A 67,532-nucleotide genomic window follows, 5' to 3' on the forward strand; every position below is an offset into this window, starting at 1 on the left:
CACACAAATTACACAGTACACACACTCCTCTCACTCACACAGCGATCAGAGTAAGACACACACACAAATTACACAGTACACACACTCCTCTCACTCACACAGCGATCAGAGTAAGACACACACACACACACGGACTCCTCTCACACACAGCAAACAAAAGTTATTTAAAGTACACTTCCACTTTAATTTGTATTATTTAATTTATTTATCTTGTTATGAGTGATTGCTGTATTGTTCTTCAAATACATTTTCATTTAAAGTGGCTTAAAGATCCAAATTCAAATGTTTCATGAGTCATTATTTTAATTTGCTATGGGATCATCATGTTATGATGTTGTTGTTTGGTCCTGACAAGAGTCTCAAAGTCTGGGGTGATGGTAGACAAGCAACTCTGAGGTCATGCTCAATGTCCAATCTGTTCCTCTGCTCTGTCTTCAGCTGGACCAGAGCTGAGAAGCCACTTTCACAAAGATAGGGCATTAAAAAAATAAAAATAAAAATCATTTTTCGACTAATCGAAAAAATAATCGGCAGATTAGTCGACTACCAAATTAGTCATTAGTTGCAGCCCTAATTATATGGATGATAAGGTGTTTCCTAACATTATATGTATTGATCCTGTTCCGATTCAAGACACTTGGGTCGCTTTCACATATAGTTCTGGTGGACTCTGTGCGGTTCTGGTGGTGAAGTTGCAACATTGTTGCATTCTTCATTTGGTTCGCCTGCGTTCACATAGCAATCTGTCAGGCGCACCAAACTATCTGAACAATGTCACGCGGTCGAAAAGGGCGCTCGTTTATTGGACAGTGGAAATGTGTGTGTGGCTGCGAGCCCGTGTGTGCGCGCGCGCGCGTGTGTCTGTGTGTGGACTGTCTGCGAGCCGTGGTCAGCGGAGGCGAGTTGTTCTATTGAAGCCGATTACCACCATCCTCTCGCTAAACAACTTGTACACCACGTTGTTATATATATATATATATAATAATAACAATATAATAAGCCGCGTTTTTTCTTCCTTCTTCCCAAGATGCACAGTTAGATAGATAGATAGATAGATAGATAGATAGATAGATAGATAGATAGATGCAGTGTGCTTGTTTTGCATTGAATGCTGCGAGCAGTGGTAATAATAATCACTTCCTATATTTGGTTTGTGTTTGGTCCGATGAAGCGAACCGAGACCTACGTTTTCAGGCGGACCAGAGTTCGCCTGTTTGGTCCGGCGGACCGAGTTCGACGCGCATTCACACAGACCCGAAAAACCAGACTATCGAATTCTGGTCCGATAATCCGGACCAAACAGCCCCTGTGTGAAAGCGACCTTGGACTCGAAGTGAGAAATGGAGTACCTCTAAAACAAAGGTAGCATCTATTTTACATCTACTTTACCGAACCCCCACCCTAAAACATGCGTTTGTATGATCGCAGCATCGGAAAACGACCCCCCGCCCCCGGCTTTGTGAAGAAACAAGGTAATGCGTTTACGTTTGACGTGGCAATAATATAGGTTTCAGGCGAGCAGTCGCGAGATTTGTGCATACGCTGCACAAAACACTCACAATCTAGAAAACTAGCATGGATTATTTTGAAACGGGGCGATGTTTACCGTGGTATAGCGCACAAACGAAGGGATGTAGAAATTAACTGTTTTGTCCCTATTGTACTATAAATAGTGCCTGTCAAATGAGCCATACTATTGTCTCCATAGCTATAATATAGAATATACGATGGGTCCACAAACATTGTGAAAATGGTCAATAACGCTGGCGCCAGGGAGTAAAGATGATAAAACAGTGTGGCAGTCAATGAGTTAAAGGGGAGATGAAGCATTGAACAATATGAGCCTAGTTTGTTTGTTGTGTACCTTGGGTAAGACATGGTCCTATAATCAAATGTGAAATCCTGCTTATTTGTCTGAAAACTCAAATGTAATTTCCCTGTTTTCGCCATGGGCGGCGGCATTTTAGATGGTGACGTCACGGTGTTGGTTTGGTCTGGCTCCTGGTTTACACTGCTGGTTAGCTGCCTAGTAAACATGGAGTGTCTTGAAGGTCAGTCAGTAAATGCAACGTTGCCTACCAAACAACGGGACCGCGTGGTTCTTTTTGTATTGCTCCCGGCTGTTCAAACTAATTTTACCGCGTGAAAGAGAGGAAAGTTGATTTATTTCCACAAACTACCAGTGAAAAAAACAGTGTTGTTGGCACGTTGGCTGGCTGCACTCAAGCGGCGCGATCAGCCTGTTGGACAGGGAATGAAGATCTGCAGCGAACACTTCATTGCCTCGGATTATGTTGTTGAGGATGGGAGGTTTGTCCAGAAGACCACTAATCAGCTGAAGCCCGATGCGGTTCCCTCGGTCTTCAACAGACAGACCAAGGCAGTTCAACCAGCATCGCGGAGCATTTAGCATACTGGCTACCTAGCTACGGTTCAACCAGCATCGCGGAGCATTTAGCATACTGGCTACCTAGCTACGGTTCAACCAGCATCGCGGAGCATTTAGCATACTGGCTACCTAGCTACGGTTCAACCAGCATCGCGGAGCATTTAGCATACTGGCTACCTAGCTACGGTTCAACCAGCATCGCGGAGCATTTAGCATACTGGCTATCTAGCTACGGTTCAACCAGCATTCAAAATGGGCGACCTCTGCAAAAATATAGTCACATTTCAACAAAAATCTCACCAATAACACTTTAACATATTGGTAAACAAACTGAATTGGCTGAAAATATACACTATGACTGCTGTTGTGACATGGTTAGGATGTTTACTCTTGGATACATTTGAAAAAGAAAATACAACATTATGTCATACAGTCTAGAGTCGACGGACAGCACGGGTGGAAGAGGTTAAACTGGCAACAGCCCGGCACCTCTTGGGGATGATTTGCCCACCGGCGTGATGCGCCACTTTGCCGGCCTCTAGCGCAGGGGTCGGCAATGGAGTTTGGCCTCGGGCCAAATTTTTTCCAGGCCATTATATGGCGGGCCAGAACCAAAAACAATGGCTAATTTAATAAATTGATAGTGAAAATGTTTTAACTCTGCGACAGACCACCTTATAACTAAGATATACATTTGTGGCAGAAAATGAATAATAATAAACAAGCTGCATAATAAACTAAACAAGAAGTTGTTTCTACTTTCCATTATTATAATAAATAGGGCTGGCAAAATTAATGCTTTAACTTGATTAATTTAAATTATTTAAAGCATTAAAATAAATTAATCTAGATTAATCTATGGAGTGAAAAATCTTCAACGTTCTGAACTTTCCGCTTAGGGGCGCCATCGCTCCACTGCAGTATCATTGAGGGGATTAAAAAAAATTATTTTACAGTCCTGTGGGCGGATCATATGAGCCTCGATTCCAAAACGAAGACCCTCCATCTTTGATCCAGTTACAGAACATATTTTTCAGCCTGGAATAATGGGATTTATGATTAGCCAATGTACATATCGATCTACCAGAATCCGATGACTAATGAAGAAATGCTGCCGGCGATCACATGGCCTGACAGTAGGACACTATTGACATGGTCTGATGGTAGGACACTATTCACATGGTCTGACAGTAGGACACTATTCACATGGCCTGACGGTAGGACACTATTCACATGGTCTGACGGTAGGACACTATTCACATGGTCTGACAGTAGGACACTATTCACATGGCCTGACAGTAGGACACTATTCACATGGTCTGACAGTAGGACACTATTCACATGGCCTGACAGTAGGACACTATTCACATGGCCTGACAGTAGGACACTATTCACATGGTCTGACAGTAGGACACTATTCACATGGTCTGACAGTAGGACACTATTCACATGGTCTGACAGTAGGACACTATTCACATGGCCTGACAGTAGGACACTATTCACATGGCCTGACAGTAGGACACTATTCACATGGTCTGACAGTAGGACACTATTCACATGGTCTGACAGTAGGACACTATTCACATGGTCTGACAGTAGGACACTATTCACATGGCCTGACAGTAGGACACTATTCACATGGTCTGACAGTAGGACACTATTCACATGGTCTGACGGTAGGACACTATTCACATGGCCTGACAGTAGGACACTATTCACATGGCCTGACAGTAGGACACTATTCACATGGTCTGACAGTAGGACACTATTCACATGGTCTGACAGTAGGACACTATTCACATGGCCTGACAGTAGGACACTATTCACATGGTCTGACAGTAGGACACTATTCACATGGCCTGACAGTAGGACACTATTCACATGGCCTGACAGTAGGACACTATTCACATGGTCTGACAGTAGGACACTATTCACATGGTCTGACAGTAGGACACTATTCACATGGCCTGACAGTAGGACACTATTCACATGGCCTGACAGTAGGACACTATTCACATGGTCTGACAGTAGGACACTATTCACATGGTCTGACAGTAGGACACTATTCACATGGTCTGACAGTAGGACACTATTCACATGGCCTGACGGTAGGACACTATTCACATGGTCTGACGGTAGGACACTATTCACATGGTCTGACAGTAGGACACTATTCACATGGCCTGACAGTAGGACACTATTCACATGGTCTGACAGTAGGACACTATTCACATGGCCTGACAGTAGGACACTATTCACATGGCCTGACAGTAGGACACTATTCACATGGTCTGACAGTAGGACACTATTCACATGGTCTGACAGTAGGACACTATTCACATGGTCTGACAGTAGGACACTATTCACATGGCCTGACAGTAGGACACTATTCACATGGCCTGACAGTAGGACACTATTCACATGGTCTGACAGTAGGACACTATTCACATGGTCTGACAGTAGGACACTATTCACATGGTCTGACAGTAGGACACTATTCACATGGCCTGACAGTAGGACACTATTCACATGGTCTGACAGTAGGACACTATTCACATGGTCTGACGGTAGGACACTATTCACATGGCCTGACAGTAGGACACTATTCACATGGCCTGACAGTAGGACACTATTCACATGGTCTGACGGTAGGACACTATTCACATGGTCTGACAGTAGGACACTATTCACATGGTCTGACAGTAGGACACTATTCACATGGCCTGACAGTAGGACACTATTCACATGGCCTGACAGTAGGACACTATTCACATGGCCTGACAGTAGGACACTATTCACATGGCCTGACAGTAGGACACTATTCACATGGCCTGACAGTAGGACACTATTCACATGGTCTGACAGTAGGACACTATTCACATGGCCTGACAGTAGGACACTATTCACATGGCCTGACAGTAGGACACTATTCACATGGTCTGACAGTAGGACACTATTCACATGGCCTGACAGTAGGACACTATTCACATGGTCTGACAGTAGGACACTATTCACATGGTCTGACAGTAGGACACTATTCACATGGCCTGACAGTAGGACACTATTCACATGGTCTGACAGTAGGACACTATTCACATGGTCTGACAGTAGGACACTATTCACATGGTCTGACAGTAGGACACTATTCACATGGCCTGACAGTAGGACACTATTCACATGGCCTGACAGTAGGACACTATTCACATGGTCTGACAGTAGGACACTATTTACATGGTCTGACAGTAGGACACTATTCACATGGTCTGACAGTAGGACACTATTCACATGGCATGACAGTAGGACACTATTCACATGGTCTGACAGTAGGACACTATTCACATGGTCTGACGGTAGGACACTATTCACATGGCCTGACAGTAGGACACTATTCACATGGCCTGACAGTAGGACACTATTCACATGGTCTGACGGTAGGACACTATTCACATGGTCTGACAGTAGGACACTATTCACATGGTCTGACAGTAACCACTATTCACATGGCCTGACAGTAGGACACTATTCACATGGCCTGACAGTAGGACACTATTCACATGGTCTGACAGTAGGACACTATTCACATGGTCTGACAGTAGGACACTATTCACATGGTCTGACGGTAGGACACTATTCACATGGCCTGACAGTAGGACACTATTCACATGGCCTGACAGTAGGACACTTCACATGGTCTGACAGTAGGACACTATTCACATGGCCTGATGGTAGGACACTATTCACATGGCCTGACAGTAGGACACTATTCACATGGCCTGATGGTAGGACACTATTCACATGGCCTGACAGTAGGACACAATTCACATGGCCTGATGGTAGGACACTATTCACATGGTCTGACAGTAGGACACTATTCACATGGCCTGACAGTAGGACACTATTCACATGGCCTGACAGTAGGACACTATTCACATGGCCTGACAGTAGGACACTATTCACATGGCCTGACAGTAGGACACTATTCACATGGCCTGATGGTAGGACACTTGTTTTAAAACGTGATGATCAGTGAACATGGCTGATTGAACGCACACTGTATTGCTAATCAATAATACTAATCAGCGTTCCCCGCCGCCCCCATTTCATCCATAGATGCTCTGTAATAGTCCGGATGCTACGCAGTTTGTTTTATTTCATTCGTATATATACAGCAGAAATGGCGTTTGATATAACGGCGCCAACGTTTAGCCTTTTTTCTAGCTTACTGAAAAAAAGACGAGACGAAAAGCGCGATAAACCTTATATTCACGACGCTATAAAATGACAACCAACCGATGGATTTTTATTTCTTCTTTAAGCCATTATGAAGGCACAGTTTATGCACTCAAGTGACAATGAGAATGGACAGATAGCAATACTATAAATGATATATATATCTCTTAGAAAGTACATGTCCTCTGAGGCATAAAATCGCCGTAAGACTGCGGACGCCAAAGTGTTAACATGGTAAATGCCAGCACTCACTTCAATGATAGCGTTGTGAACGCATAATCTCTGTCTTAAATTATGGCTATGTGTCAGGGCGGCTACGTGGCATAGTGGGCAAGGCGCTCGCCACGAAATGCTGGAGACGCTGGGCTCGTCAGTTCGAGCCCAGCGCTCCACATTTGCTTTCAGTTTAGCTGGTCGTCCGTACTAATACACATTGGCCGTATTAGGGGGTGGGAAACTGATGGGTGGGGATCGGGCGTTGTGGACAGCGACTCCTACAGGTCGGTTGGTGTGCCTGCGCAGTAGAATCAGGAAGTGTCGGGGGCAGCGTGAGCCTCCCACGCGTTACTCCTCGCCACTGAGAGATCGAGCTGCGCAGGTGAAAAGATGCGACTGCTGTTACCTCAAGTACCGGAGGGGACTTGTGCTATGTATGACTTAGTCCACATTGCAGCCGGCTTGTGGGAGGCAAGAAACAGCGTCCGTGACAGGGGAGGGTTGAATTGCATGATACGAAATTGGGATGGGAGAAAATATAGAAAATGGGAGAAAAAGTGGATAAAAAAAAATTATGGCTATGTGTCTAATCTGCCCGTCATTTATCAATGACTTGTTTGCAGTCAACATTGTCGAAACGTTCCGTTTTATAGCATTTTGAAAAGCCCTCGTTTAAGGAAAATATAAAGATTCCGTGATGGCATTTACTGGAATATTCTGGCATACACAAAAACGGCAATTTTTCGGCCTATTTATGAATCGTTTTCAAATAAATGCTAGATTATCGATAGTATATGTGTACTTATGCACGCTAGAGAAGCGGGCTGAAATATCGATTATCTCATTTCCTGATCGATCGCACACACGCATAGGGGAAACGCTGATATATAGGTGAAAATAGCTCTGATTATCCCAAGACTGGTGAAATAGATTCCTTAGATCAGATGTTATCCAAAAAGATTATTCCAATTCCTGATCGCCATTCCAAATATCGATCACGTTTATTGATTCAGCATTGGGTACTGTAAATACATAATCCACGCGTTTTCCGGGCCGGCGATCACAATGGATTCTTCAGTTGGCTCGACGGAGAAGTAAAATGAGGAAACTGAATCTGATGTTTTCCTAGCATTGTTAATTGAAATGCCAGACTATTGTCTCTCCGTGACGACACTCACCAATGATCAGACCACTGACTCTGCATAATTAAAATGTTTAACTTTTCCTTAATTTACTTTCCAACCACTGCTGCACTTCAAAACACTGTCTTCTAAATTGCCAATTAGTTTCACTCTAAGTCGCATGGACCCATCTAGTACTTTAGTCGTTTATTCTTTTAACACTTCTTCTTCGGGATTCTGGGAGTCGGGTCGGGTTATATTCTGGGTTTGCATCCCTACTTCTGTCTGTGTAGGTCTACCTTCAGGGGCTTGTTGCAGAATACACTTCAGAGCTGCCGCGGTTACCGCAATACCGCGGTATCGCTGTTACGTCACGCCCACCGCAGCTTTTAACTGAATACCGCATCAACGCTGTTTTTTATAATAATACTCTCAACCAAAGCAATGCAAGGGAAACATTTTGATTGACAGTCGAATCTGCCAATTACGTCACACCGCTTGCACCCGCCTCTGCTGTTACCACCAATCGACAAGCGCCTATTAGGTTTTTACTTCCTGGATGTTAGCCATTGATCACAACAAGGCTATTAACATTAGCTCCCCGCTGGAGTGGACTACCAGAGCTCCAGTCCACAGGTACTAAAACGAGGCATAATGATTTTACTGCAACGAATGTTATAATAAAAGCCCTTTGTTCTATACACTTGTCTGATTGAAAACTTTATTAACAGACCGCAGAATGTGCACAACTCAGCACGCTCTGAGCAAAGGAAGGAACGGAGATATGAATTGAGTAATGCTTGCCTTGCTATGGTCCGGTAAATACGCTGATGTTATTGAACGTGTAACTATATAACGTTAATGCCACAAAACGAATGCCGTTGTTAATCAAGTAGTAACTTTATAATAATAATAAGAAAGGGTCGGGGGGGGGGGTAACCACCGGGCGCTACCAACCTACCACCCCTGCCCGCAACACAGAGTGAACCGGGCACGACCAGAGGGGAGACTTCGAATCAGTGTTTCACTTTCAATAACGAATGCGTGCTTGCCGAATCCCAAACAATATTCATGCTGCAAAGTCATCCTCTAAAGATAGACATTTAGACTAGAGGCAGGCTATATGCTATAGAGTAGACTACTAAAAAAATTAAAAATTAAATGCATTCCGACGGTTATATGATGTGGCGGTATGAAATATTACGCAAATTTGTGCGGTAAGGAAAATATCAATACCGCGGCAGCTCACTAGGACTATATTCTGGGCTTGTTGATTATATTTTATTCAGCTTTTTTTCTCCCGCAAACCTCCTGCACGTCTTGCCATCTTTTCTCTACAAAGCTGTTCGCTCTCTTGATAAGAAGCAACTGAAAGTGTATTGCGGCACATGAAGTTTCCCAAGTTAATGGCTAAGTCCTGTTGTAATAAGCACATGTATAGCACAACTGGGGTGCTTTCTGTATCCCTGATGCATTTGCAATTTGAGAAGTACAGTTGGAAGATCAGCATGGCGGGAGTTTTAGAAATGGATAGGATCAAGCGAAAAGAAAAACGGATAGTAGGCTACATATACAGTACAAAGAAACATAGTAAATACTCATGTAGTATGGTAAGTAGGGCTGGGCGATTAATCGAAATAATATCGCAATCTCGATTCATAGACCTATGCAATCTCATTTCTAAATGACGATTTTTTTTATATAAAAAAAATACGTTTTGACTTAACTTTTTTTAAATTATGACGATTCTGAGTTATTTTGTATGTTACAAGAGACTTAAGTTTTAGTCAAGCACTTTCATGTTATGTTTAAGTTTAAATCAAGCACTTTGATATGTTATGTTGTCTGTTTAAGAAAGAGTGCAATAAATGATTTTATTGAAAAAATAATAGTATTTGTAACATTGTTCCTGAATTACCCACGTATATAAAGAGGTGCCGAAACTAAGCATTGGCCCTCCAAAGGGTTCCCAAAAATTATTCTGCTTGGTCTATTTTTATGCAATTGAACTACTTGACTTTTTAAACAATCACAATAGGCGAGTCAATCTATGAAATAAAAGCACTTAACCCAAAAAAAATTGATACAAAAGGTTTTTAGATGGATTCCGATAGTATTGGGCGTGCTAAATAACATACTAAAAGTCGACCAAAATCGACCCCCCCGAAAGCCGCCATTTCCAAGATGGCGTCCCAGATGGCGGTGGAGATATTAAAATGGCTATATCTCAAATTGAGAATATGGAGCAAAGGATTTCTCAACCGATTCTGGTACCTCTGGGCATGTTCACTAATCTAGGAAAATACACCTTCCAGAAAGGCTTAATTTTCAAGATGGCGTCCAAAATGGCGGCAGACCAAGCTTAAAATGGCTATATATCTCAATAGAAAAAAATATATAACTCCACATTGTGTTAAAAGCTTTGTTTGTCGGTAAAGAGACAGAGCAGAAAATTGCTAGTATTGGCCACGCAATCATACAGGCAGTCCGACCACGAGCTGTCCTTGCCCCTTTGCAAATTGGCCTAGCAGTGCAAATGCACCACTTAAACCGGTCTCGGTTCATTGTAGATATGCTGAATAAGATGGGATTCTGCTCTTCCTATTCTGAACTGCAGAGGTTTGAAATGAATGCTGCAAATTGTACTGCACCAAACATGCTTGGTAAGGATATTGATGTGTTGAACACGACCGTCTTATTTGCTGCAGACAATGTAGATCATAATATTCTAACAATTGATGGGAAAGGGACATTTCATGGGATGGGCATGATAGCTGCCTTGACACCAGGACAGAAGACAGACCAAAGGATTCCGAGGTTCAGAATTAATGAACTGAATCTTGTGCAGAGGTCAAAAGTTGTGATAATAGATTATCACTTTGCCAAACACTTTTGCAGAGACACCACATTTAAAGAACTTCCAAGACTCGCACAATGTAACAAGATGGTTGATCTGCTTTGGGAGTTATCGTTCAATTTCAAACAGCCTGCACCTGGTTGGCAGGGGATGATGCACATTATTCATAAGGGAGATGAACATCCAGGGCAGTCTTCAGTGAGATACTTACCAATGATAGACATGTACTCCGGAGACAAAACATGCATTCTGTCAACACTGGAGTTCATTTGTGGTCTGGCATCCAAACACCACCTTGCCCCAGTAGTTACATTTGACCAACCCCTATATTGGAAAGCAGCAGAGATAATCCTAGATTCACCACAGTGCAGTCACCTCAAGTCCTTTGTCCTGCTCCTAGGAGGATTTCACACATTTATGAATTTGCTAGGAGCAATTGGTACACTGATGGACAGTACAGGACTTAAGGACATTCTAGGGGTAGTCTATGGGGAGAACTCAGTAGCCCATATGATGACAGGCAAATCAGTTCAGAGAGCATTCCGTGGCCATCTTCTGGTTGACTAATGTCTTAACCGCATGATAATATCAGAAATGGTAGATGATAGTCATGAATTTGCAGCAATGGTTGAACAGTCTGAAGCAATGTATACCTCAATAGTTAAGGGTGAAATGCCATTGGAAACAGTGTTCACATCAGAGACCCTCATTACAATAAATGAAGAGCTGGGAAAAAGGAAGATGGAACTGTGTGCTAGATCCAAAACTAGTCAGTTGTGGCTAAATTACCAACACATGCTAGGTCACTGATAACAGCAGATCGCACAGGTTCCTGGCTTTTGCACCTATGCGCTGTTTCTGAATGCATGCCGATATTCGCTGCGGCTGGGCATTACAATTACTTGAAATCGGCACACTTTTATGTCCAAGAGATGAGTCAGCTTCACATCAACCACCCAGATGTCTTCAGACAATTTGAAAAGGGTTTTCATGTTATCCGTCGCAGCAGCCAATCATGGGCAGGCCTCAGCTCAGATCTTGTAATCGAAACAACATTGATGAGGTCATTGAAGACTACAGGAGGGATGACACATGGAAGTGGAATGACCGACAATCAGAGATCCCTTTGGACAATGTCAAAGGGCATAACATCAGAGTATAACACCGCAATGCAGGAGTTCTCAAACCAGACATACACAACATCAGAACAGCACAAGGATTCAACAGAGGCAAGGATGAAAAGGGATGCTGCTGACCTGGAGAAGATCACTTCAAAACTTGCTATATGTTCACCTTTCTCTCCAGACTCTTCTTTAAGGAATGTTGTTACAGGTGTTGTCGCTGAGGATGGAGTGAACGTGCATGATTATGACTCTGTTGGACGCAACATCATGCACAAAATGATCGGACAGCCGGCATTCACATTTTCATTTTGTAGAAAGGATAAAGCCATAACCCTTGGACAAAAATCGTTGATTCTGCACTTCTTTTTCAACGTTTCCTTATTGTCTCCCAAACTGGAGAGCTGTCATTGGAGGAGGCTATGCGTTACGAACTCAGTCCTTTCCCTCCTGCCCTCTTTGAAGCCGGAAACGTCTTCCGCAAAGCTGATAAACCACAACTAGCGCACGCAATCTGTGATCATGCAAGTGATGCAATCCTAGATTCTGTACCAGAAACGGAGCATTATGTTCTTGATGGTGGTTCACTCCTTCACCGAATACAATGGAAGCACGGACAAAGCTATGGTAAAATTGCACAGTCATATGCAGACTTCACCATCCAACATTATGGCTCAGCTACAACCATTGTGTTTGATGGCTATGAGGATGGGCCATCCATTAAAGACAACACACATCAAAGAAGAGGAAACAATATTCATCCCATTGTCAACTTCACTGCTGAGACAGAGTTCTCAGGTAAGAAGGAGGAGTTCCTGTCAAGAGATCTGAATAAACAGAAACTGATCCACATGATAAGTGATGAACTGAAAGAACGGGATTGCACTGTGGTCAATTCACTTGGAGATGCTGATGTAGACATAGTAAGGGCCGCAGTGGGATCATCTCTTCTTCACACCACGACGCTGATTGGAGAAGATACTGATCTCCTCGTCTTACTTCTTTACTATGCACAGAGAGATAGCAAGGGCCTTTATTTCAGATCAGACAAGTCGAAAGCTGATGGCAGTTTTAAAGTGTACGTCATAAACCATTTGAAAGAAGTACTCGGACAGGATGTGTGTTCTCAGTTGCTGTTCATCCATGCTGTGACTGGCTGTGACACAACTTCCCGGATCTTCGGAGTTGGCAAAAAGACAGCATTCCAAAAACTTGTAAAAGGGGATCCTGTCCTTCAGGCTTGTGCCAATGCATTCACTGTACCAAACCAGACAACAGATGTGATCGATGACCTTGGGTGCCAAGCAATGGCTGTCTTTTTTGGTGGAAAGTGCACAGATTCGCTTGCAAAAATGAGATATAACATTTTCAGCAAGAAGGTTGTCTCAGCTTCATCAACGGTAACGCCTGAACGTCTACCACCAACTGAATCTGCTACCAAATTCCACTGTCGTAGAGCATACTACCAGGTCATGGTCTGGATGGGAACAGATGATGGTATAGATGCTCTAGACTGGGGCTGGAACCTGCAGGACAATAGATTTGTCCCACTCATGTCAACAATGAATGCTGCTCCAGACAGTCTCTTGAAGGTCATTCATTGTAACTGTACCACTGCCTGCAAGACACTTCGCTGCTCATGCAGAAAATATGGACTACCTTGTACTACTGTCGGTGGACCATGTCAACTTCATGAATGTGACAATCCACATAACAAGTTTCTCCCAGAGGATCCTGAAGATGATGATGAGTAGGCCTAAAGACCACAATAAGTGGGTCATTTATTTTGTGTTCAACACCAAAGCCAGCTTTCTAGGTTGAATATAATAACCAATTTTAATTTTAGCCAAAATAAGCTACAGGCAGCCATTTTGATGATGCAAATGATGCATTCCTAGCAGATATATTTAGCTAGATATTTTGCTCGTTATTAATGTATAGAGGTGCCAGAATCAGTTTATAAATCCTTTAGAAATGTTTTCCCATTTGAGATACAGGCATTCTAAGCTCCCAATCATTTTGGACACCATTTTGAAAATTAAGCCTCTTCGGAAGGTGTATTTCCCTAAAACTTTAGTATGTTCCTAAGTATGTCTAGGGGTACTTGGGGTACCCGAATCAAATGACAAAATCATTTATATAATTTTTATATTGACATATATATAGCCATTTTAAGCTTGGCCAGCCGCAATTTTGGACGCCATCTTGAAAATGAAGCCTTTCTGGAAGGTGTATTTTCCTAGATTTTTAGTATGTTAGTGAGAATGCCCAGAGGTACCAGAATCAGTTGAGAACTCCTTTGCACCATTTTCTTAATTTGAGATATAGCCATTTTAATCGCCCCGGCGCCATCTGGGATGCCATCTTGGAAATGACGGCTTTCGGAGGGGTCGATTTTGGTCGACTTTTAGTATGTTATTTAGCACGCCCAATACTACCAGAATCCATTGAAAAACCTTTTGTATCAATTTTTTTGGGGTTAAACCATATATTGACTCGCCTACAAGGTATAAACACTGACATTAGACTTAAGATGACCTACTACTATTAAATTATCCATGTCCAGTCCACGACCCGCGTTACATTTTGTCCCTTCACGTCAAAAGGTTTCCACCCCTGATAAATAACATCTCTGCTAAACTGGTATGTCTGGTCAGCATAGGTATGAATGCAATCTTTATATTCTGCTGCTACTGGACTATACTGCATTGCTTACATTCCAAAATAAAATGATTTACACACTGCTGGTAAGCTATATAGCCTAGTGCAGGATTGACAGTTTCCTGACCTGGAGCGGGAGCGGCTGCGACTGCTGCTTTCACTGCGGCTGCGGCTCTTGCGAGATCTGCGGCTCCTGGAGAGAGACCTGGATATAGACAGGAGGGTGTCAGAAACACACAATAACGATCCATCTGTGGTAAAAAAATGATGTCAGGCAAAATAAACTGTTGCTGACAATATGTGCCCATATAATAAGTCGACCGGTCACAGTAGACGCAGGCAATGAGGTAACGAAACAAGGTAGGAAGAACCTACACTCCACTAAACGTGCAACTAGCAACACAAGGCAAAAGAAGGAAAAATCTCTACAAGGCATTTATTAGCTGAACATATGCTTGGCTAGAAGGTACAATCTGTGTCTTACTAACAAGTATCTTAAACCCACAGCCTGCTTGACGAAGTGATTTGGGAACACACTGGCATGGACCATTTGGTAGGATTGTGTCACCTGGAGCGGCTGCGAGAGTAGGAACGGCGGCTCCGTCTGGCACCGGGACGATCCTCGATGAGACGGATCTTCCTGCCGTTGACCTCTGTGCCGTCCAGCTTCTCCAGGGCTCTCTTCATGTCAGAGTACAGCCGGAACTCTATCACCCCCTCATTCCTACGGCCCTTGTTGGTGTCGGCGTACGTCACCTCGCCCGCCTGCCTCATGTAGTCCTGGAAAGTAAAAGTCAGAAAGATTGGCTCACTTTTCAAATAAAAAAAAGGGTAGGTGAAAGAGTTGACTAAGCTAAATTTTGTTTCCCCGTTTGTACCAAATATACAGTAAGACAGGGTTTTCTGAAAAAGATTATTTTCTGGGTCTAGACTAAAGAAAATTTTAAAAAACAATATATATATCACACCAAACAAGTGTTTCCCAAGAGAGCTGTGCGAGTTAAGTAACCGAGCGCTGATAAGAATGATTGAGAGGGGACTTCCGGTTTGACGAGGAGCGGGTGAGCAGCTGCAGAACAGAGCTCCCGGTCCAAAATTCAAGAAAGGTAATAAAAAGTTATAAAACACGATAAAAAGTTAACAACTCGAAGATAAAAGAAAGGTGACAAGACCCAGTGCACAAAACTCGAGGAGAAGTGAGAGAATAGTGACCCCCGACAAAGAAAATACGACAAAGGGCCCGGACCCGCCTAGAGGGGCCGAGGTTCACCCACCACAGTCTCATAAAATCCTGTGGGAAACACTGCCACCCCTACTCTGCAGTGACGTTTCATCCTCAAGACTTCACGACTCATAAGTGTAACTGCATACCTTCAAGTCTTGCCAACTGCATCGGCTGGAAAGATTCTCAACAATGAGTCGAGAGGTACAACACGAGGAGATGACGCAGCAAGTATAACGTTAGACCACAGCGAGGTCTGGCTGGAGACGGAGCTACAAGCTAACACGATGAATATGCAAGTTAGCATTCGGATCAGGCTAGAAGCAATACAGAATGCTAACGATGCTAACATGCAAATCAACACGCAGGCTGGACTCGATGCAATACAGAATATTCAGAGGAGCATGGAGGCTAGTTCGGGAGAAGTGGAACAGACGACCCCCAAAAGAGGGACAAAGAGACGCTGGATACAACCGGACCAACCAGGACTCTGGCACCGAGGTCGGACGGACCGCGTCTCTACTTTCCGTAGCTCCATTTCTGCAGACCCCTCTCTGATTGGTTGAGCCCATTTCTGCAGACCCCTCTCTGATTGGTTGAGCCCATTTCTGCAGACCCCTCTCTGATTGGCTTAGCCCCTCTCTGATTGGTTGATATGATTTTTTTAATGATTCGTTATGGCGTAATCAATACTTCCATGCGTATAAATTGCGTTCGCGACCTCCATGTTTTGGGGGTATTCATCAGAAAACTCTGATCAGGGATTCGGCTCCCATCCGTCGGGCAAGAACTGTGGGTTTTCAGCCTCTCTCTCTGGAGCTTAACACTTTGATCGCCATGGTTAAATTCATAATTTACCATCCCTCGCCATCTCTATTTGTCTATGGAGAAGTTCCCCTTCTTTGCAGGGCTATAACTTTTTAAATTGTATTGCTAAATTGACATTATTATGGCCCATTCAATGTCCTATATCTATTGTTCAGGGTGTAGCAACGTTATACCTTTTCATTCACATATTCATACTAAAATACGGTCTAAAGTATGTTTTTATCGTTTTCTGCAGCTTTCTCCAGAACTTGATTTATAGCCCCAAATGCATTATATTGATGATCAAATACAGTTTGATAGCGATCGGTGCCAGATAAAAAATGTCAACTGGAGGTACTTCTAGAAGTTACTACGTATGATCTGATGTTGACCGGATGGGCGGGGGGTCGTTTATAATTCCGTGGGCAACGTTATATCATTCATCTAGTGTGGGTCATATGATCATCAGAGCAGTTAGTATAGAAGACATTAGAAAATAACGCTGAAACTCACCGTACCTTCCTCACGGCGTTGGGAGATGAGCGTGGAACAGAATTTTTTCTATTATGGGATGTCGAAATATCCGATCCATTTCCAGGTTGTATAATAGTATATACGTCCAAATCATGTTGTTTATAGAGTTATTTGCATCGATCGGTGTTCACTGTGTCAAGATGGAGTCCTGCTAACGATCGCGAGTGCCCGGACGAGATATGGGTGAGCACTTCCTGTTTGGCGCGTCACTTCCTGTTTGGCGATCTGCCGATCGGCCACCAGATGGCGCTCTTGAACCGTTAGAGAGTTGAGTGGAGCTCAGCAGTATATCTCAGGTCCCCGGGGGAGAAATATGATTTCGATCACAGATTTTTGAAATATTGATATCAAAGACGTGTTACGGCGTCTTCGGCAGAATGAGCATGGCGGGCAATGGCGAGTTTCGGCGTCTCCGGCGATTAAAGTGTTAACGGAGTTTCGATTCCTGGCTAGAGGAGCTTGTCGCGGCTCATGCGCATGCTCGGCCAATCAGAGAAGGGTCTGCAGAAATGGGCTCAACCAATCAGAGAGGGGTCTGCAGAAATGGAGCTACGGTTAAGTAGAGACGCGGACGGACCGTCCGGGATGCAAGCATTGAGGCCACACACCAAACAGGACCCGAGCACTGAGGTCAACCAGACCAGCCAGGATTCAAATAACAAGATCTCACACACCAAACAGGACCCGAGCACTGAGGTCACACACAATGACCAAGATTCAATACCATATATACATATTATTTGATAGTGGATGGACTGTAGTAATTGGCCGTGGTAGTAGTTGTAATAGTAATCCAGTATATTTTTTTATTTTCTAAAAAATAAACCAGTTCAACACAAGGCCTAACAAAAATAATGGTGGCCTAACAAAAATAATGGTTTGGTTCCGGTTGCCGAATTAAAAAAAATTATAAAAAGGTTTCATAAAAATCTTAGTCAAACCTTTAGTATTATGGATATTAAACATGCTGGCAGAGTACATGCATTCATGTTGTCGTGCACATTTTAATTACATAAAGAAATTCCCTATCCATAGTCGCCATGGGAAGAGATCAAATAAAAAAAAATAAAAAGATTCACTACCTACTCATGGCCTTAACTGACAACCAAGGAACCAAACAATATTATTTTGTATGCCCAGGTAACCACTTTTGCTTCATTTCTTTGATGGCTCAAATGTCTGCTCTAGTCCAGTGGTTCCCAAACCTCTCCTCGAGACACCCCAGCCGTTCCATGTATTTGTTAAATTCCACCACCAGCACACCTGATTCAACTAATAAAGGGCTAGTTAAGTTGAATCAGGTGTTCTGGTGGTGGAATTTAACAAATACATTGAACGGCTGGGGTGCTTCGAGAGGATTGGGAAGCACTAGTCTAGTCGATTTTGTGTTTTGAGCACAAAGTTCATCATAGATCTAGGCTAGCCTCTTTATTTTGCTCTCAAAGTGCACCAGATTGATGCATTTAACTGTAAAATGTACAAAAAAGTTTCGGTGGGGGCATGCCCCCGGACCCGCCTAGAGGGGCCGAGGTTCACCCACCACAGTCTCATAAAATCCTGTGGGAAACACTGCCACCCCTACTCTGCAGTGACGTTTCATCCTCAAGACTTCACGACTCATAAGTGTAACTGCATACCTTCAAGTAGGGCTGCAACTAATGACTAATTTGGTAGTCGACTAATCTGCCGATTATTTTTTCGATTAGTCGACTAATCGAAAACCAATGTAAACAACAAAAAAAAAAAAAAAAAAAAAAGAGGATTTTTTTTTTTATAATTACCTATCTTTGTGAAAGTGGCTTCTCAGCTCTGATCCAGCTGAAGACAGAGCAGAGGAACAGATTGGACATTGAGCATGACCTCAGAGTTGCTTGTCTACCATCACCCCAGACTTTGAGACTCTTGTCAGGACCAAACTACAACATCATAACATGATGATCCCATAGCAAATTAAAATAATGACTCATGAAACATTTGAATTTGGATCTTTAAGCCACTTTAAATGAAAATGTATTTGAAGAACAATACAGCAATCACTCATAACAAGATAAATAAATTAAATAATACAAATTAAAGTGGAAGTGTACTTTAAAAAACTTTTGTTTGCTGTGTGTGAGAGGAGTCCGTGTGTGTGTGTATGTGTGTGTGTCTTACTCTGATCGCTGTGTGAGTGAGAGGAGTGTGTGTACTGTGTAATTTGTGTGTGTGTCTTACTCTGATCGCTGTGTGAGTGAGAGGTGTGTACCGTGTAATTTGTGTATGTGTGTGTGTCTTACTCTGATCGCTGTGTGTGAGTGAGAGGAGTGTGAATGTGTGTGTCTTACTCTGATCGCTGTGTGTGAGAGAGAGGAGTGTGAATGTGTGTGTGTCTTACTCTGATCGCTGTGTGTGAGTGAGAGGAGTGTGAATGTGTGTGTGTCTTACTCTGATCGCTGTGTGTGAGTGAGAGGAGTGTGTATGTGTGTGTGTCTTACTCTGATCGCTGTGTGTGAGTGAGAGGAGTGTGTATGTGTGTGTGTCTTACTCTGATCGCTGTGTGTGAGTGAGAGGAGTGTGAATGTGTGTGTGTCTTACTCTGATCGCTGTGTGAGAGAGGAGTGTGAATGTGTGTGTGTCTTACTCTGATCGCTGTGTGTGAGTGAGAGGAGTGTGTATGTGTGTGTGTCTTACTTTGATCGCTGTGTGTGAGTGAGAGGAGTGTGTATGTGTGTGTCTTACTCTGATCGCTGTGTGTGAGTGAGAGGAGTGCGTGTGTAATGTATTGTGTGTCTAGTCTGATCATCATCTCCTGCAGGGGAACAATGTTTTCAATGTCCAAAATTTGCTATGGGATCATCATGTTATGATGTTGTCTGGAACTCTGAGAAGCCACTCTCACAAAGATAGGTAGTGCACAAAAAAAAAAAAAAAAAAAAGAAATTAAAAATTTTTTTTTTATGACTAATCGACGCAACAATTTCTCGTCAACGATTTTTTTATAATCGACGTCGTCGATTATGTCGACTAATCGTTGCAGCCCTACCTTCAAGTCTTGCCAACTGCATCGGCTGGAAAGATTCTCAACAATGAGTCGACAATCTGTGCGCGCAGGTGGGCCATATCGATCTCTTCCGCCACGCCCATATCCACCTTTCAAGGCAATAAGCAAAGAGCAGATAACGGTGAGGACAGGAGCCCGACTGAGATAAATCCATTAATGCTAAACTCCAAGCTGCACACTACAATGTCCATATAAATCTGGGAGAAAGGAAACAAAAACGGGGGAAAGCAAGAATGACAAAAAGCTACATAAAAAAATTTTATAATCTAAATGAAAAACTAATTACTCTTTAAAACGAACTCATCTTGCCTAAGACAGCGATGCTGTGCCTCTTTATGGAGAACATCTAGGCCTATACAACACAATCCTAACTGATTTAAATCAATGTAGTAAAATGTTACATGAATAGACCTACGCTTCTCAAAAACATAAATCAAATACAAATAAAAAAAAACATAAAAATCTGACTGAGAAGTACTTACTGTGAACTAAAGCAAGTTTCTAAACTATCACATCTAAACATTTCACTTTTAATAAAAACATGTTTTGTTTCAGGCACCTATAAGAGCTCAACCCACATCTGTTCCTAACCCCATGGCATCCTCACCACCCGGCCTGGGCCTAATGGGAAAAGCGGTCTTCATTCACAATGGCTCCCTTTTTTGGTCTGCCCAGGGGCCCAGAATGGTCAAACCACACTCTTGGAAAGGGACACCATGGCCAGCAATAGGGGCAGGCAGTCAGCAAAGGACTCTTGTGTCCCACTTGCATGCTGAGCAGACCATCAGTGTCTGAGTGAGAACAATGGCAACCACTTATTCCAAAACAAGATGGAAGTATAGTGTAGGTTGTGTGTTTCATATAAAAAAACGATTAATTGTGTATTGTGATTCTTCGCCCATGCCGATTCGATATCCATCAGTAGATTGTCATCGCAAAGTAGCCAGGCAATGGCATAACACAATGTTTGTTCTGTTATCCGTGGTGTGCAGATCGTTCAAATTTTTTTTTGAAAAAAAAAAAAGAAGTCCTGCATAAAAACAGCAACAGATTACAAAATATGTCATCACAATAAATGAGCAAATTTATAGTACTATCTTGAAAACAAGACAATTAAAAGTATACCCAAAGCCAATTTCCCCTCATATCCCAAATAAAGCTTATTTATGTAACTGCATTCTTGATTTCACTGGAACATTTTTCAATCAAGCAGCAATGGAATCCCATGATAATCAAGACATTGGTGGCTCTGGTGCATGCACATTTGACTGCATCAATTCAAATGAAAATCTACAACAATGGATGTGAAGTAGCATTAAGTACTGTATGTAGTGGCGCTTGTATATGTCTAGAGAGAATATTTGCAAGACAATATAGACTCGGATCGTCTGCTCTGCATCCGTAGAATCTCTAAACGGTGTCCCACTTGCATGCTGAGCATCGGTGTCTGAGTGAGAACAATGGCAACCACTTATTCCAAAACAAGATGGAAGTATAGTGTAGGTTGTGTGTTTCATATAAAAAAACGATTAATTGTGTATTGTGATTCTTCGCCCATTGCCGATTCGATATTCATCAGTAGATTGTCATCGCAAAGTAGCCAGGCAATGGCATAACACAATGTTTGTTCTGTTATCCGTGGTGTGCAGATCGTTATAGGTCCGATAGATCATGCAAGGGGCAAAGGGCCACATTTGGCACGTAGCTCTTAGAAGAAAAGGGGCAAGTAACATTTGAGACTAGATGCAGACGTTTTCAGGCTAAATGCAGCTTGCTAACCTAGTTATTTCGGTTTCCTGCAACACAGTGGCATTGTTGAGGGTGTCCAATATACATCTAGATAACCAGGTGTGTTTGTACAATATCAACTCAAATCTGACTCATAGTATATCGTCTCTGGTTATAATTTATAATTATTGTGTTAAATCCAGGCAACAAAAATCGCAGTACATATTGAAATGGCACCCCAGTGTCGTGATAGTATTGAATCGTCCCAGCCTTAAATGAAACATACAAATCTCACCTAAACGAATGGATGGCTAATGTAGTCAACTCAAACATCAGTAATGAGATTATAAATGCACCAGCAAATCTTCCATCAGACACCCCGCTTCCTCCAGGATCAAATCAATGTGTTCATGGGAACAGAAAAGTAATGCACATCAGCCACCAAGGACGAGTTAGAAAAAATATATATACTATATCATTTTTTATTTTGCAATGAACGAAAGCCCCCCCCCCCCCCCACATATCACCAATGCATAGTAACAATAATGTATTGGATACTTACTCCTTCCGCCGCCGCCACCACCACCACCACCGCCTCCATAGCTGCCATCCCTGCGAGGGCCCTTGGTGTGCTCCACAATAACTCTCTCCCCACACAGGTCTTTCCCATTCAGGTCATACACCGCATCATCGGCATCACGCGGGTCATCAAACTCAACAAAGCCATACCTTCAGAGGGACACAATGAGTTAGAACAGAGCTATAGCAATATATGTACGTGGGGGGGGGCACTGTAACCTGGCGCAATGTTATTTTTTTAAATCGTACACAATTGTCAACTGAACACGTTGTGACCAAGCAAGCAGAAGTTAACTTTACGATGACGCGCCGACAGAAAAGTTACCTTTGTACAACACGTTCCAATCTAGCAGTAGGTCGGCCTCATTTATTTGACGGTTAAGAACACAATGTGAAACTTTTGATGGATTAATGTATGTATGTTGGGGCTTACGTTGATTAACGTTTAACTGTTAATAAGGTTACCAAACTGGTAATCCAGTCCAAACAGCTTGGCTGCAACAACTCCTGATGCATTGAAAATGGGGGACCCTGATGTAAACAAGACGAAAGTCTTTCTCTGGTCTGCATCCCCTTAACAATTGTGTGTATTGAGCTGTACTGTATTGTACCCATTCTGCAATCTGTTAATAAAGTTTTCAATCAATCAATCAAACTGATTGGATTTCAAACGCACCCGTCGGCTGGTAGGCAGCTCTCCGGCTACAACATGGCCACGTAACGTTTGTGAACGCGGCTAACGATTGATTGATTGATTGAAAACTTTATTAACAGCTTGCAGAATGGGTACAATACAGTACAGCTCAATACATACAATTGTTAAGGGGATGCAGACCAGAGAAAGACTTTCGTCTTGTTAACATCAGGGTCCCCCATTTTCAATTCATCAGGACATACATGACACAGATAGACAGTACTGCTACATCTATACATTTATGACATACCAGATTTGCAAATACAGTACTGTTTGTGATACAGAAGGAGTCAAGAAAAGGGAGTATATACATTTGACGTAGAAACTGTACATTGGAGGAGGTTGGGGGGGGGAGACACTGTACAAACAAGCAAAACTGTACATTGGGGGGGGGGGAGACACTGTACAAACAAGCAAAACTGTACATTGGGGGGGGGGGAGACACTGTACAAACAAGCACAATTGTACATTGGACTATTGACAACCATACTAGGTAAATGACTGTACATTGGAGGGGGTTGGGTTAGGATATTTACAGACGGACCTTAGCATTGTGCGCTATGTTACCGAGGCTATAACCTTTTCAATGTAACGTTACTTCCCAAACACAAGTTGCACACATTAATACACATAAAAGCAACGTTGAAATAATCGAATAATTAAATAGCTGGCAGGCAAATAACGCTTGCTAACGTTCGGTCGGTTCGCTAGCTAATGTAGCTCCTAGCTAGCGTCTATGTGTTCAGGCCAAAACATACCATGCGGCCCGGCGTCCATTGCAGAAGACAACGACCAGGTTTATCGTTAAAGTTACCCATTTTCAGGTCAACTTCGAGTATCTTCCCGTAACCCTTGAAGAACTTCTCGACGTCCTTTTCTCTAGCTCGATAGCTCAATCTTCCAATATATACCCGTAACCCGCGACATATCCCTGGCTTGTGTGTTAGGGTTTGAAGCGAGGCTCCGGAGCTTGTGTCGAGCAATCCAGCTTTTTTTAAGTGGAGCCTGTATCGAAGCGCGTATCGGGTGACGTACTGATGACGTCCGAAGCCTCGGTCCGGGGGGTACCGCCCCCGAAGCCCCACTCCGGGTCACTGATTCAGGAAATGGCTTCGGGGTTGGTGCGCAACGCGTCTCCAACACGGGATCATCCCTATGTTCCCCGGAACATCCCCGCAACACAAGTGTCGACATAGGAATTCATTACGAGTTTCTTTGCGTTGGAGAATCCCGTGGAGTACTGGGAAAGACAAATAAATGTGTATCCTAATAATCCCAACATATATATAACAGATGGTAGCGCGAGGCACTGTCAGTCACGATGGACTTCAAGCGTTGTGAAGTGACTGGCGAGTAGCGGTACTGCGAGTTAAACTCACTCCACTTAAAAAGACACACTTTACACGTCATGAAGAGTGAATTCACCTTGGTGTAGCGGTCTGTGCTGTCGCTAGGGTGACCAGATACAAAAAGTCCAAAAGCAGGACAACAGTAAGATTTTGGTGGGACAAAGTGGGACAGATAGATAATGTAATTTTTTTTATTATAATAACTCGTCTTCACCGAATAGATAAAGGTTAAATCTAAATAAATGCAAATTAAATACAGAATTATATCTCTCCACATTCATCTTGGCACTGGCAGCCGGCTTGTTACCACCTAACATCTGTTTTAAATATTCAAACTTTATCACTTGACAGGAATGTCTTGTGTTCGATATTTTTTTTTTGCTTCAAAAAGAGGGACATCCTCTCAATATGTGGGACGCGGTCTCAAATGGTGGGACAGTACAACCAAAAGGGGGACACCTGGTCACCCTACCTGTCGCCCGTGTCACGGCAGACCCGGGTTCTAAACTCCCTCGGGGCATCGAAGAAAGTTAAACACAACGCAAAAAAGGTGACCATATGATATCATCTCCGTTAAATATAAACTTGCTGTAATGTCTAACTTGCTTTTTCTGAATAAAAATGAATGAAGCAAGCACTTGTCCCTGCCATCATTCTGTTAGAAAAACACAGTATATTAAATTATAGAATGTTGTAGTAACACAAGCACTTTCTCCTCTGTCCCTGCCATCATTCTGTTAGAAAAACACACTATATTAAATAATCTAATGTTGTAGTAACACAAGCACTTTCTCCTCTGTCCCTGCCATCATTCTGTTAGAAAAACACAGTATATTAAATTATAGAATGTTGTAGTAACACAAGCACTTTCTCCTCTGTCCCTGCCATCATTCTGTTAGAAAAACACACTATATTAAATAATCTAATGTTGTAGTAACACAAGCACTTTCTCCTCTGTCCCTGCCATCATTCTGTTAGAAAAACACAGTATATTAAAGAATCTAATGTTGTAGTAACACAAGCACTTTCTCCTCTGTCCCTGCCATCATTCTGTTAGAAAAACACACTATATTAAATAATCTAATGTTGTAGTAACACAAGCACTTTCTCCTCTGTCCCTGCCATCATTCTGTTAGAAAAACAGACACATTATTATTTGTTTATTGGCATCATCATCACTCTGCCTGTTCTACATTTATTGTCCACTTGATGGCACAGTAGAGCAAATGCACCATGAAGCTTCGACACATGTGTGGTACTATTGGATGGAAAGCCTCAATGCTTCATGAAGCTTCATCTCGCCATCACTACGCCGTACAGTACCACAGATACATACATCTTTCAGTATGGGTGACCCTAGTGAGAATCAAACCCCTAACCTTGGCAGTGTTGGTGCCATGCTCTACCCACTGAGCTACATGGGGAATGGAACCTCTAACGTTGGCAGTGTTGGTGCCATGCTCTACCCACTGAGCTGCACAGGGAATGGAACCTCTAACGTTGGCAGTGTTGGTGCCATGCTCTACCCACTGAGCTGCACAGGGAATGGAACCTCTAACGTTGGCAGTGTTGGTGTCACGCTCTACCCACTGAGCTGCACAGGGAATGGAACCTCTAACGTTGGCAGTGTTGGTGCCATGCTCTACCCACTGAGCTGCACAGGGAATGGAACCTCTAACGTTGGCAGTGTTGGTGTCACGCTCTACCCACTGAGCTGCACAGGGAATGGAACCTCTAACGTTGGCAGTGTTGGTGCCATGCTCTACCCACTGAGCTGCACAGGGAATGGAACCTCTAACGTTGGCAGTGTTGGTGCCATGCTCTACCCACTGAGCTGCACAGGGAATGGAACCTCTAACGTTGGCAGTGTTGGTGTCACGCTCTACCCACTGAGCTGCACAGGGAATGGAACCTCTAACGTTGGCAGTGTTGGTGCCATGCTCTACCCACTGAGCTGCACAGGGAATGGAACCTCTAACGTTGGCAGTGTTGGTGCCATGCTCTACCCACTGAGCTGCACAGGGAATGGAACCTCTAACGTTGGCAGTGTTGGTGCCATGCTCTACCCACTGAGCTGCACAGGGAATGGAACCTCTAACGTTGGCAGTGTTGGTGTCACGCTCTACCCACTGAGCTGCACAGGGAATGGAACCTCTAACGTTGGCAGTGTTGGTGCCATGCTCTACCCACTGAGCTGCACAGGGAATGGAACCTCTAACGTTGGCAGTGTTGGTGCCATGCTCTACCCACTGAGCTGCACAGGGAATGGAACCTCTAACGTTGGCAGTGTTGGTGTCACGCTCTACCCACTGAGCTGCACAGGGAATGGAACCTCTAACGTTGGCAGTGTTGGTGCCATGCTCTACCCACTGAGCTGCACAGGGAATGGAACGTCTGCATCCTGTACCTGTTGAGATACACCGGATACTTCAATTTCTATGGATTTACTTGGTATAATTTGTAGTTCACACAAAGTCAGATCCGTTGGATTGTGTCAGTTTTAGTGGGAAGAAGTTTAAACAGGTCTATTTGTCCTTCAGCTATGGCCTAAACTGGTATGTTCATTGAAAACAATGGGAACTGAACATTTGCAATATAATGAGTTAGCTTGTGGCTAGCTGTGACATTGTTAAAAACAAGTTTTTTGGGGTATATAACTGTAGTGCGGATGTAAAATACTCCTTCCTAAATGTGTGTGGGAGAAGAAACATAAAAGACAGGAATTCAAAATGTCAAATGATCCCCTTTAAGGAAAAATAAATTGGACAAACAGGAAGCTGGATTTAAGAGGGAGGAGGGCCTGTTGTCTTTCTCATCCTCATCTACTCAAGCCTCCGGGACCAGTGATGACATTAGCACACGTTTCCAGTCAGTCATCTCTCTCTAAAAGTCTGTGCCGACCAACTGGCCCCAGTATTCACTGACATATTTAACCTGTCCTTAGAACAGGCTGTCATCCCCACCTGCCTGAAGAAGTCCACTATTATCCCTGTACCCAAAAAATCCAAGCCTGCTTGCCTCAACGACTACCGCCCTGTAGCTCTCACCTCCATAGCCATGAAGTGCTTTGAGAAGCTAGTAAAGGGCTACATCTGCTCCTCCCTCCCCATCAACATGGACCCCCTGCAATTTGCATACCGCCCCAACAGGTCCACGGAGGACGCCATAGCCCATGTGCTGCACACAGCAGCATCACACCTGGACAAGAGGCAGGGGAACTATGTGAGAATGCTATTCATCGACTACAGCTCGGCATTCAATACCATAGTCCCCTCCATACTCATAGCCAAGCTCAGGGACCTGGGCTTGAACTATGACCTCTGCCAGTGGGTCTTGGACTTCCTGACTGGCAGACCCCAGGTGGTGAGAGCAGGCAACTGCACCTCCTCATCCATCACCCTCAACATAGGGGCCCCCCAGGGCTGTGTTCTGAGTCCCCTCCTCTACTCCCTGTACACACACGACTGTGTGGCTCAGCGGAGTAGCAATACAATCATCAAATTTGCTGACGACACAGTGGTGGTGGGCCTGATCTCTGCCAACGACGAGAGGGCCTACCTGGAAGAGGTCAAGTTCCTGGCGGGATGGTGCCAGGAAAACAGCCTCTCCCTGAACGTCAGCAAAACAAAGGAGATGATTGTGGACTTCAGGAGGTCGGGGGTCAAGGACTACAGCCCCCTCAGCATCGACGGGGCACCGGTTGAGAGAGTCAACAGCTTTAAGTACCTCGGAGCCTACATATCCGAGGATTTGACATGGACCACACACATTGACAGTGTTGTGAAGAAGGCACGACAACGCCTCTACTTCCTCAGGCGCCTAAGGAAGTTCCAAGTCAGTCAGAAGATCCTTAAGAACTTCTACTCATGTACAATAGAGAGCATCTTGACCGGCAACATCACCTCCTGGTTTGGGAATAGCACTGCACAAGACCGAAGCAGACTACAAAGAGTGACACGTTCAGCCGAACGCACAATTGGAGGGGGGCTCCCCACCCTCCAGAACATTTACAACAAGCGTTGCAAGGGCAAGGCGAAGAGAATCATTAAAGACTCCAGTCACCCGAACAACTGCCTCTTTGAACTGCTGCGGTCAGGCAAGCGATACCGGAGTCTCAAGGCGAGCGCAGAAAGACTCAGAAGAAGCTTCTATCCCCAGGCCATCAGGCTGCTAAACGAACAATGAATGAACACTACACAACAACAACCACCAAACGCACATAGCACACACATCCACACGCACACACTCACTTTAAACAAACACACTGTAGCACCCACTCCACACACTTTATAGCACACACCCACTTTAAACAAACACACTGTAGCACCCACTCCCCACACTTTATATTTATTGATGAAGGATTGCACTACAACTCGTACACCTTACTGTAAATTGTACCTAAATTGTACCTCATCCCATTTCTGCTTTGCACTATATAGTACTGTACATTAGTACACTGCATAGTATTGTATATTATATGGTAACTCAGAACATTGTACATATGTCTATACCGAACACTGTGACCTCATTTTCTTCTTCTAAAATTACATGCTATACTATGTTATTTGATACTATCTTGTCTAGCACAGTCTCTGGAGCGTAACAGTAAGAAGCATTTTGTATGAAAGTATTCTGTACTTCTGTATGACAACTATTAAAGAAACTTGAAACTTGAAACTTCTTGTGGCCCGTCACGTGGGGCTGGAAGAGACGACTTATTGTATGCAGGCCCTTGGAGAGGTCTGGGAAGAGATCCGGCTCTTCCCTGTCCTGTGGGGGCTCCTCCTGGGGCTGCGGCGGCCTGGGCTCTCCCAGCAGCTCCCGCACCCTCTCCGAGGCGCCGAGGTGTAAATAGTGATAGGCCTTCTTCCCACAGTTGTCCCGAATCCTCCGGCACGGCCCTCGAAATCCCCTTTCAGTTTGTGGACCTCGACCCTGGTTACACTACTCTGTGGTGGCGTCCTCAGAGGCAAGGCATATGGTTTATTGTGGACGGCAGGGGAGTTTGAGTTATTCACCCACGTAGCTTCTCCTGAGCAACTTCCCCCATTTGTTGTGCCTGAGCTCTGGACTATGTTGAAGTTCAGGGATCTTCTAAGTTTAACATCCACAAATTTGGTCCTAGACAAGGCCTGTTCTACAGCAGCACGTATTTCATTGGGAGAGAGAGAGTTTTCTTCAGTGACATCTGAAGTCGTTTGCTCTTGAACATGATCAGAAACGGGGCTCGTCTCACCTGTGTTCTCGCTCCGTGCAGGTGAGGGCTGCTCACCTTGTCGCGGCGGGGGCTCATCGTTTCCCGTTTTCCCCACGACACGTTCTCCGTTTTGACTATCTGTCAATAAATTATTATACTTTTTCCTCAGAACAACATACTTGACGTCGTCGATCTCTTTCACCACGGCGACGGTGTTGACGAACGTCTTGAAACGGTCCCGGTTCTGTCTCTTCAGCGCCGGATCCGCGCAGTTTAAAGAGCCTTTGAACTGACTGAGCAGGTCGGAGTTCTTCACTTTCCCCCCTCCTTCTCTCAACGAGGACAGAATAGCCTCTTCTGTCACCTCCATTTTTGTTTGTATCTCTGAAAATGTAACTGAGGAATATCAAGTATTATCGATCGCAGGTGTTTTACCCGAAAGAGACAACACGCTAGCTTGCACATGCACGCACACACATTGAGGCGCGAGGCGCGAGTAGGTCACGTAAATTATGCGCGCCTGCGCTCCTTGGGCACGCGAGATAAAGTAGGTGTGTCTTAACGTTATACCTACTTTCGGTCTACGGTTTATTCAAATCGTTTTGATTGATTGATTGAAAACTTTAACAGATTGCAGAATGGGTACAATACAGTACGGCTCAATACACACAATTGTTAAGGGGATGCAGACCTGAGAAAGACATTCGTCTTGTTTAGATCAGGGTCCTCCATTTTCAATTCATATTGACATTTATGACATACACAACATACATGACATGACATTTATGGCATATACAGGTACTCCTAAAACCCACCTCACCCCTGCCCATTTTGACAACCTAGGATGGCTTGCAATGTACAGCAACTTGCAATGGGCCTGGTCTACAAGATACACTACGCGACCAAGGTACCCATGTACATGTCAAAATACTTCCCAAAGGTCAGTGAATACCACGATCACAACACCAGAGGGAGCTCCACAAATCGTGTTAAACCCAGATTCGGCTCAAACAAGGGACTAAACACGTTTCGCAATTATGCCACATCAATGTGGAACGCCCTACCCAAAGCTGTAAAGGAATGTGAATCACTACCCACTTTCAAAAACACTCTCAAAGAACACCTACGGGAGACTGCAATTCGAAACTGGCCCCTACAAATGTCCTAACCCAGTTGCACAGTAAATGACCAAGTATGGCTTTGTCAGTATTCCAATATACAGTGTACAGTGTCCCCCCCCCTACCCACCTCCAATGTACAGCCCCCACCCACCCACCCAACCCCCCACCTACCCAACCTCCTCCAATGTACAGTTTCTACGTCAAATGTATATACACTCTTTTTCTGGACACTTTTGTATCACAAACAGTACTGTATTTGCAAATCTGATATGTCATAAATGTATAGATGTAGCAGTACTGTCTATCGGTATGTCATGTATATATAATATAATAATAATAATGCAGGACCTGCTCAGAGGTCTTTAATTGGCATTGGCTATTATCCACAACACACACACACACACCGGAACACACACGCATGCATTGTCTGTAGGATCGCTGATGCGATTCGTCTCTGCGATTAACCCATCCCGTCGTCCTTCCCCCCAAGGGCAGCCGGGAGCAGACAGGCGTCAACGTGAGCCGCGCCAGGGGACCAATCCAAGTGCTCCTGTCCGTCTTCGTCAAGGACGCCACAGCGTTAGCGATCTGTTGTTGTGCATGTTTTTCCATTGGGTTTATCTTATTGGGGGGAAACCCTTGCGAGCACGGGGAGAACATGCAAACTCCACACAGAAAGGCCTGGGAGATACCCCACCTGGGTACCTGGCATCATGGAAACCTGGTCCCCAAGCGGGAATCGAACCCTGGATCTTCTTGCTGTGAGGCGACAGTGTTAACCACTACACCACCGTGCCGCTGCCACATATGTATGTCATATATGTTATGATGAATTGAAAATGGGGGACCCTGATGTAAACAAGACGAAAGTCTTTCTCTGGTCTGCATCCCCTTAACAATTGTATGTATTGAGCTGTACTGTACTGTACCCATTCTGCAATCTGTTAATAAACTTTTCAATCAATCAATCAAGTCTACAAGATACACTACACCACTAAGATGAATGAATGAATGATACCCATGTACTGTACATGTCGAAATACTTCCCAAAGGTCAGTGAATTCCACAACCACAACACCAGAGGGAGTTCCACAAATCATGTTCAACCCAGATTCGGCTCAAACAAGGGACTAAACACGTTTCGCAATTATGCCACAACAATTTGGAATGCCCTACCAACAGCCGTAAAATAATGTGAATCCCTACCCACTTTCAAAACCGCTCTCAGCAAAGAGCACCTATACGAGAGGCTGCAATTCGAAACTGGCCCCGGTAAATGTCCAAACCCCCAAAAAACCCTCCATTGTACAGTTTCTTCCCCCTCGAATGTATATCTTTTCTTTTAGGATATCTGTCTCTTAAACAGTACTGTATCTTGTATGTCATAAATGTCTGGATGTAACAGTACTGTATATCTGTATGTCATGTATGTCATAAATGTCATGATGAATTGAAAATGGGGGACCCTGATGTAAACAAGACAAAAGTCTTTCTCTGGTCTGCATCCCCTTAACAATTGTGTGTATTGAGCCGTACTGTATTGTACCCATTCTGTAATCTGTTAATAAAGTTTTCAATCAATCAGATATTATTGCGTCTGCAGTGTCTACATTTAGAAGAGGAAGCAATCTGGTATTTGAACCAAAAAGGCCAAATTGCCTGCTTTTGCAGCTAGAATTATGGGAGTAGTGCTTGCTCGAGAATACCAAGTTCGAGCTTTCCCCCCAGAATCTCTCTCCTCCCCTCAATACCTCTCCACCAACATAAATAAGCATGTATTGGTCATGGGTGGCAGGGGCGTCATTTTGGTATGGCAAGGTATGGCAAATAAAAAAATAATAATATTTTTTTTATGTTGATTTAGAATTCGAATGTCAACATTATGAACGAAGCTTCGAACTATTCGGTACAGCCCTAGCATGTTTTGATATTGTCAATTATCTCACTTTTACTAGGTGACTTTTACTACTAACTCAAATATGCCAAAAAAAAAAGGAAAATGGACATACAGACGTTTTTTAATCAAAGGGCAGCAGAGACAAGTGATACAGGGACACAGGTAAGGTCTTACAATGGCTTAGTGATTATAACAGTGCAGTTCAGCATTCAGTAACCCATACTTTTTGTGAACGTGTTTTTGATACTACTTTCTGTTGAACACACACCTCAAAACCGTACCTAAGGAAAATTGGCTCAATTGCAAGAAAAATAATAGACAGTTATGATATTACATTCTGCATAAATTGTATGCAAAATATTGTGGTTCCCTGCTTTAGTCTGTTGACACATTTCTATAAAAAAAATGCTTGTGTAGTCCTGTGTCATACCTAAATGTCATATAAGTGAATTGTATAGAAACAACTCACCAAAAGTGACTATTGCACACAACTGATTTGACAAAAAAAATCCACCTTTCATGATTCTGAATTGATTGCAAACATTTATTTTGTACTGAAATCACTCCTTGGTGGAAAAACGTCCACGCCCACTTTTACAGTAGTTTCATTTGTTTATTTCAATATCTCGAATATTAAGTTAGAAAACATTACTGATCCACGATGTCAAATGCTTCATGAATCAAGGTCTGCGTCTTCTCCAGACTCTACACCATCAGGAATACAATTATTGCATGTACAGTAATGCCTTTACAATTTCCGCATGCTGAGATACACTTGACACCATTCTTCTTGCAGCTGCACTGCCGGTTTCTGCAATCTCCAGCCACTAGCCATGGGGTGTAGTGTGGGAACTGGCTCATAACCATGAACCCCTACCATCCATCCATAGTCACTGGGGTCAAAATACATGCTCTGCAGCAGCATCCAGTCCCGGGTTTGGAGATGGGCACAGAGAGAATGCTGTGCAGCTGCACCATGTGTTGGAGGTAGAGTCTTCAGAGTGCGACTGCTAAGCTCAAAGGAGGTGTTGGGGGTTTAGGAGGATAACCGGCTATAAGCAGCAAAATGCGGCTGTTGAGGGGACCCTGGAACGGGCAAACGAGCTAAACCAGTTCTTCAATAGGTTTGATCAAACAATCCCCATGAGTAGGGCAGCCAGGTCCCCCCGGTTATGATCCCCACCCCCTACCTCAGATGGCCACAGCCTGCCCCCCCCATCTCCCCCCACTTGCTGGCCCCCTCAGCCCCTCAATCTCCTACCTTGGATGGCCATAGTCTGCCCCCCTCAATGTCTCTGTGGTGGGAGCTGACCTGGACAGTCTGGAGGTGGTGGCAGAGGGGAGGACGAGGAGGAAGCTGTAGCCTACGCTATCCTTGAGAATCCCTGCCACCCCCTCCATGATGAGCTGACCATGCAGAGCATGTTTAGCCACAGATTTACCCCCCCCCCCCGACATACCACAAAGCGCTTCGGGCAGTCCTTTGTGCCGGTGGCAATCAGGCTCCACAACCAGGCAGGGCCAGGACGAGGTAACAGCCGTGGACTGGAGGATCTGATTTGTGGACTGTAATAGCAACCTGAATAGACTCTTTCTTTCTCTTCACCACTTTTTTGCTCTATTTTAGATTTTTTTTGCTCTTTTTTAGCTCTACTTATTATGTCCGTCTTTATCCAGAGTCCAGAAAAGAGAGTATACATTTGACGTAGAAACTGTGAGGTTTCTGTCCTTGCGCTCTCACTCGTTCTGTTCCTTTAACCACCCTCGCTTTGTTTTCATTCATTTTCTGTCAATTGGTTCTATCCCCTCGTTCACACGTTTCTCCCCGTTGACGTCATCTGAGACGTCGCTGATTGGTTCTCTCACTTCCATAGGGACCATGCACACGGGTACAAGGGCCAAGGTGGTAGCCCCAGACGGCAACAGTGAAGAATTTGACATCCTGGCTGGAGTGATGCAAGGGGACACCCTTGCCCCCTTCCTTTTCGTCATAGTCCTCGACTATGCGCTCAGGAAGGCCATCAATGGACGGGAGCAGGAACTTGGGCTCACAATAACCCCAAGGAGATCGAGACGACACCCCGCCATAGTCCTAACAGACCTTGACTACGCGGACGACATCAGCCTGCTCTCTGACCACGTGGAGCAGGCACAGGAACTCCTGTGCAGAGTGGAGACGGAGTGCGCCAAGGTTGGCCTTAGGCTAAATGCCAAGAAAACCGAGGTCATAATGTATAACATCCTCCCGGATCATCCACCTCTAAAAACAACAGGAGGCTCTGCTCTAAAGGAAGTCAGTGATTTCAAGTACCTGGGCTCGTGGGTCAACTCGTCCGAGCAAGACCTTAAAGTGAGGAAGGCACTTGCGTGGAGGGCTCTGAACGGCATGACCAGTGTGTGGAAATCCAACCTCCCCCGTCAAATCAAGCTCAACTTCTTTCATGCAACAGTTGAGTCTGTCCTTTTGTATGGCAGTGAATGCTGGACCTTGAAGCCCACCCTGCAGAAGTCCCTGGATGGGTGCTACACCAGAATGATGCGTGTGGTGCTCAACATCAACAGGGATGAGCATGTCACTAATGCAAACTTGTATGGGGGGGTGCTAAAGGTGAGCGATAAAGTGGCAGTCAGGAGAATGAGGCTGGCAGGTCACTGCCAGAGACACCATGAGATGCCAACCAGCAAACTTGTACTGTGGGAACCAACACACGGGCATCGATCACGAGGACGTCCCACGTTAACCTATGTGGACGTACTCAGGAGAGATGTGGGAACAGAAAGCACCGGCGAGCTAGCCAGATGCATGGAGGATCGGGATGACTGGAAGCACCGATGGAGGGCCCGTCCGAGGACGACCTAGATAGATAGATAGACTTCCCCACGCTTGTCAATCACATTCCCCAGCTGTCACTGCTTTTCAATCAATCGATCCCTCATTATTTATACCCCGTTTTCCCCACCCTAACTTGTTGGATCGTCTTGATTTGTCGCTGGATGTTTTTCCCCGTTGCTTCTGTTTCACTGTGCTATTCTCCAGGAATTCCTAGAAGCCTTCGCTTGGATACCTGCTCCGTGGCGCGCGCTCGCCTCCACTGTTGTTCCTGTTCCTTTACGCAGCTCGTCTGGGTGAGTTTTTCTAGATTGACTGTCTTGACCTATTTCCGATTTTCGTGTGTAACCTTTACACTGAAGTCTACCACCTTTTTGTCAGACAGTCACTCACCCAGCCATTATCGTTTTTGCTCTTTCCTTTATGGAATAATATTTTTGGGATCTTCCACCTCCCACTGTGTATTTACACGAAGATATTATTTCACATTTGGACTGTGTTTGGATTTTTGCTCACTGTGTATTTACACGAAGATATTGTTTCACATTTGGACTGTGTTTGGATTTTTGCTCACTGTGTGTTTACACGAAGATAGTATTTCACATTTGGACGGTGTTTGGATTTTTGCTCACTGTGTGTTTACATGAAGATATTCACTTGGGCTGTTTTTGGAATATTGCACATCACTGTGTTGTTTAACACGAAGAATATAACACCCTGTCCTCCAGCTCGTTTCAAGTCTGCTCTGTCACTGACCCGTTCCCTCTCTCCCTCTCTCGGTCTTGCACAACATCTGAGAGGTCCGCCGTGAGAGTCTGCAGAGCGGTACAGAGGTCTGCTCCTGCTTCCCAAGACTACCCTTCCGGGAGAAGCTGCAGAGCAGCAGATCTTTGCCCCTTGTTCATTGTACCTGTTCTTTTTGACCTGCTTTCCCTGTTTCACTTATTCATATTATCAAATAAACAAGCCCTCGTATTTGGCAACTCTGAATCCTACTCTCTTGTGTCGTTAGCGTTTGGGGTCGGTGTCAAACCATAACAGAAACTGTACATTGGAGGAGGTTGGGTAGGTGGGGTGGGGGGAGAACTGTACATTGGAGGTGGTTGGGTGGGTGGGGTGGGGGGTTGGGTAGGAGGGGTGGGTGGGGGACACTGTACTCACTTTAAACACACACTCACTTTAAACAAACACACTGTAGCACCCACTCCACACACTTTATATTTATGGATGAAGGATTGCACTACAACTCGTACACCTTACTGTAAATTGTACCTAAAATTGTACCTCATCCCATTTCTGCTTTGCACTAGATAGTACTGTACATTAGTACACTGCATAGTATTGTGTATTGTATATTATATGGTAACTCAGAACATTGTACATATGTCTATACCGAACACTGTGACCTCATTTTTCTTCTTCTAAATTCATGCTATATTATGTTATTATGTTATTTGATACTATCTTGTCTAGCACAGTCTCTGGAGCGTAACAGTAAGAAGCATTTTGTATGAAAGTATTCTGTACTTCTGTATGACAACTATTAAAGAACTTGAACTTGAACTTGAAGCAAAACTGTACATTGGAATATTGACAACCATTCTTGGTCATTTACTGTACATTGGAGGGGGTTGGGTTAGAACATTTACAGGGGCCAGTTTCGAATTGCAGTCCCCCGTAGGTGTTCTTTGAGAGTGGTTTTGAAAGTGGGTAGTGATTCACATACCTTTACAGCTTTAGGTAGGGCGTTCCACATTGATGTGGCATAATTGCGAAACGTGTTTAGTCCCTTGTTTGAGCCGAATCTGGGTTTAACATGATTTGTGGAGCTCCCTCTGGTGTTGTGATCGTGGTATTCACTGACCTTTGGGAAGTATTTTGACATGTACATGGTTACCATGGCAAGTACGTGAATAAACGAATAAAGCTACTTTTTAATTTACATGCACCCAGCCATATATATATATATATATATTTTTAAGGGTTGGTGATGAGCGGGAAAGGTGGGTGTGGCCGTTTCCCCATCAATTCAGAAACATGAAAAAACCCTAGTTTGACACCTGACAAGGTGCTTAAGGCAAAAATAAACATTTAAAAATGTTCACAGATAAGGTTATAATGTTTCTATAATGTTTTCACAGTTTATAGATACCCCAACTGAGGTATAAAACTAATTTTAAATAATCTATTTTGGTCTAAACACAATCCTCATGAAACTGAGGATAGATTCAATTAACTTTCATGAAGTGTCTAACCACTTTAGCCATGTGGCTCTTACCTTCACATCTATCTATCTATCTATCTATCTATCTATCTATCTATCTATCTATCTATCTATCTATCTATCTATCTATCTATCTATCTATCTATCTATCTATCTATCTATCTATCTATCTATCTATCTATCTATCTATCTATCTATCTATCTATCTATCTATCTATCTATCTATCTATCTATCTATCTATCTATCTATCTATCTATCTATCTATCTATCTATCTATCTATCTATCTATCTATCTATCTATCTATCTATCTATCTATCTATCTATCTATCTATCTATCTATCTATCTATCTATCTATCTATCTATCTATCTATCTATCTATCTATCTATCTATCTATCTATCTATCTATCTATCTATCTATCTATCTATCTATCTATCTATCTATCTATCTATCTATCTATCTATCTATCTATCTATCTATCTATCTATCTATCTATCTATCTATCTATCTATCTATCTATCTATCTATCTATCTATCTATCTATCTATCTATCTATCTATCTATCTATCTATCTATCTATCTATCTATCTATCTATCTATCTATCTATCTATCTATCTATCTATCTATCTATCTATCTATCTATCTATCTATCTATCTATCTATCTATCTATCTATCTATCTATCTATCTATCTATCTATCTATCTATCTATCTATCTATCTATCTATCTATCTATCTATCTATCTATCTATCTATCTATCTATCTATCTATCTATCTATCTATCTATCTATCTATCTATCTATCTATCTATCTATCTATCTATCTATCTATCTATCTATCTATCTATCTAGGTCGTCCTCGGACGGGCCCTCCATCGGTGCTTCCAGTCATCCCGATCCTCTATGCATCCAGCTAGCTCGCCGGTACTTCCTGCTCCGCACCAGACTGCGGACCTTTGGGGACAGAGCTTTCAGCGTGGCAGCTCCCACCCTCTGGAACTACCTCCCTGCAGAACTTCGCAACGCCCCAACTCTGGACTCTTTCAAAAAACGTCTCAAAACCCACTTCTTCAACTTGGCCTTTGACCCCTAATTTCCTACTTTGAATGTTGTGTCTGTCCACCATGTTTGTTATTTTAGTGTATTTCCCCCTATGTAAAGCGACCTTGGGTTCTATGAAAGGCGCTATATAAAACAAAGTTATTATTATTATTATCTCTCCTGAGTACATCCACGTATGTTAGTGTGGGACGTCCTCGTGATCGATGCTCGTGTGTTGGCTCCCACAGCACAAGTTTGCTGGCTGGCAGCTCTTTGACCTGCCAGCCTCATTCTCCTGACTGCTACTTTCTCACTCACCCTTAGCGCCCCCCCCCCCCCCCCCATACAAGCTTGCGTTGGCGACATGCTCATCCCTGTTGATGTTAAGCACCACAAGCATCACTCTGGTGTAGCACCCATCCAGGGATTTCTGCAGGGTGGGCTTCAGGGTCCAGCATTCACTGCCATACAGAAGAACCGACTCCACTGTTGCATAAAATAAGCTGAGCTTGATTTGTCGGGGGAGGTTGGAGTTCCACACACTGGTCATGCCTTTCAGGGCCCTCCACACAAGCGCCTTCCTCACTTTAAGGTCTTGCTCGGACGAGTTTTGACCCACGAGCCCAGGTATTTGATTTACCTTCACAGACTCCATGAAATGGCGCCTTCCTCCTAAATTTCTGATCACATGCTCACTTTTTTTTACGGTTTCCTAGAAACAAGAGGTGGCTCAATTTTCCCCTATGCTCAATTTACCCCAGTCTCCCCCTACAGGTACATGTGATAGAAGACATACAGGTCATACAATTATAGTACAGTGGAGAGGTAAAAATAAAAATAGAATAAAAATAGGCAGTGTAACAATATAACAATATAATTAACTCTGAGTATGCGCATATGGGCAAGTAGGCAGGCAGGATAAATAGGTCACCGTCAAGGTGTAGATGAGGGTATGTATGCCCTCTCAGTTATATTTGCCCTACAATAAATAGTTACAATATATATAATCTAATAATCTAATCTAATATATATATAATAATAAAAAATGCTAAATATATGCTCTGATTGAGTGAGTATACAGTATACACATAAGGTGCAGTATGCCATGATATACTTTGTACGTTATACATTGTCCGTTTAGGTAGTTTAGGTGGGAGTCAGACACACTCAGTGATGGAAGTTCCTAGTAGTTGGATGAGTAGTTTCATCTCTGTGTGTCAGTTTTTGAGTTGTTGGAAGTTGTATTTCTTCACTAGCTGCTTCCTGTCCTTGTGCTGAGCTATGGCTAGCTGCTCCCTAGTCCCTACTGCTCCCTGTCCTTGTGCTGAGCTAGTGCCTGTTCAAGCTGTGTGCCTGAGCTTGTGCCTGTTCAAGCTGCTGCGGTCAGGCAAACGCCTGTGCACACCAGCAACTAGGACAGAGAGACTTCGGCTCAGCTTCTTCCCCCAGGCCATCAGAGTCTTGAACACTGAACTCTCCACACACAAGCACACACACAACACACATACTGATATTACGCTTGCACACTAACAGTCCCTTTAGCACAAACACACACACACACACACATGCTGCAGCGCACACGCTCACACTCAACGGTCACTTTACACAATGAAAAGGTCACTTTAAAAAAATTTCACTGTTTGAGCTTTTGGCAAGCTTTGACTGACTTTTAGGAAGTTCGGAGCATTTTTTGTCTCTGGTTTTCATAGCGGTCAGTATTTCTGAGTGCATCCATTACTCAGCACGGTTTTTAACCCTGGTGGTTCTTAGGGGGGCCATGTTGTTTAGTATTGTTGAGAATTTGGTTTTGAATCCAAGCCATGTTTCTTCAACCAGTGTACCACTGAGCTCATCTGACCAGTCCAGACTCTCCAGTTCAAGGTTAAAGGCCTCACTGTAGGTTTTGAGGTCTCTAGATGTGACTGTTTTGTGACAGCCAGCCTTTTGTTTTAGCTTTTTGCGAGTACAGAATATCATATAATGATCGCTTAACCTGCATGCTATAACCCCTTTATTGGAGATCCTGGACTTGTCAGAGGTCACAGCAACTGATCACCTATCCCCACTGAACTCCAACCCACACATCAATGTGTAATACTAAACTGGGCTCTTAGAGATCGCTGTTTGACAGTATGACATATTCTACCTTTAACAGCCACATAATCAAGCAAATCATTAAAACCTCATATTTACCATTTTTTTTGTGTTTGTGTAAAATTCGATAATAAAAAAAAAAGTTAACAAAGTGCAATAACAATAGGTGCACCTTTGTCTAGAGGTAGCTGTTTGACGGCATTAGAGATTTTATATTCAACAATGTAGCTACATGAATCCTCACACTGGTCAAATCCAATCTGGATAGGGGGCGGAATCAGACTACGATTATGTAGTTATATAGCATACTTGGCTATCGCGTCTCGCTCTGCCAATGAGATAACCTCTTATCTCCACGCACATATTGTGCACACGAAACAAACAAATGCACCCAATGGACGTGACCAAGCCACTCCCATGCGTCTCCCTATATGACGCCGGAAATGGTCACGCTCCACCTTCCTCATTTCGTTTCCAACACGGAAGTAGCAGTGCACTCCGTGAACTAGTTGTTATGAAAATGTAGGGAGAAATTACACAATGTTGGGTATTCGCCAGAAGTTCACCAGCCCCCGGAACCTTCTCGGCACATCCTAACAGCGCAACAGGCCTGTCCTGGGTTTCCTCGTCTCGTGACAGCGGACTGAGGGACAGTCGAGGTTAGCAAAGGCGCTAAAAACAAAATTACAAACATCTCAAAACAAACTGGTCAGACTACTGCTTGACCTTACTCCTAGAACCCACCTCACCCCTGCCCACTTTGACAACCTAGGATGGCTTAGAGTAGACGACAGAGTACAGCAACTTGCAATGGGCCTGGTCTACAAGATACACTACACGACCAAGGTACCCATGTACATGTCAAAATACTTCCCAAAGGTCAGTGAATACCACGATCATAACACCAGAGGGAGCTCCACAAAACATGTTAAACCCAGATTCGGCTCAAACAAGGGACTAAGCACGTTTCGCAATTATGCCACATCAATGTGGAACGCCGTACCCAAAGCTGTAAAGGAATGTGAATCACTACCCACTTTCAAAAACACTCTCAAAAAACACCTAAGGGAGACTGCAACTCGAAACTGGCCCCTGTAAATGTCCAAACACAACCCCCTCCAATGTACAGTAAATTACCAAGTATGGTCTTGTCAATATTCCAATGTACAGTTTTGTTTGTACAGTTGTACAGTGTCCCCCACCCACCCCTCCTACCCAACCCCCCCCTCCACTCCTACCCAACCCCCCCCCCCACCCACCCAACCACCTCCAATGTACAGTCCCCCCCCACCCCCCCCCCCACCTACCCAATCCAATGTACAGTTTCTACGTCAAATGTATATACTCTTTTTTCTGGACTATTTTTGTATCACAAACAGTACTGTATTTGCAAAACTGGTATGTCATAAATGTATAGATGTAGCAGTGCTGTCTATCTGTATGTCATGTATGTCATATATGTTACGATGAATTGAAAATGGGGGACCCTGATGTAAACAAGACGAAAGTCTTTCTCTGGTCTGCATCCCCTTAACAATTGTATGTATTGAGCTGTACTGTACTGTACCCATTCTGCAATCTGTTAATAAAGTTTTCAATCAATCAATTCAATCAATCAATCAGGGATGGAGGCGTTCCAGATATATGGCAGCTAGGCTAAGTTCTTTAGCAATGTGGGAGAATGTATATCAATTTGATCATATAGACGTACAGCAATTAATTCCACAACCATACAATCGGTAAGCAACATGTTACATGAAAACAAAGGGCCAGCTTCTGGGATTCAAATAAAAGCGACATCTTGAACAAGAGTGTGAAATTATAAGGCAATGTGATATAGTGAAAGAGGAGGGTGTGATGGAGCAGCTCAAGCAAGCATATAATAACAGTTGACAGATTGATTGAACATTTTATTAACAGATTGCAGAATGGGTACAATACAGATGCAGACCAGAGAAATACTTCGTCTTGTTTATCAGGGTCCCCCATTTTCAATTCATAACATATATGACATACATGACATACAGGTAGACAGTACTGTTACATCTAGACATTTATGACATACCAGAGTACACAAATAGTCTAAAAAGAGAGTACCGGTATATACATTTTAGGGGGAAGAAACTGTACATTGGAGGAGGTGTGTGTGTGTGGGGGGGGGGGTTGGGTAGGCGGGTGGAGACCTGTGTGCAGAAACCATATAGCTAATTCTTGTGGCATGTCAACAAGAAAAACTAGTCACAGACCGGAACGGAATGCATACAATGCATGAATAATGACAATAACATGATGAAAGTTAAAGGCGTGGTTGGTCTGACACAATGCTGCTAAAGGCCCCTTATCATGCAGAATCAAATTTATACTAGAAGAAAGGAACTGCATGGAATTGGTAAAATTGCTTAAATTCCATGCAGCCAGGCGCTTTTTGAAGGGCGCTAAACAGATGGCAACGATGATAGTCGCTACCATTTGTAGTGTACTTTCTGAACTTCTATATGAGTTGTGTTCCCAGTGACAGGAGCTGCTCTATGGGCAACTTTCACTTTCATATGCTGCATTTCAATAGGCCTGGCGTATTGTAAATCAAGCAAGGCTGAGACACAGTGTTGGAAGCTGTGGTCATTTGATAAGCTCACTGTAGAAAAATATGACAAAATACGTTCGGTATTTTTATGCCGTTTCTACTAAGTGAGTAAAGTTGATCTGCTTTACTCTGTCAGTAAGTTTTTGTACGAGATAAGGTACAAAAAATGGTACATCTGGCTTTAACGAAAACGTTTGAAACCTTTGTTAATGTATTTTTGAACACTGTTGTATCTGTTCATACTTAACTTTGTTTACTTGTTTGCAAGAACAACGAATGTACACAATCTACCATCAAGGCCCGGCTTCCCCTCTTAAGACCTTTGTTTTATTGTTGTGCTGAGTGACACTTCCACGTGTTACTTGTAGGCTAATTCTCACCATAATATAAATGTAAAGCGTTCTCAATCTTTTTGTTTTAAAGATTTATTTTTTAGCGTTTATCGCTTTTTGCTACTGGGCAGTCCAGTAGAGAGAGAGAGAGAGAGAGAGGAGGAACGGGAGACAGAGTGGGGGGAAGACATTCTGCAAATAACGACGGGTCCGGGAATCGAACCCGGGTCGGCCGTGCTGCGACTCAGCGCGTTATGTGGTTCGCCACTGGGGGGCGCCCGCGTTCTCAATCTTTTAACAGTGTTTAAAGGAACACGCCAACATTTTGGGAAATTAGCTTACCGTCTTCTCCAGAGAGAGACAATAAGATAGATACCAGTTTCCTCTCTGTGCGTTCAGTAGAAAGCTATCTGGCTGCACGTTATTGGACGCAATGGAGCTTAGCACAATGAATGGAAGCGGACGGTGCCGGTTAGCCTAGGCATTGTCCAACTAACACCTCTCCCGAAGGCTAAGGGGCACTGTCCACTTCCATTCATTGTGCTAAGCTAGGCTAACATGCAGCCAGATAGCTTTCTACTGAACGCACAGAGAGGAAACTGGTATCTTCTTGTCTCTCTCTGGAGAAGACGGTAAGCTAATTTTCCCAAATGTTGGCGTGTTCCTTTAATGAGTCTGCAGGGTGACACGTGACTAACCAAGCATTGTTGATTTGTTCTCTACAGTCAGTGACACAATGAGGAAGACTGGTAGTCCGTAGACCTACTTGATGTTACTTTTCCTAGCTCACTCGTTATTATTATTATAATATTTTTGTTACATATGTCAAAACATTGTTTACCAGTTAATAGAGAGCTTCAATAAGGTTTATGATAAAACCTTAACGTTTCATGTTCGTGGAAGCATATGGCTCTTTTCAGTGTATAGAATACAATTGTATTGTAACAGTTTGAATAACTAGCATTATACTGGGGGGGAGCCTATGTTGGTGTTTTTTTTTATTAAGTGGAGGATCCATTCTTATGTGCCAAACCTATTTTTCTATGCTTATAACAGTTTTATATCTAACAGTGTTGGTACACAGAGTGTAGGCCTAGTGGACCTTACTAGTTGCGTCCGCTCTGCTGAGACCAAAGGTCAATATCCAGGTCAACTTTTCTATGACCTCATTTGTATTACTGGGCTATTAAAGTGATAAGAACCTTAAACTGCTTCTGCCATAATATGTATTTTCTATTCACTTTTATATTACACGTTCATTGTCCATAAAAAGATAATTCGTGTTAAACCTATGTACGTATATACAGGCTATGGATGTACATTTTCATAAGGAAGCACATTTTAAAACTATACTTGTGTTGTCGTGGCGGTAAATCCCCAGAACACCCCCAATCCTCAATGACACATTTTGACCACACCCCTAATAATACATATTATACAAATATACAATTTCCGTTACTGTACAACAAATGGGTCAGGAGATGCGCTCATTTTAAAATTGAGTTTGGCCAAATGGTGGCGCTAGAGGAAAGGTCATGGGGTAAGCATCCGCTAGAGGTCATGAATATTCACAGAAAAGTTTAAAAGATTGGAATGAAAACTATTCAGGTTATCACAGTAAAACGAAGAATCTGCAGACGTGGTAGCGGTTGAAGTGATGGGTGGTAGCTAATACAATCTGACTGCTAGTATAGATCTCTGCAACACTTCTGGTATTCTGAAATCATGGGAGAGTGGGGGGAGAAAATGAATGAATGTGGATGAAAGCCTTGACATTAGGTGGTTGTAGCTGTGGGGGTGCGGGAGACATGATCCAATAGACTTGTATATGCCTGGCCTGAGTCTGCTGAACACGGAGAGACCAATCCCAAGTCGATCGGCACTTTCTCAGCCGAGCTATAGTCACTTTCCCGCACCTACTCCCGAACTCTGCATGCGCAGATTGATCAACCTAGATCTCTGGACAATCCGTGGGAGACTCCATGGGCAATCTGCATGTTCAGGAGACTCAGGGCCCGGGTATACAAGTCTATTGGATCATGTCTCCAGCACCCCCACAGCTGTAGCTACAACCACTTAATGTCAAGGCTCTCATCCACATTCATTCATATGATTTCAGAATACCGGAAGTGTTGCGTTGGTCTAGATTCAGAGTTTTGATTGATTGATTGATTGAAAACTTTATTAACAGATTGCAGAATGGGTACAGTACAGTACAGCTCAATACATACAATTGTTAAGGGGATGCAGACCAGAGAAAGACTTTCGTCTTGTTTACATCAGGGTCCCCCATTTTCAATTCATCGTAACATATATGACATACATGACATACACATGCACACAGCAGCATCACACCTGGACAAGAGGCAGGGGAACTATGTGAGAATGCTGTTCATCGACTACAGCTCAGCATTCAATACCATAGTCCCCTCCAAACTCATAGCCAAGCTCAGGGACCTGGGCTTGAACTATGACCTGTGCCAGTGGGTCTTGGACTTCCTGACGGGCAGACCCCAGGTGGTAAGAGCCGGCAACTGCACCTCCTCATCCATCACGCTCAACATAGGGGCCCCCCAGGGCTGTGTTCTGAGCCCCCTCCTCTACTCCCTGTACACACATGACTGCGTAGCACAGCGGAACAACAACACCATCATCAAATTTGCTGATGACACAGTAGTGGTGGGCCTGATCTCTGCCAACGACGAAAGGGCCTACCTGGAAGAGGTAGAGAACCTGTCACAGTGGTGTCAGGAGAACTGCCTCTCCCTGAACGTCAGCAAAACAAAAGAGATGATTGTGGACTTCAGGAGGTCGGGGGTCAAGGACTACAGCCCCCTCAGCATCGACGGGGCACCGGTTGAGAGAGTGAACAGTTTCAAGTACCTCGGAGCCCACATATCCGAGGACTTGACATGGACCACACACATTGACAGTGTTGTGAAGAAGGCACGACAACGCCTCTACTTCCTCAGGCGCCTAAGGAAGTTCCAAGTCAGTCAGAAGATCCTTAGGAACTTCTACTCATGTACAATAGAGAGCATCCTGACCGGCAACATCACCTCCTGGTTTGGGAATAGCACTGCACAAGACCGTAGCAGACTACAAAGAGTGACACGTTCAGCCGAACGCACAATTGGAGGGGGGCTTCCCGCCCTCCAGAACATTTACATCAAGCGGTGCAAGGGGAAGGCTAAGAGAATTATTAAGGACTCGAGCCACCCGAACAACTGCCTCTTTGAACTGCTGCGGTCAGGCAAGCGATACCGGAGTCTTAAGGCGAGCACAGAAAGACTCAGAAGAAGCTTCTATCCCCAGGCCATCAGGCTGCTAAACGAACAATAATCGCTAAACGAACAATAATCACTATGCAACAACCATCAAATGCACACAGCACACACACCCACACGCACACACTCACTCAAACAAACAACACACTGCAGCACCCACTCTCCACACTTTAGATCACACAAACACACTTACACTTTATATTTATTGATAAAGGATTTGCACTACAACTCGTACACCTACTGTGAATTGTACCTAAATTGCACCTCGTCCCATTTCTCCATTTCTGCCTTGCACTATATATAGTCCCCCTATATAGTATTGTATATTAGTACACTGCACAGTATTGTATATTGTATGGTAACTACGTCTATTCTGCATCGAACATTGTACATATGTCTAAACTGAACACTGTGACCTCTTTTTTCACTTCTAATTTTACTATGTTTTTATTCCATACTTATCTTGTCTTGCACAGTATCTGGAGCGCAACAGTAAGAAGCATTTTGTACAAAAGTATTCTGTACCTCTGTATGACAACTATTAAAGAAACTTGAAACTTGATAGACAGTACTGCTACATCTATACATTTATGACATACCAGATTTGCAAATACAGTACTGTTTGTGATACGAAAAGAGTCCAGAAAAAAGAGTGTATACATTTGACGTAGAAACTGTACATTGGAGGAGGTTGGGTAGGTGGGGGGGACTGTACATTGGAGGTTGGGTAGGAGGGGTGGGTGGGGGACACTGTACAAGCAAAACTGTACATTGGAATATTGACAAGACCATACTTGGTAATTTACTGTACATTGGAGGGGGTTGGGTTATGACATTTACAGGGGCCAGTTTAGAATTGCAGTCTCCCGTAGGTGTTCTTTGAGAGTGTTTTTGAAAGTGGGTAGTGATTCACATTCCTTTACAGCTTTGGGTAGGGCGTTCCACATTGTTGTGGCATAATTGCGAAACGTGTTTAGTCCCTTGTTTGAGCCGAATCTGGGTTTGTGGAGCTCCCTCTGGTGTTGTGGTCGTGGTATTCACTGACCTTTGGGAAGTATTTTGACATGTACATGGGTACCTTGGTCGTGTAGTGTATCTTGTAGACCAGGCCCATTGCAAGTTGCTGTACTCTGTCGTCTACTCTAAGCCATCCTAGGTTGTCAAAGTGGGCAGGGGTGAGGTGGGTTCTAGGAGTAAGGTCAAGCAGTAGTCTGACCAGTTTGTTTTGAGATGTTTGTAATTTTGTTTTTAGCGCCTTTGAGGTGCTTTGGTACCATGAGGTGCAAGCATAGTCGTAGTACCCCTGAATGAGTGCTCCTGCCAGAGTCTTCAGGGTATTCTTGTTTACCAGAGAGGAGATCCGGTACAAGAATCGAGTTCGTTGGTTGACTTTTTTTATTACATTGGATGCCATTTTGTCACAGGAAAGATTTGCCTCTAGGATGGAACCCAGGTAGGTAATATCTTCTTTCCTTGTGACAATATTGTCACCCATTGTAACTGAGAAGCCGTCGGTATTGCTGAGTTTGTTATTTGAACCGAAGAGAATGGACTCTGTTTTGCCCATGTGTAATGATAGTTTGTTATCAGCGAGCCATATGCAGATTTTGCCTAGTTCTGAGCTGAGGGTTTTTTAGAGCCCTATTGATTGATTGATTGATTGAAAAGTTTATTAACAGATTGCAGAATGGGTACAGTACAGTACAGCTCAATACATACAATTGTTAAGGGGATGCAGACCAGAGAAAGACTTTCGTCTTGTTTACACCAGGGTCCCCCATTTTCAATTCATCATAACATATATGACATACATGACATACAGATAGACAGTACTGCTACATCTATACATTTATGACATATCAGATTTGCAAATACAGTACTGTTTGTGATACAAAAGTGTCCAGAAAAGGAGTGTATATACATTTGGCATAGAAACTGTACATTGGAGGAGGTTGGTTGGGTGGGGTGGGGTTGGGTGGGTTGGGTGAGGGCTGTACATTGGAGGTGGGGGGGGGGGGGGGGGGGGGGTTGGGAAGGGGACACACACACATTTTACACTGTACATTGGAATATTGACAAAGCCTTACTTGGTCATTTACTGTACAACTAGGTTAGGACATTTGTAGGGGCCAGTTTCGAATTGCAGTCTCACGTAGGTGTTTTTTGAGAGTGTTTTTGAAGGTGGGTAGTGATTCACATTCCACACATCAAGAAGGGGTGTGTCGTGCTGAGCCTGTTTACCCACATTTTATGTAAATTAAACCGTAGTCTATAGATACCAGGGGTGGTTAGTTTAGTGAGATACAGGCTCCACTTAAAAAAAGCTGGATTGGAGTCTCGCTTCAAACGTCACATCACTACTCTTGATCGACTTAGTTGAACCAGGTACGGGGAATAGGGCCCAGTCGTGGTTAGTTTAGTGAGAAAAGTTTGTTTGGAATTTCAGGACTACATGCACCATGTCTGACAACCCTCTTTGGGACTTCACGGTTACTTGCGTGGGTCTGCTGCTTGTTCTGGGTGACATTGTGCTGGACGCATGGGCGATTGTGTCCTTCTACCGAGAAGAGGCCTACGTATACATGTGGCTCCTATTGTTGTTCCTGATCGGCTCCTCCGTCATCGGACAGCTCTACAGTTGGCTGTTGTATCGCTATGATGACTACAAGACATGGACCACAGTGGAGAGTTGTCTGAGCCCGGTCTCACTCAAGACTCTCCATGTGTTTCAAATGGGAGTCTTCCTCAGGTCAGTACGCTTTGTTTACTTTCTATTGGCATCATGTGCTCACAGTAAGTTCAAGTTTAGTTTTATTAACACATAGGCGTACAATGTACATTTTACAGTGGAATGCTTGGTTCTGTATGAGCCTCCTGAGATTGTGCTTCATACAGTAAAAAAAAAGTATAATAAAGAATAAAGAGTAGTGTAATAACAAAGCCAACTAACGCGTAATTTCATATCTTTAGATTATTTACATTGTTCATCCATACTATAGTTTAAAGACAGGCAATTACGTAACTAGCAGTCGAGCAGCATAATTTATTTTTATTTATTCGTACATGGAAAATTTTACCACAGTCCAACAGTAAATATTCATTATAATTAATATGAATAACGATGGGATTTATTCTTGTACTGCACCATCTTCTCAAAAGAAATTGGTGTGTGTGTGTGTATTGCTTTGTATACTTTTGAAGAAAAGTACCGAGACTTGTGACGTTTCCTCCTAGGTATGCCGGTGTCATGGAAGTCGCCGTGCGTAGACTCTTCACAAAGAAGCGCGACCTGGATGACGTGGCGGCGTTGCAGAAACGCATCCTTAGTTATCTGCGGTTCATAGAGACCTTCACAGAGAGCGTACCGCAGTTGGTTCTGGTTCTCACCGTCATTATCCAGAGAGGCGAGCTGGAGCCTTTTACATGTATGTATTACCGGTACGCCTCAAAACGGCATTGTGTTTGTGTAGTCAAGGAGGTTAAAAGGAGTTCACAGGCTGTCAGATGAATGAATGAATGAATGAAAACTTTATTTAACAGATTGCAGAAAGGGTACAATACAGTACGGCTCAATACATACAATTGTTAAGGGGATGCAGACCAGAGAAAGACTTTCGTCTTGTTTCCATCAGGGTCCCCCATTTTCAATTCATCATAACATACATGACATACAGATAGACAGTACTGCTACATCTATACATTTATGACATACCAGATTTGCAAATACAGTACTGTTTGTGATACAGAAGGAGTCAAGAAAAGAGAGTATATACATTTGACGTAGAAACTGTACATTGGAGGAGGTTGGGGGGGGGGGGCGGGGGCGTCTCTACAATTCGTAGCCGCATTTCTGCAGACCCCTCTCTGATTGGTTGAACTCTATTTTTGCAGACCCCTCCCATTTCTGCAGACCCCTCTCTGATTGGTTGAGCGAAGCCCCTCTCTGATTGGCCCCCCGCATGAGCCGAGACAGGCTCCTCTAGCCAGGAGTCGAAACTCCGTTAACTCCAGAGAGAGAGGCTGAACGCAAATACGCATGGAAGTATTGATTACGCCATAACGAATCATTAAAAGATATATACCGTTAACTGGAATATGTTGTGTGTGCCTTTACACATGTTGGATAGGATTATGTAATTGGTTTGTATAGCGTCGCGTATAACGTTATTTCGCGTGACTTCACGGTTTATTCACATTTCACAATTCATCGTCTTGTTTACATCAGGGTCCCCCATGTTCAATTCATGATAACATATATGACATACAGGTAGACAGATGGACAGACAGTACTGCTACATCTAGACATTTATGACATACCAGATTTTGAACTTGTGGTAGGCCTAGACATTTTCAATTCATCATCTTGTTTACATCAGGGTCCCCCATGTTCAATTCATGATAACATATATGACATACAGGTAGACAGATAGACAGTACTGCTACATCTAGACATTTATGACATACCAGATTTACAAATACAGTACTGTTTGTGATACAAAAAGAGTCCAGAAAAGAAAGGCTATACATTTGACGTAGAAACTGTACATTGGAGGAGGTTGGGTGGGGGGGACTATACATTGCTTCTTCTAAGTGTCTATGCTTTTTTTTGTCAGTATTTACTGGCTTTCAAAAAATAACATCTTGTTGCTTGTGTGTTGAAGGACTTTTACCGAAGGGTTACACATATCATGTCTGCACGTACAGACGTGCAGTGAACCCATCCTGCGTTGACCATACCTCTTTTGAGGCCACTGTGCGAATGACTCACCAGTCTGAGGAGGAGATCCTGGTGTGGGCAAGGTCGATGCAGGTCACCTGGAGAGTGGCCCATACATATATGTCATATATGTTATCATGAATTGAACATGGGGGACCCTGATGTAAACAAGACGATGAATTGAAAATGTCTAGGCCTACCACAAGTTCAAAATCTGGTATGTCATAAATGTCTAGATGTAGCAGTACTGTCCATCTGTCTACCTGTATCTGAACCAAAATCTGCACCTGGCTCACTGATAACAAACTATCATTACACATGGGCAAAACAGAGTCCATTCTCTTCGGTTCAAATAACAAACTCAGCAAGACCGACGGCTTCTCGGTTACAGTGGGTGACAATATTATCACAAGGAAAGATGAAATTACCTACCTGGGTTCCATCCTAGAGGCTAATCTTTCCTGTGACAAAATGGCATCCAATGTAATAAAAAAAGTCAACCAACGAACGCGATTCTTGTACCGGATCTCCTCTCTGGTAAACAAGAATACCCTGAAGACTCTAGCAGGAGCACTCATTCAAGGGTACTACGACTATGCTTGCACCTCATGGTACCAAAGTACCTCAAAGGCACTAAAAAACAAATTACAAACATCTCAAAACAAGCTAGTCAGACTACTACTTGACCTGACTCCTAGAACCCACCTCACCCCTGCCCACTTTGACAACCTAGGATGGCTTAGAGTAGACGACAGAGTACAGCAACTTGCAATGGGCCTGGTCTACAAGATACACTACGCGACCAAGGTACATTTACATTTACATTTAGTCATTTAGCTGACGCTTTTATCCAAAGCGACTTACAAGTTCTGTACGACAAGCCATCAGGAAGGGCACAACTCTATCAGCTGAGTAACAATGTTCATCAAAGTGTTGAGTGCTACAGTGTAGGTTAGTTTATTAGGACAAGTGCATGACAGTATGGTTAGTTAGGGTTAGGTTTTTTTTTTTTTAATTCAGATAATGGTTGAAGAAGTGCGTCTTTAGTCAACGGCGAAAGATTGGACGTGTTTCGGCTGTCCTAACTGGGGTGGGTAGTTCATTCCACCATTGTGGGGCAAGGACTGAGAATAGGCGACTTCTCTTTGACATGTACCCATGTACATGTCAAAATACTTCCCAAAGGTCAGTGAATACCACGATCACAACACCAGAGGGAGCTCCACAAATCATGTAAAACCCAGATTCGGCTCAAACAAGGGACTAAACACGTTTCGCAATTATGCCACATCAATGTGGAACGCCCTACCTAAAGCTGTAAAGGAATGTGAATCACTACCCACCTTCAAAAACACTCTCAAAAAACACCTACGTGAGACTGCAATTCGAAACTGGCCCCTACAAATGTCCTAACCTAGTTGTACAGTAAATGACCAAGTAAGGCTTTGTCAATATTCCAATGTACAGTGTAAAATGTGTGTGTGTCCCCTTCCCAACCCCCCCCCCCCCCCCCCACCTCCAATGTACAGCCCCCCCACCCACCCAACCCCACCCCACCTATACCCAACCTCCTCCAATGTACAGTTTCTATGTCAAATGTATATACACTCCTTTTCTGGACACTTTTGTATCACAAACAGTACTGTATTTGCAAATCTGATATGTCATAAATGTATAGATGTAGCAGTACTGTCTATCTGTATGTCATGTATGTCATGTATGTTATGATGAATTGAAAATGGGGGACCCTGGTGTAAACAAGACGAAAGTCTTTCTCTGGTCTGCATCCCCTTAACAATTGTGTGTATTAAGCTGTACTGTACTGTACCCATTCTGCAATCTGTTAATAAACTTTTCAATCAATCAATCAATGTATGTCATATATGTTATCATGAATTGAACATGGGGGACCCTGATGTAAACAAGACGATGAATTGAAAATGTCTAGGCCTACCACAAGTTCAAAATCTGGTATGTCATAAATGTCTAAATGTAGCAGTACTGTCTGTCCATCTGTCTACCTGTATGTCATATATGTTATCATGAATTGAACATGGGGGACCCTGATGTAAACAAGATGATGAATTGAAAATGTCTAGGCTAATAAACAACTTGTGACAAATAACTTGACTTGACTTGACCACCAGCCTCTCTCTCTTAAGGCATTAACTGGGTTAATTAATCTAAATGTTATATTGTAACTGTCTAGTTATTGATTGATTGAATTGATTGAAAACTTTATTAACAGATTGCAGAATGGGTATACAGTACACAGTACAGCTCAATACATACAATTGTTAAGGGAATGCAGACCCCAGAGAAAGACTTTCGTCTTGTTTACATCAGGGTCCCCCATTTTCAATTCATCGTAACATATGACATACAGATAGACAACTGGGTTAATCTAAATGTTACATTGTACAGTAAGTGGGGAGTGTAAACAAGTTGACCGCTGGCTGTGTTGTGAAATGTGAATAAACCGTGAAGTCACGCGAAATAACGTTATACGCGACGCTATACAAACCAATTACATAATCCTATCCAACATGTGTAAAGGCACACACAACATATTCCAGTTAACGGTATATTTTCTTAATGATTCGTTATGGCGTAATCAATACTTCCATGCGTATTTGCGTTCAGCCTCTCTCTCTGGAGTTAACGGAGTTTCGACTCCTGGCTAGAGGAGCCTGTCTCGGCTCATGCGGGGGGCCAATCAGAGAGGGGCTTCGCTCAACCAATCAGAGAGGGGTCTGCAGAAATGGGAGGGGTCTGCAAAAATAGAGTTCAACCAATCAGAGAGGGGTCTGCAGAAATGCGGCTACGAATTGTAGAGACGCGGGGCGGGGGGGGGGGGGGGGGGGGGCGGGGGGCACACTGTATAAACAAGTAACACTGTACATTGAGGGGGGGGGGGAGGAGACACTGTACAAACAAACACAATTGTACATTGAACTATTGACAAAACCATACTAGGTAAATGACTGTACATTGGAGGGGGTTGGGTTAGGATATTTACAGGGGCCAGTTTAGAATTGCAGTCTCCCGTAGGTGCTCTTTGAGAGTGGTTTTGAAAGTGGGTAGTGATCCACATTCCTTTACAGCTTTGGGTAGGGCGTTCCACATTGATGTGGCATAATTGCGAAACGTGTTTAGTCCCTTATTTGAGCCGAATCTGGGTTTAACATGATTTGTGGAGCTCCCTCTGGTGTTGTGATCGTGGTATTCACTGACCTTTGGGAAGTATTTTGACATGTACATGATCATTTATAGCACATGTGTAGTTTAGGCCCTATCAGTACATATTTAGAAATGTGGACGTATACTATTCCAAAGCCACAATTTAATATTCCACAGGGTCACTTTACCAAAAAAGAATGCTTTATTTTGTACATAATCTCACACATCCCACCAATGATGTCATCAGCGACATAATGTCCCGGACATTGAATCCTTGTGCTGTATTAAAGGGGAACTATTTTACTATTCCTAGCACTATTTGGGCAACTTTAAACAATTCCTGTCAGTCTATTGAAGACATCTGTACGTTTAAAAAAAAAATGCATTGGTTTATATTTCTAATCAAGTACTCAAACCCATCATTTTTCAGCCACAAGAAATCAGGCTGTTATGGCCTGGCTCTGCCCATAAGCACTTTGAGTGACAGTCAGTCGAGAGAGAGAGAGAGAGAGAGAGAGAGAGAGAGAGAGAGAGAGAGAGAGAGAGAGAGAGAGAGAGAGAGAGAGAGAGAGAGAGAGAGAGAGAGAGAGAGAAAGAGAGAAAGAGAGAAAGAGAGAGAAAGAGAGAGAAGAGGAGGGAGCGGTTGCTGCTAAATGTTGTTAGGCTGCACATTCCGCTGCCGGTCTCTAAGAGCCGTCTTTCCACTTCCTCTTTACCCCACTTCCTGCCTCCACTGCTGGCCCATGCCCTTATATGGCAGCTGCCGGCAGCCAATCGGCTCGCAGCAGGCAGCTCATTCAAACACTGAGTGAGAGAGAGAGAGGCCCCGCCCACAGTGAACTGAGATCCATCCAGGACATGCTGAGCACGTTATGCTCTCATCTAATGGGCCACACTCAGGGTCAGTGGTAATTAGTAGGTAGTACTCCTTTAAAAAAGGTACATACATGCCAGGTAAACCAGACAAGGTTACTGGTGTTGATATTGTTATTTTACAGGAGACTTGGTGTAAAGGTCATTAGGCATGTCTGTGTTTATTGAGATGTTTGTGGGTGTCTATTTCCTAGCTGAAGGGTTGCCCTAGAAAGGCCCCTTCAATGTGCAATTTAACCAAAAAGAGGGGCACAAGAGTGTCAGAATACTTATTGTATTCTATGACGGCCGTTCATATGGACCCGACCCTAATGCCATGAGCAAAGACCCTGCCCACTGTGCCCAGGCCCCCTCTAACGGGCCCCTATGCAGACCTCCTTATAGTACCCTCATAGTATTTGTTTGCCCCCGTACTTGGAAAAAGAATGGGAGGAGGGGGGATAACCTGGCTCACCTTGTTCAGAGAGAGAGAGAGAGAGAGAGAGAGAGAGAGAGAGAGAGAGAGAGAGAGAGAGAGAGAGAGAGGAAAAAGAAAAGTAAACACACTGTGTCCTCCCGGGAGTGTTACAGTTCTCTCTCTCTCGGTTCGGGAGCATGGGCTGTAGCGCAGCACGGTGGTGGACTTCCTCGAGAGGGAGAGGGAGACACGCAGAGCGTTTACAGTTCTCTCTCTCTCGGTTCGGGAGCATGAGCTGTAGCGCAGCACGGTGGTGGACTTCCTCGAGAGGGAGAGGGAGACACGCAGAGCGTTTACAGTTCTCTCTCGGTTCGGGAGCATGAGCTGTAGCGCAGCACGGTGGTGGACTTCCTCGAGAGGGAGAGGGAGACACGCAGAGCGTTTACAGTTCTCTCTCTCTCGGTTCGGGAGCATGGGCTGTAGCGCAGCACGTGGTGGACTTCCTCGAGAGGGAGACACGCAGAGCGTTTACAGTTCTCTCGGTTCGGGAGCATGAGCTGTAGCGCAGCACGTGGTGGACTTCCTCGAGAGGGAGAGGGAGACACGCAGAGCGTTTACAGTTCTCTGCTTCTCTCGCTCTCGCTCGGCGGGCAGCTAGAGGGGGCGGGTGTTATTATGCAAATACGCTTACGCACCATATGACGTCCCATATAGGCTAATTTTCAGATGACTCACTTGAGGGAGGGACATTATTGTGAGGGGAGAATTGGAAGAATGCGCCAAATCGAGAATTAGAGACATAGATCCTATTACTATAAGTCCACATAGCTAGAAAATAACCATAAACACTGGAAAAGGTCATTTATAAGATAGTTCCCCTTTAAGTACAGCACCATGAAATGATGTAGAGGAAAAAATAGCAATACCTTGTCTTATAGGGACTGCTACCATATAATTTCATCAAGCTGTAATTAACAATACAAGGATTCAATGTCCCCGATGACATTACTGGTGACCATATTCAAACTATTTTACTCAATAAATTTCAAACTACAGTCAGGTCCATACATATTTTGACATTGTCACAATTTTCAGAATTTTGGCTCGTACACCACAATGGATTTTAAATTAAACAAGTAAGTGCTGACTTTAAAGGGGAACTATCTTACTATTTCTTACACTATTTGGGTAATTTTACACAATTCCTGTGAGTCTATGGAACACATCTGTAAGGTTTATAAAAATTAAAAAAAATCATTGTTTTGTATTTCTAATCAAGTACTCTAGAGCATTTTCTGCACTTCCAGATTCCAAGCTGTTTTTGGCTCCGCCCATACTCGCAATGCGCTTTGAGTGACAGTCAGCCACAGTCTACACTGGCTTTGGGGGGAGAGATAGAGAGGGAGACCTAATTAATTTCACCACGGGACAATGCATTGGTAACTTGTTTCAAATGACAATATATACCCCTGTGAATATTATTGCACGGATCGGAATACGCGTGGGAGCATGCGCTATGATATTTTGCAACAGGTTGGCGGTGATACAAGCGAGTGCTGTGATACGAGAGAGAGCGAGAGTGAGAACGAGCAAGTGAGAGAGAGAGAGAGAGATGCTCCGAGAGCACGCATGTTTCCCCCCACACACACGCAATCGCGAGTGTGTGTAAATGCTCCGAGACGAGTCGCACCGTATGAGAGCCTCTCTCTCCCTCTCTCTATCTGTCTCTCTCTCCCTCTCTCTCTCTTTTTTTGAGGAAGTGACAGGGAAACCGCTTTGCATTATTTCCACTTGCTCCGGTGTTGAGCAAATTGTTGATTGTGGGCGGTGGCTACAACCACAGAAGGAGCTGAGGTATGCAGATCAGAATCCTTACACGTCACAGGTACGCTAAATTCAGAATGGCTTAGTTCACTGGGGGAGGACCGTGTCTCATCTGAACTGGAGGAATGCGCAAAAAATAGAATTTGAGACATAGACAGTGTTGGTACAACCCCACATTGCTAGAAAACAATGCTTTTTTGTTTTTGATCAAATTTTTTTTATTATTATTTACATGAAACAAGACAACACTTTAATCACAATACACAGAACTTCACAGGAAAATCACAAAAACAATAATAATACAGAAATAACAATTTATAAATTATAAAGACAAAAAGAAAAGAAAACAGAGTTCAACCTTTTTAAATTTTAAATTCAAAATTCAAGGGGTACTATCTAATAAATGACCAAATAGTGAAGAAATAGCTAAATAGCTGCCCCCCAATAAAATCCCCAGTTAAATTCAAGACATCACAAAAGACAAGACAGACAAGACATTTCCTCCTCCCCCTCCCATGAGACCGCCGGACTCCCCCGAACAAGCACCCCAACCCCGCTCAGCCGCACACGGCGGTCCTGAGCTTCTCAGCTGCTGCGAACCACAGGTCAATCCCAGCCTGCCCCACCCCAATCACCCGCGCCGTGGATATCTCAAGATAAATCACATCCAACAGTTAGGGACCAGTTAATCACTGTGAGCTTCTCAGGCTCCTTCCATCTCAATGCTATTAGCTTCTTCGCTGCTGTGACGCCCGCTAGGACAACCCTTTTTAGTTGTACGGACGCAGGTAGTGTTGTTACATCGTTCAGGAGTAGCGTAACAGCTGTGAATGGGATAGTTAAGCCACACAGATCTGAAAGTTTGTCCGTTATTGACCTCCAGAAGCGGGCCACTGGTGGGCAATCCCAATACATATGCATATAAGTGCCAGTGGCCTTTTGAGAGCACAAAGTGCACAGAGAGTCGGTTATCAGTGTTTGTAAGTGTAGCTGTACAATAAAAGAGTCGAGTCGCGCTGGTTCTTAATGCCGTGTATTGCCAAGCAACAAGTAAACAAACCACACCTTCCCCAGGAAGTGAGACACGTCATATCATACAGGCACCGGCCCAGCACGCCCACAAGGCGGAGCTGTAGCCCAGCCTGTAACATCTCCCTTCCTTTAGTAAGTAACAACATCAATCCGTGCAGACCTAAGTAGTATCAAAACACCTCATCAATAACAACCACAATTAAACACAGAATCACAATTTTCCCACATTCCCATTCCCTTTTTTTTTTTTTTTTTTTTTTATATCTTACAGTCCATACGCATGTGCACAGTCCTTGTGTGCTGGGGTGCGAGCGTGACTATGTGTGTGTGTGTGTGTGTGTGTGTGTGTGTGTGTGTGTGTGCATGTGTGCGTGTGAGACAGTCTCAGTTTGTGTGCGACCTAGAGGTTAAGTCTGTCCGGAGGCCGTAACGGCCTCCCGCTCCGGGAGAAGGCCCGGGCCTGTAACTCACGGCCTGGTGTGTTACCAGTCTGCGGGGAAGATGGCGTCGACCTCGGGGCTGATGACTTTGGAGACTCCTCAGGACCGCTGACGACCTCTTCGGTGCTTCCCCCCCTCGCAGGCTGTTCTGGGGCCAATTCTGGGTGAACTGACGGCTGGGGAGGGGCCGCTTCTGCTGGTCGGAGATCAACCCTGTTGCGGCGATACGCAGTTCCCTCCACGTCGACCAGATAGGACCGGAGTCCCAACTGCTGCAGGCACACGCCTCTTCTCCATCGGCCCGTCCTGTCACCCGGGAGTGGCTTCATCCGTATGGGCTGGCCGACGTTCAGCTCCGGCAGATCCTTCGCCGATCGGTCATACATCAACTTCGCTGCCTGATGTTTCACTCTCAGCTTGTCCGGGACCCCTGTGACGACCTGAGGTACCAGCAGCTGGTCGGCCACAGGGAGAAGGGTTCTCAGTCTCCGCGACATAAGCCGCTGTGCAGGGCTGCACTGCATACCCTCAGTGGGTGTGTTTCTCCAATGTAAAATGGCCTTCCAGGGGTCCTCTCTGGCCCGGTCTGCCTTTCTGCACAGGCTCTTCACAATCTTTACCGCCGACTCCGCTTTGCCGTTAGCCTTCGGGTGCCTCGGTGAGGACATAACGTGCTCAAAGCCCCACTCCCTCGCAAACGCCCGGAACTCCCCACCGGCAAACTGGCCGCCACCATCAGAAATGGCCCTGTCTGGGACCCCGTGGCGAGCAAACTGTGCCTTGCATCGTCGGATTGTGGTGTCCGCTGACAGGTCAGGGAGCAAGTCGACCTCCCAGAAGTCCGAATAGTGGTCCACCACCAGAAGAAAGTTCTGTGCTGCATAGCTGTACAGGTCCATGCTTACCAGCTGCCAGGGCCGTGTGGGGAGCGGGTGTGACATCATAGTCTCTTTCTGTTGTTCGTGTGCATACTCATTGCACACGGAGCACTGCTGTACGTAATCTTTGACTTCCCCTTGCATACCGGGCCAGTACAGTGTATCACGAGCCTGTCTGTAGCACGCCTCGGCCCCCACATGGTTGTAGTGGATCCGTCTCAGCATTTCCGGACGCATAGCTTTCGGAATTATGATGCGCTGACTCCTGTAGAGCACGCCATCCTGTGCACTTATCTCGTCCCTGATGGCCCAATAGTCCCGGACGGCTAAAGGGGTCTCCTCTCTGTGGTCTGGCCATCCCTTCAGCACGACTGACTTGAGTGTTTGCAGACACACATCCTCCTCAGTGTGTGTTCGAATCTGTGCCAGACGTTGGCTGCTGACGTTCAGATAGTCCGCCTGCCGAATGGCGGCCGTGTCCCACTGCTCCTGCCGCATGCTGCAGACCATTTCTCGTCTGTACAGTGTATCTGTTCTCTGTGGTGGGGTGGTGGCTCTGCTGAGTGTGTCACTTATGTACATTTCGGGGCCTGGCTTGTACACCACCGCCAGGGAGTAGTTCTGCAGTGTGAGGAGCATGCTCTGAAGGCGCTTTGGCGCACTGAGGAGAGGCTTAGTGAAGATGGACACCAACGGGCGGTGGTCGGTCTCTGCAGTCACATCACCCCTCCCATATAGGTAGTAGTGGAAGCGTTGACAGGCGAATACGATGCTTAGACACTCCTTTTCTATTTGTGCATAATTTTGCTCCGTTTGGGTCAATGCACGAGAGGCAAATGCGACAGGCTGTCCCCCCTGAAGCAAGCAGCAGCCCAGACCCGTCTGACTGGAGTCGCTCTGTACGGTGACCGGCTTGTGGACGTCATAGTACCTTAGGACTGGCACCGCCGTGATCAGAGCCTTGATTTCCTTCATGGCAGCCTCATGTTTGGGCAGCCAGTGCCACATCACATCTTTGTCGAGCAGTCTCCTCAGAGGCTCACATACCGCTGACAAGCGTGGCATGAATCTCGACAGGTAGTTCACAAACCCAACACATCGCTGGACCCCTTTTGCGTCTGTGGGGTTTGGCATGTCCAGAACCGCCCTGACCTTGTCAGGGTCAACCTTGAGGCCCTCTGCGGACAGTATGTGGCCGTGGAAGCGGACCTCCTTCAGTCGAAACTGCAGCTTTTTCAGGCCCAGTCTCAGCTTTACCTCTCTGCATCTGTCCATCAGAGCGACGAGGTTCGTGTCATGGTCGTGGTTGGCCTCATCCTCTGTGTCCCCACAGCCCACTATGAGGATATCATCAGCTATGGGCTCAATCCCCGTCAAGCCAGCCAGCAGCTCATGCTGCTTTCTTTGGTACAGCTCTGGAGCCACTGACACACCGAAAGGGAGTTTTAGCCAACGTTTCCGACCCCACGGTGTCCAGAACGTTGTCATCAGGCTGCTCTCTTCGTCCAAACGGCACTGTAAAAATGCATCCCGTGCATCCACCAGCGTGAATATACGTGCCTTTGGCAGCTTATACAGCACGTCATCCAAAGTGGGCATCAGGTAATGGGACCGTTTCAGAGCTCGGTTAAGGGGCTTTGGGTCTATACACAGTCTCAATTTGTCTGGCCTTTTCACTATGACCAGATTGCTAATCCAGTCCGTGGGTCGAGTGACTGTGGTCAAGTGCCCATCTTCTTCATATTTATCCAGCTGTGCTTTAACAGCTGCCTTCAGGGCCACTGGAACGTTCCTGGGAGCACACTGCACCGGCGCCACCGTGCTGTCCAGCTCAAAGTGAATATCACCGGGCAGAGACTCAACAGGGCTGGTGAACACATCATGGTAGGTGCTGACGAGCCACTCTTTGGTCAGTGACACCTTCCTGCAGTGCTCCACTTTATTCAGCTCCTCAGGAATGGTGAAGCGTATCAGACCAAGCCTCTCACATGTCTCCCCCGAAAGCAAGGGCCTCTGGCCAGTATGTACGACTTCAAAGTCCAGTCTGTGCGTCTTACCCCTAATGACGCATTGTGTGCTGTACACCCCCAACGAGCTCATCCACTCACTGTTGTAAAGTTTCAGTTTGATGAAGCTCTTCTGAAGGGGTGTTCTAGGTGCCAGTCTTGACTTGTCCTTGATGCTCATCACATTGCATGTGGCTCCCGAGTCGAGCTGGCACCTTTGGAGGCCTTTTTGCAGTGGTAGGTTGACAAACCACTTTTTACCTTGAGTGTTCACAGCCCCCACGCTCTCTACTGTGTACACGTCTCTCTCCTCCCGGTCGCTGTCCTCCCGTTCCCCTGGCCATGGGTCATCCACAGCATTTAACTGGCGAGCCTGCTGGCCTCTTTTCATGCAAACTTTTGCAAAATGGTTAGCCGTGCCACATGAACGGCATGATTTACCAAAGGCGGGGCACTGGTCACGCCCACGTTTGTGCCGTGTGCCACAGTACTTGCATTCACCAGTGTCTCTCATGTTCTGTGGCTGTGCCGATGTGTTGGCCTCGGATGGCCTGCTGGCAGGCCTCCGTCCATATCGCTGCCCTTGTGTGGCGTTAAGGCTGTCCCCAGGCCCGGAGCTGCCGCTGCCCAGAGACATGGTCTTTAACCTACTGTCCATGACCTCAGCTGCTCGACAAATACTGATGGCCTGATCCAATTTAAGGTCCTTTTCTCTTAATAAGCGCCGTCTAGCGCCCTCATCAGTTATCCGTAGGACAATACTGTCTCTTATGAGTTCATCTTTAATAGCTCCATATTCACAAGAGGCAGCCTTTTCTCTCAGTCTTGTAACAAAAGCATCAAACAGCTCTCCATCCTCCTGTTTCAAGTTGCCAAAAACGTACCTCTCGAATATCACGTTCTTAGCTGGTGTGAAGTATTGCTGCAGTGCTGTCAGAATAGCCCCCACATCTTTTTGTTGCTCCACGGTGAGTCCCAGGTTGTGTTTATAAATATGACGACAGTCATTCCCCATTAACCGTCTGAGCGCCGCCGCCTGTACTGGCTTTTCCTTCTCGCTGAGCCCGGTCGCAAGCAGATAGTCCTCGAACTCTGCTTGAAAGCTCACCCAGTTGCCGTGAATGTCTCCCGTCATCTTCATTGGCTCCGGAGGCGGAATGCTGGATGCCATTGTCGCCACAAACTCTCACCCAAACAACACATAAACGTCCGCTGTTATTGCAAACAGCTGTTTCGGGCCGTATATAAATCCTCTTTGGGTCCTCCTAATCCCACTTCTGACACCATGTTTGTAAGTGTAGCTGTACAATAAAAGAGTCGAGTCGCGCTGGTTCTTAATGCCGTGTATTGCCAAGCAACAAGTAAACAAACCACACCTTCCCCAGGAAGTGAGACACGTCATATCATACAGGCACCGGCCCAGCACGCCCACAAGGCGGAGCTGTAGCCCAGCCTGTAACATCTCCCTTCCTTTAGTAAGTAACAACATCAATCCGTGCAGACCTAAGTAGTATCAAAACACGCTATAGCAAATAGCTTCCTAGGTGTAAGATAGGTCCTATGAATATAATTAAAATTAATTTGCTGGTGATTGGGGTTGCGGGAAGACAATGCCACATTTGCCCAAACATCATCCCAGTCAAACTCGGGGTCCAACTCCGGGATATCCACACGCCAGATTGTATCCAATGATACATTTTTATACGTGGATTGAATTAAGAGCATATAAAAGTCTGAGACAAACCCTCTGGAGGTCGTCCTGTCCACTATGAGCCTGAGGAAGGGTGTGGTTGCAAAGCTTGAGCCCACGGCACGCCATGCGCCCTCAGCGCTGACCTTAGTTGAAGGTAAAGAAAGAAGGACTCGCCGGGAAGATCATAAAATTCTCTTAAGTCCTGAAACGCACGGAGGCCGTTCTTATCATAAATATCCTCCAGAGTATGAACCTCCCTCCTTTGCCATTGAGGAATATTAACCGGCTTGTGCCCAACAAGTAATTGCTGGTTATTAAAAATTGGAGAGTCCAGGTGCCATGGGCATTTAACCCCACACGACTTCTGTACATTACGCCACGTTTGGATCACGTGAGTTATGATCGGTCCATACCTCAGTCGGCATTTCGAAATAGGGACAGTGGAGTACACCACATCCTGCAATCTTAGCGGTGAGACCGCCGCCGCTTCTAAGGAGCGCCAAGATACAGCATCTACAGGGTCTAGCCAGCACATCAGAGGCTTCAGTGAAAAGGACCAGAAATAAAGCTTAAAATCAGGGATTGCGAGGCCCCCATCTTGTTTCCTACGTTGAGTAGTAGCTCTTTTGATTCTCGGGCGTTTGTTATTCCAGATAAACTTAGATACCATCTGTAACTGAGGGGTACAATTCCCTGACTGTATTAATCAAGTATGGTATCATTAAACCACTACCGTCTTATGTACATTATACTGGCCATACCGCACACTAGTATATGATGAGAACACTTCCCCACAATGAATCGGTTCTACACAAAGTTGTCTTTAAGTATTTATTAGCAGCAAGAATACATAATATACTTTAATTGAATGCACTTGTAAGGCAAAGGAATGTGCGTAGGCGAATCAATAATGAATGTCCATTCTCATATTACGCATGAGATAATAATACAACTTGAATATTAGGAATTATATCTAGGGGATACTGGTAGGGGGGTTCCACCGGTTGTAAGCCAGCAGGGGGAGGCAATGCTCTAATGCAAAGTCTGGGTCAGCGGGGACTCAATAGGCTCCCGGAGGCGGTATATTACTCCCTGCTCAGCAGACGAAAGGCAGCGACTGTAATCCCAGTATGCGTGCAGCACAGGTGGAAGCCGGTCAGCCTCTCCAATAGAGACGGGCTCGAGTGATGGTCCTCACGGGCAGGTCCCACAGCAGTGGGTGTAGACGATTCTTCTCCGCTCCAACAGCATGGTTAAAAGCAATAAGAATAATAATCCAGCCGGAGAGGGGGTCTGCATTCCCCGGTGTAGATCCTCCGGTGCGCGGTACTCCACACCAACCAAGTTGAACTTGACGTTACTCAACCAAGCTCTGATACTCCACTGTATTCACCTGCGCCATATTTATATGTTGGGCGAACAAACTAGTACCAGCCCCACCTCTGTCTCGTAGTCCTGGGCAGAACCGGGCATGTTGAGACAAGCCTTGACGGTGGCTTTGAACTCGACTCTGGGGGTAAGACACTGGCGCTGGTGGCACGCCATCCAATAAGAGAACGAAATATTATGGTCTGTAGTAGGTTAAAGGGATATTCCGTGTATATGTACAAAGAATACACAAGGGATATCAAACGATATACAAATATTATGCAATATATATCAATCAAATGTCAAGTTAGACCGCGCTCTCAAGATACGACACTGGGTGCTGAAATCCCATTAAGTATTATAAAAGAAGCAGTGAAGCCAGACCAGCACTCTCAGGTTCAAAATTTAATGGCAGCCTGAAACAAACATGTTTCGGAAATATGTATTCCTTCTTCAGTGTTATAGCTTGCAATGGACTTGCAGTCAAGATAATGGTTATATACACACAGGTGGTTAATTGGCAGGAAATGACATCACAGCGCAGGTGTGCCTGAGTCTATTGGTCCTCAATGACAAAAGAAAAGACCTATCAAAATAGAGTCTGTTAGTAAATACAAATTATACAAATATACCATGTATAAAAGACATATAAAAAGGCATAAAAAACACAAAAGCAAAAGCAAAAATTGCATTACATTACCATACCAGAAACTTGCTATGTAACATGCCCGTAGTTTATAGGGCTAATTTAGCCCCTATACTTTTTTCTTTTTTCTTTTAAGCATCAAAGGATAAACATACCTCTTGCAGGAAACAACCACTTGGATTAAACCATATAGATAAAAGGTACTTAAAGGAAACAGGTTAAAACGTTCTCTTCATTCATTCCTCTAGGTTCTATGCAATCAAACAGGTGGATATAATAACATTCCCGTTGTAACAGTAACTTATGTCTGTCTCCCCCTCTCGTGGGCCTGTTGACTAACTCAAGTCCCATGTATCTGAGATCGTTAACGGTATGTTTACACCTGGAAAAGTGTCTAGCTACTGACGACTTTATATCTGAATTTCTCACTGAACACTTATGTTCACTGATTCTTGTTTTAAAGGCTCTGGTTGTCTTCCCCACATAAGAAAAATCACACAGGCATTTTAGTAGATACACAAGATTGGCTGAATTACACGTGATACGCCCTTTAACAGGTATTCTTTTGTTCGTTTTCGGGTGCGTGTAAAATTTCTCTTTGATCATGCCTTGACACTGTACACAGGCTTGACATGGAAAATTTCCATCAGGGATATTAGACAAAAAATGTGTAGGTTTCCTTACGGGCAAGTCGGTTTTAACTAATAGGTTGGATAAATTCGCTTGTCTTTTATAAAAGTAATTAGGCGAATGTTGAAACGCTGTCCCTATTATTGGATCCGACTGTAGAATATGCCAATATTTATTGACAATGCTCCGTATGCCTTTCGTAATGGGGCTAAAAGTGGACACGAAAGATACTTTGTCTGTGTTTTCTTTTTTCTTTTTGGGGATAAACAACGAGGCCCTATCAATCAGCTTGGTTTTATTCAGGGCTTTACGTGTCAAATCGACACTATAGCCTCTGTCATGAAAACTGCTTCTTAGAACTTCTGCTTGTGCAGTAAATCTATCTTCAGTGTCGCAAATTCTCCTATAACGGAGTATTTGGCTGAAAGGTAGACTATTTTTCAAGGCAGGAGTGTGGTAACTGGAGTAATGTAAGAACGAGTTACGGTCTGTCTCCTTTTTGAAGACCTCTGTATGTAAAGAAATACCATCCGGGGCTTTCTTGATCAAAACATCTAGGAAAGGTAAAGTATGTATATCAGACTTTAATGTAAACTTTATAGTTTCTCTGCAGGTGTTCAAGTACTCAAGGAAGGCTTCAAGATCAGACGATGTACCAGACCAAATAAAGAACATATCATCGATATATCTC

At 44.3% G+C, this 67,532-nt stretch overlaps 1 pseudogene across 1 annotated transcript; it reads right to left on the minus strand.

Annotated features, from left to right (window-relative positions):
- Nucleotides 1–12,101: 12,101 nt before the first annotated feature.
- LOC311247887 lies at nt 12,102–30,115 on the minus strand (annotated as a pseudogene). Its single transcript, XR_014621017.1, has 8 exons — nt 29,925–30,115; nt 29,227–29,460; nt 24,014–24,204; nt 22,489–22,655; nt 20,181–20,287; nt 15,164–15,375; nt 14,723–14,800; nt 12,102–12,154 (listed from the first exon to the last, which is right to left on the minus strand). The product of XR_014621017.1 is annotated as an uncharacterized misc_RNA (transcript).
- Between the last annotated feature and the right edge of the window lie 37,417 nt (nt 30,116–67,532).

This window comes from Notolepis coatsorum, assembly GCF_963971535.1.
Source record: "Notolepis coatsorum genome assembly, contig: SCAFFOLD_93, whole genome shotgun sequence".
Taxonomy (NCBI): Eukaryota; Metazoa; Chordata; class Actinopteri; order Aulopiformes; family Paralepididae; genus Notolepis; species Notolepis coatsorum.